The sequence below is a fragment of the Rattus norvegicus genome, chromosome 5 (assembly GCF_036323735.1).
Source record: "Rattus norvegicus strain BN/NHsdMcwi chromosome 5, GRCr8, whole genome shotgun sequence".
Taxonomy (NCBI): Eukaryota; Metazoa; Chordata; class Mammalia; order Rodentia; family Muridae; genus Rattus; species Rattus norvegicus.
This window is the reverse complement of record NC_086023.1, coordinates 158,240,701-158,300,505: the sequence shown is the minus strand read 5'-3', so window position 1 is coordinate 158,300,505 and position 59,805 is coordinate 158,240,701. Positions and strand designations below refer to the sequence as shown.

Here is a 59,805-nt window from a genome sequence, read left to right as displayed (position 1 = left end):
GGACCATGAGTGTTTCGGGGCTGTGTCCAACGCTAGTTGGGAAGCCCTGGGCCTCTATCCCATCGGCTGGTCATGGCTCTGTGCACCTTCCTAGGCCAGCATGAAGCTCTCCGGGGGTTGCCTTCACCCTCTTGGTCACATTTGAGGCATGTGCACAGAAAGGGCTGGGGACGCGCTCCATGCTACTGAAGAGGAAACACGAAAGCCAAGGCAGAGTAAACAATGACGCCGTTTATTTAAAATGTTTACTCCAAGAAATATAGATATAAAAAAAAATTAGACAATAACAGCACTAAACCAGGCACCTTCGACCGAATCCCATCCTCGTCCACTCCCTCTGCGCTACGCTTTCTCGATGACCAGAAAATTTCAGAGCCCCTGGGAGGCCAGAATGGTTCCTACCCAGGGCTTCCCACCTTGAGTTTCTGGTGGGAAAGCTCAGGTGAGAATTTTAGCCTGAAGGGAGGGGGGCTGTGGCCAGGCACAGGACTCTCTACCCATAAGACACTTTCTGCTCACCCACTGCAGGGCTCCAGCCAAGGGGACTGACTGCTGGCTTTAGGTTTGCTCCCTGGAAGATGAGCCTAGTTCAGCTCAGGGCTACTGTGTCCTCAATCCTCTTGGTGACCACACGACTAACTCCAGGAGACCCCCAGGACAGAAGGAGCAGACCCTGAACAGCACACGCCAGACAGAGACCAGGAAAGGCTCCGGTCCCGCACGTGGCAGTGACCGGTGTCAGTGGCAGGGGTGATGTCTAGGGTGACCTGGGCAAAGCAGGTTAGTTTTGCAGAAGCTCTGCCACTACAGAAGCTGTCTCTGGACTAGAGTTGGACATGTGACGGGAGACAGAGAGAACGCGGACCCTTTCCGGCAGGCCGGGTCACTGGCCGAGACAGACACCTTGCAAAGCCAGAAGCTGCTGTGCAGCATTGGGGCAGGGGAAGCAACAGACCAGGTCATTTTTGGCATTTTAACACAGAGACGAGCGTCACAACAGCAAAAGCAAAACCATGAATCTCAAGGCCAGAATCTTGACTTTCCCATCCACCCCACCTCACACTTGGATCCTTAGCCCCCTTCCCCCAAGCACCACCGAACTAATCCTAGTTAAAGCAGTCAAACCAGCCCAGACCCTCCGGAAACCAAGGCCCCAGCCCGAGCTGCCGTCATACTCGGGCCCAGTGAGGAGGATCCGGGAAAGGCACCTTGGAACTCAGCCACAAAGTCAATGCCAGGATGGGCTCGGCAGAGGGCACTTGTGGGGATGTGGTGACAGTCTGAACTGACACGCAGGGCAGGGAATTTCATCAGGAATCCCAACTATTTGGTACCAGAGCCAAGCAAACGCAAGCAGCGGCCAGAGAACACTGAGGCTGGGAGAACAATGGCCAAGTCTCAGGATAGGGTGGCCATCCCAGGCAGAGGGGACAGCAGGAGCAGACAGGCAAAGCGCAAAGGCGGCAACTGCGGGTCACAGAGGACTGAGAACACATTTGACTGCTAGCTGACCAATCTCTAACTGCCCACCCCATACCCCATGGTCCCCATTCTCATTTGGACTTGAGAGCTAAAGGAGATACAAATGGCTAAACACAGACCCCAGAGCCCCACCAGGGGGAGATGGCTGGTTCTACAAATGCTTCAGCCAAAAGGCCCACATGGGCCTTGCAGACAGCAAGCCAGCAATAGCTATGGGGGAGAGGGGGTCAGAGGGCAGGTGGGTGGGCCCACAAGCAAGTGACTGGTCTCTCACAGCGGGCAGGCAGGGATTGGCCTAGCTGCTGCTGGTTCCTGGAAGGGCCGTTTCTGTCTGGGAGAGTGGCAATCCCTCTCCCATGTGGCGCCCACTCGGATCACAATGCTAATTATGGCTGGAATGGGAGGGCTGCACAAGGGTACTCGAGAGAGGGGAGAAAAGAAATACAACTTAAAAAAAAACCTAAACCGCCCGGAGCTCCTGCCTGTCTCGTAGAAAGGCAAGCTGGCTATGAGCAAATGTTTTAATCAACGTTGAGGGAAAACACTTTGGAAAGCATACAGAAAAGGTAGTTAACGTTGAATCGCTTGGAAACGGAACCTCAGGGAGGCTAACCCAATGCACCCTTGGTCAACTTTTGCTTCCTAAATTCCTTGTCTGACGTCTGGTCCCAGTGCACGTGGGAATGACAGCTGCCACGAGGGGAGTGCCGGCCTGCTGCTGCTCAGAGCGTGCGTGGGGTGTACTCAGGCAGCCTCTGCAGCCTCTCCTTCTCAGCCTCGCTCTCATCTCGTGCTATCACCAATGAATGTGAATAGCCCATGGCCACCTGCAGAAACAAACAGGTACATCATGTATGTCTGATATCATGTGCTGGCCTGGCTCAATCAGGGTCTGCATGAAGGGAAACCCTTTCCTCCCCACTAACCCAAGCCCCACCCCCAGGCCCACAGGAAGCTCAAAGAACCTTTACTGGGGTGTAGCTCCACATTGTACTTGCCACCAAACACATGCCAAATGTATTGTCTGTTCAGGGACTAGTCCCTGGTCCTAGCCCAGTGGCAAGGATCCCAGTTTGGGAGGACGGGTAGTGTGTGATGACCACAGCACCCGGAAGTTCACCAGGGTCTGGCTAGCTTTCTTTCTTTCTTTTTTTTTCTTTTCTTTTTTTCAGAGCTGGGGACCGAACCCAGGGCCTTGTGCTTGCTAGGCAAGCACTCTACCACTGAGCCAAATCCCCAACCCCCTGGCTAGCTTTCTCTCTGCCTTTCTGCTGCTGAGGAGGGACGTACCCTTCCCACATGCTACACAAGCACAGACACAAACAGTGGGACGCCTCTCACCTGTTCGGAGAAGATGCCATCCAGAGTCTTCACCTCCTGAGCTGCAGTAGAAGACTTGGGCTTGTGGTCCCCATATCCCTACAGAGATGACAAGAAGTGATGACAAATACGGCCTGTGGCATGTTCCCACAGAAGGGAAGTAAGTGTGTGTCTTCCGGTATACCAGCCACCGTGGGTTATGGGACAAAGTGTGCAGATCCTTTGGTGACAGTGCCCACAGCGGTCAGGCCTACACAATCCTAAGCAACATGTTACAACATGCCCAACACATCCTGGCCCTGACAGCCCTTGACCCAAGAACTGCTGGGGAGCACTGGGCCGCAAGGGCAGCTCCTCCAGGCTCGTCCCTTCTTGGCCGAGGCTCCCAAGCACACTGGGATACAGAGTTCAGGAGGTTTTAGACATTGGGTTTTTTGTGTTTTGGTATTTTGCCTGCGTCTATGACTGAGCACCACGTGTGTGCTCAGTATCTACCTAGGCCAGAAGTGGGTGTTGGGTCCCCTAGAACTGGACCTTCAGACAGTCGTGGTCACCACATAGGCTCTGGAAATCACCCTGCATCCTCCACCAGAGCAGGCAGTGCTCTTGACCGCTGAGCCATCTCGAGCCCCCAAAGATCAATAGTATTTTTTAAGCAGGGGCTTGCTATAGAGCCCGGGCTGACCTGTAAGCCCCAATGCCACTGACGCTCTACTGTGAAGACCATTTCTTTTTCTTTCCTACTTGTACTCACTTGTGATGGTGATATACCATAAACTACAGCATATCGGTCATCTTAAAGGAAGACTTTACTCTTGCATGGTGTCTGGCTGTGTAAATTATTGACTAAAGAACACAGTATTCAGCCATGCCTGTGAAGACCATTTCTGATGGTCTCCAAAACTACCCATCAGTCAAGTGTAGTGGCGAACACCTTTAACCTCAATACTTGGGAGGCTGAGGCAGGCAGACCTCTGTTGAGGCTAGCCTGATCTACAGTGTGAGTTCCAAGCCAGCCACAGCTACATGATGAGTTGCTATCTTTGGGGGGTAGGGGTGGGGGTTGGGGTGGGTGCAGCATCCATCCTTCTCTGAGAAAAGAGAAACAGAGGAAGGCCCACAGTTGCTCTGCTGCCTTACAAGGGGTCCCTTGGAGCTCAGTGACATCTTGAGGGACAAGGACAGAGCCCTGCTCTGCTGGGTCCCATGAGAAAACTTCCACTCCCAAAAGGATGATAAAGTAAGAAAATGGATGAAATGTCAGGGCCAGGCCAGTGTGGTGGCATAGACCTTTAATGCCAGCGCTTGGGAAGCAGAGGTAGGTGGACGGATCTCTGTAAGTTCAAAGCCAGCCTGGTCTGCAAAATGAGTTCCCAGATAGCCAGGGCTACAGAGAAACCCTGTCTCAAACCAAAACAAAACAGAGTCAAGGGCCAGACCACACTGAGTGTGCAGTCCTGGCCACAGGAGATACACAAAACTCAGTCAACCTTGGCCTCCTCACAAAGGTTAAAGTGCACTGAGCTCTGGAACCTATGGGCAGGACATCTGGACAGAAAGCAGTAAGGGCAGTGGCTTCCGCCCTTACTCCAGTCTTTGGGGCTGAGAACAAACTAGTAACCCGATCTGGGGAAAATGGGAGAACAAAATCCTCCAGGGACCTGTGTGGCTGGCCTAAGGACACTGACCCAGACCACAAACCGTGGCCCGTCTGCCTACGAAGCACAAAGTCACAGGCACCAGGGCGACGCACGCAGCTTAGGACGACACTGCTTCCTGGGAGTGTGGACAATGCCCAACTGCAGGAACATGTCTGGCCACATAGCTGCCATCCTTTCTACATACAGCATGGGCAGCAACAGCCAGGAGAGTCTTAACACTTAAAACCAAATGTGACCGACTGTTGGGACAGTCCTTAGTGACAAGGACAGTGCCCACCCATCCGCATCCCTGTTCCCAGGCCCTGCCATGGCTCACCAATTCCCCGAAGGTTGGTGATGGGCCCCAGCTGATGGTACTCTCGTCGGCCGCTACGATGATGCTGCTCTTCCTGCAAATGGGCAGATGCTGTTACCATCCCCTCAGAGACCAGGACACTCACTTCCCACTGTGACACACCCACCTCTATCCTGCTAACTCAGTACTGAGTGGCTCTTCCCGGACAGGGATGGGCCACAGTTGTTTGCAGATCAATACTCACTGCCTATATCTGTCCTGGGGCTTTCAGAGGGAGATCCTCTGGGATGGGGACAGACAGGGATGCAAGGACCAGGAAGCAATAACTCAGAGCCAAGTTAACTCATACACATTACATTTATCACCTCTAAGTACTGGGTGATTCAGTAGGTGTCCTTCACTAAGAATAAAATGTTCCAGGCTGGAGAGATGGCTCAGCGGTTAAGAGCCCCGACTGCTCTTCCAGAGGTCCTGAGTTCAATTCCCAGCAACCACATGGTGGCTCACAACCATCTGTAATGGGATCTGATGCGCTTTCTTCTGGTGTGTCTGAAGACAGCAGTATATATAAGCAGTGTACTTATATATAATAAATAAATTAAAATAAATAAATAAAAAGTTCCTCTCTCCTCCAGCGGTGCTAACAAATTAAAAGCCTACAGTTTCCAAGCTGAGGGAAAACTGCCAACCTCTACTTTTTTTCTCCCAAAACTTTCAAAATTACTTTCTGTGAAGGAAGGAGCCACCACCTGTCCTAGCATCTACCAAGCCTGAACTCTCCTGTCTCCCACATTTTGGGGTTTGGTGTCTCCTATGTCTAGCCAGGAAGACCCAGACCAGCTGGCACAGAGCACCCCACACTCACACCACGTGCCCCAGAGACAGCCCCTTACCCGCAGGCAAGGCTCCGGATCCGCCAGCCACAGAGGTCCTGCACGGCTTTTGGGTACATGGTAGACTCTCGAGAAGTATTGGTAGCCCCCCAGAAAAACAGCCCCCCTGGAAAAAAAGCAAAACACAGCAGTGTCACGAGTAAGCATCATCAGAGAACACCAAGGTTGAGGGACAGCTGCTCAAAAGGACACCGCAGAGAAGGAGCCAGGGAGGGACGGACACGGCTGTGGGCTGTGGGGACAGCTATCCCCAGGAGGGAAACCCTGCACCTGGCTGGCTCCAACCGCGGGGACCTAAGAAGTTGGAGAGGGTGCAGGCACTGACCCACTTCACTGACAGCAAAGGAGCAGGTGTAGCCGGCATAGATCTGGGTTGCACCACGTCCCGGGAAATCGAAGAGCTTCACCAGGCGAGGTACCATCTCATCCTTCTGCTCGGCATGGCCCAGCCGGCCGTAGCCACCAAAGCCCCAGGAGAAGACTCGCTTCTGTGAATCCAGGACCAGCTGCAGTGAGAGGAGACACAAGGCTGAGACGCATGGGCCACTGCTTCTGACCACAGGGTCTGGGACAGCAGCAGGAAGCAAAGGAGTCCCATAGCCTATACATGGCAGCCAGCAGGGCCAGTGTGCACTCTCTTTATGAGGGTGCGATCTTCCTTTCTCTCTCTTTAAATGCAGAAGACAAATGGCTGTCTGTGGGTGACAACACTGTCTAAATTGTAGAAACAGGAGGGAAGGCTGCCGTCGCCGCTCTGCGCTTGCCTGCCACAGGTGCACACAGGTGAGGCAGGCAGATGTGCCAGCTGTTTATAATCTGCCTTGTCTTTTGCCTCTGAGGTTTCATACTGAAATAAACCCTGCAAATGGGCAACTAGCTACCTCGGCATGGGACGGAAGGTGTGCAGGTCAGGGCGACAACACTCGCCCCAGGCTCCGTACCCAGCACTGCAAAACACACAACACAGGAGACAGGAGAGAGCAGTGTGCTGATTTATGGACTTGCAGGCTTGGGACACCTGCATTTAATCCACTGAGCACCACCAAGCAGGCAAGAGGCTCAGCTCTGGGGCTCAGCCCTTGGCCTTCTTTCTCCTGCCAAAGTGAAAGGCCCAGACCAGGCCCACTGATTCTCAACCGGAGACCATGAAGGGCACATACCCATTACCCAGAGAACCAGCAAGTTCCAAGGACAGCCAGGGCCACACTCAGACCCCGTCTTAAAAACAAAGCAAAAATAACCACAACACCACCAAAGCAAACCAGAGGGTCCAGCAGGTGAAGGTCCTTGCTTTGCAGGGCTGATGACTGACATTTGACTCCTGAGACATAGGTGGAAGAAAAGTATCCTCTGACTTAACACACACCCACACTATGAGCACATGTGCACATGCCAAAAAAAGGAGCTCACAAACAGCACATGCACGCATGTTCTTCCAGTCATTCTGCTAGGGACCTTAAGGAGACACCGCAACAGGTAACCAGTCACACCCTATGTGTTGCGTACAAGTGGCACAGACACATACATGTACCCTCAGTGGTAGGGTGCAGACACATACATGTATACTCAGGTTTGCATGTTGTCTGTTGAGGAAAGGATATCCTGATGGGAGACTCACTCAGCACTCAGCTAAATGACATAGCTTGAGTAAAACCAATCTATACCAGCTCGGCTCTTAAAAATACAAGGCTTACTGTGTGGTTAGCGCCACAGGCTACGTCTCGAACCACCACGTTGGGGACAGGCAAAATCTGCCCGTCCTTGGTCTTCTCGATGAAGATGGCCACTCTCCGGGGCACCAGCTCACAATCATACTCTATCCTCTGCGCCCGGGCGATGAACTTCCCATCTGAGTTGTGTCCTGGGGTAAGCACAACAGGCTGTCAGTTACGAAGACACAGGCCCAGGACTCCACTGTGCCCCTGCCCAGTTGCTCACAAGATGGTAGGTAACACAGGGCATTCTTTAAACATGCATAGAAAACAAGGACCCCCTATGCCACAGGCTGTAACTTAGGAAAACCCTGTATGTGTTCACATGGATGGGGAGGTAAAGGAGACTGTGCCCCCTCCTGTGGCTGAGGGTCACAACAGTGCGCAGCTCACACCTGAAGGACAGTTTCCCAGGTAGCGGAGCACTGAGGACCAGTAGTAGGGAAAGGGGGACAAGATGATTCAGTGTACAATTCTCTACTTCTACCTACAAATTAGCAGTGATTTAAGCAACCTGCAAAGGACATAAAAACCTGGAATTCGCAAACCACGCTCGAGAAGTCACGACAGACCAGGCAGCCTGGCACATCCCAGGCATGCTCCAACCCAGCACCGCACCAAGTCTGATCCTGGACCACATGCCTGTGGCCCAAGAACCCAGCCCTCTCTGGCTTCTTGCACTGGTAGTGTATGCCAGCTCTTGGGACACAGAGGCAGAAGAGCAGGAAGCAAAGGCCATCCTCGGTTACACAGGAAATCTGAAGCTAGCTCTGACTACATTGACTACATGAACTGTCTCAAAAAAAAAGCAAATTGGATATGGCCTGGTGGCCCGCACCTTTTAACCGCAGTACTCAGAGGCAGGTGGATCGGACTGGAGCCAGTCTGGTCTACACAACAAGTTCTAGGCCAGCTGGAGATACGCAGTGAGACACAGTCTCAAAAAAGCCACCAAACAAATATAAACAGAACTACCAAACAACAAAACAAGTCAGGAGGCCCAGTCCGGACTGGTAGCCAGGATGCTGGCTGCTTATAGACCAGACACCCTCAGTCCCTGCCCAGGCAGCAGCACTGCTCTAACCACCTGCAGGGCCCTGTCCTGCAATCATGTCTGAATTCTAAAAGCAGTGTCTGAACAGAGACAAGAACAGAACGGGGGGATTAGGCTTGTGTTTTGTTTTTGGAGACAACTTTCATTCCGAGACCCCGACTCGCCTGTAACCCACCCTGGAACCTGCGACAGTCCTGCCTCTGGCCCTCAGAGGCTGGGACCACAGGTGTCCAGCCTGCCTCAGAGTGAACTGCCGAGTTCAGAACGAGAGGTTCTGTAGATGCAGGCGCAGCCAGGTCCCTTACTAGACTTCAACGAGAATTCGGTAGGAGGCAGTGCACACTGTACTTAACTGTCCCTCCAAAACCACTCCACATTTACCATCCAACTGCCAAGATTAAGTCCCCAAAGGCAAACAGGCCGGCTGCAGCAGGAGGCTTGTCTGAGTAGCAGAGAAGCTGCACACACAACAGAAACACACTTCCTGTACTAGGCCTGGGTATGGCAGGAGGCTCGCCTGTGGCCATGGAAACCGTTTATCCACAGCCCTGAGAACTCCCTGGCAACCAGCAGTGATGTGCGTAAGGGGCCGGTCCTCCGTATCCACTCTGACTTGAGGTATATTTAGTTCCACAGAGTCACTGTTCCTGCAGTCTAAGGCCAGTGCAGTGCTCTGCTTCTATTTATATCCTCCCATCTGCGCACTTCTCATGACGCCAAGACCCAGCAACCCAGATCCCGGACTGCTGCAGGCTCTTCAGACACCAGGAGGTGGCGCCCACACCTCACCTCCTGCTCAGGACTGCAGAAAGCACCAGGAAGAACTGGCTGGGAGTCAGAGGGGAAAGGAAAATGGAGATCTTGCATGGCAAGCTCTAACAGGCCTGCTCACTTCTCTTCTGCTCTGTGCAGTGCGGAGTCCAGTGGGGTGAGGGATGAGCTGCTTGTCTGGCCAGAATTTCAAACAGAACCACCTCAGTCTTAGGTAATTCTCACTTCCAATAAAGGCTCATTTCTATCCGTGAACCCGGATGAAGGGGGCTGAGCTTTTGTCCTTCTGCCTGAGACTGACACAAATGGATTTCCAAGCCAGACTCAGCCCCGAGCCTTCACTGACCCCTCTAACCTGTGAGTTAACCGCAAGCTGCTGAGCCCGAGATGCTGCTGTCTGGATCAATCACAAGCACAGCCCCAGCTGCCTTCTGGCTCCACACTGACAGTGAGATCACAGAGCTTTTAAGAAAGAGACCCATACCCAGTTGGCCATATTCAGGGCACCCGAAGGAGTAGAGGTTCCCTTTACAGTCCATCAGCATGCTGAACTCTGCCCCGCAGGCCATCTTGGTAATTGGCTGCCCATTGTACATAATCTGCAAAGAGAAGACAGCCAACTTTCAGCTCGACAAGTCTCTTCCTCAATCTGCCCCGGCATGGAACAGTGGCCGCTCGCAACAGTGGACTCCGAAGTTCAGGAGCTGCCACTCAAGCGGACGGTATCCATGAGCTCAGAGTACCAGGACTCCTAACTGCTGGCAACCCCCACCCTGCCTGGACAGCAGAGGCTGAGGTTAACATCATCTGGCGATTCAACCACAGGGACGGACAGTGCAAACCCAAGTGACCCCACCAAAGGTCACTTCTGGGGCAAACACTGCTATTAGGTTCAACTTGAGGAATAACAAGCCCCCCCAGACCCCAGTTCATCCGCAGAGCTCAGTCAGTAAGGCGGGAGCCAGGTGTGAAACGGCTCAAATAAGGAAGGACAAAGACAGGGGGTGAGTGGCAGGCTGGTCCCACAACACAAGGTTGGTCAGAAACCAAATGCAAAACCCAGGAAAGGCCAGACCTCAGCCCAGACAAAAGCAGCAAGCATTTAACCCGGTGGTCCAGGGGAACCTGGTGCTTGGGCTCCTTCCTTCCTTGCTCACTCTCGCACCCAACTGCACTGCAGCTACAAGGTTCAGCTCCCCACCCTCCCACCCCCCAACAACCGCTGGCCTCAGGAGCAAGACAGGTTGGCTGTGTCTGCAGGGAGAAGAGACCTGGCACCCCCACTCCTGGGCTGACACACACACAGGTTCTCTTCTCCACCTTCCCTGGCAAAGCATCACTTCTCAAACTGCCCAGTCCACAGCCCACAGCCTTGCTGATACCTGGGCAGGACTTGGAACAGCATCTGTCTGGTTCCCGAGGCCCAGCTGCCCCATCTTATTCTCTCCGAAGGCGAAGACAGAGCCAGTATCTGAAAGGAGAGACAAATAAGGACAGAAAAGGATTTAAGGGCGGATGGTTTCAACTGGACTTGGATCAAAGCTTTGCAAACAGTTCACCTACCAGGCCAAGCACGGCTGTGTGTCTGTCCATCCCAAGGACAAGAGTGCAGAACTGAGCTGAGCCCTGCCACACACAGGCCCTGGTCTGGGCTCCCAGGGCCACCGTAGCCCTCTCACTGCCTTCAGCAAGTAACCAGCTAACTGACCAACCGCCTGACTAACTGCCTGGCTAACTAACCAACCACCTCGCTAACTCACCAAGCATCATCTTTCTGTCACTCACTCCCAGACCATCTTTGGAGCCTTTCGCCATAGTTGAGGAAGAGCCTTCTTACCTGTTAACGCCAGGGTGTGGTTGCGCCCACACGCAGCCAGCACAATTGCCTCATGGCTGAGAGCCTCGATGAGTCTGGGGGCTTCCACCCTCTTGGTATCACCATGGCCCAGCTGCCCCTTTTCATTCCGACCTGCAAGGAGATCACCGCAGGCCAGGTAAGCAGTGCAAGGACAGGCTGGGGCGGTCCCACGCTCGTCCCTCGTAAACCATTCACAAACCCTAACAGCTACTCTCCCCAGCCAGGGGAGCTGGGCCCCATGAGATGGGCCACCCCAACTATATCCCAACAGAGAGTGGTCAGCTTAGGACCATCCCAATACAGCCCCAGCCTCTGCTACTCCAGGCAATGCTTGGTGTAACCTGGGTGCTCCACAGGCCTCAAGCTCCAGAATCAGTTTCCATTCCCAATAGTGGCTGGGAACAGTCCCCTCCTTCTCAGGGAGTCTGATGCGCCTACTGTTGGTCATATCTACTTATCTATTCCCCACTCCTCCCACACACCTGTTAGAAGACCCCCATGAACACTCATGACAAGGGACAGGCCTGCTCTCAACATAAATACAAGCAGGGACAGTCCCTGTGAAGGCCTTCACAGTGCACTGGAGTTCTAGGAGCCCTAGTTCAGCTTAGGGTGGACAAGGGGCGGGTCCCAGAACAGTCCGAGCCCTAAAATCCTACCTAGGTCCCACAGAGATACAAAACAAGATCCCACCAGAGCCCCCAGGACCCTGTCCCAGAAGAGCACACAAGAAACTCAACATAGGGATTGCACAAGGCTGCAGACTATGAGCCACAGGCCAGGTGGGCTTACACTCGTCTCCCTCAGTGTCGTGACAGCTGAGCCCTAGGCACCCGAGGGAGGCAAGCAGACCGGGTGACTGGCCTCCCTCGCAGGGGGAACTCTCACAGGAGATGTGACACCTCCTGGCAGGGCTCCACGCCCTAGCTGCTGTTCCAGGGAGCTCCCTCTCTGACTCTTGTCACAAGGTCAGTCAGCCTGAGATGCAACCTAGCACTTTGCTGTCAGTGGAAGGAGAACAGAGAGAAGTGTGTCAAGCTGGGGATACTGACATGGAAGGCCGTGGCCAGTGTTGAGGACAAAGCAGTAGGAGGACCGAAACAGAACTGGGGCAGATGTTGTATGTCACCCAAAGCCTGGGAGGATAAATTTGGGCCACACACACTTGTTAGATTTTTTTCCAACAGAATTATAAAATTAGCCAAGTGCAGAGAAGACGGCAGATGTTAATATATTTGGACTCTGGTACAGCGGTTCATGAAATTAAAAAAAAAAAAAAAAAAGGCTCAAACAGACCAAAATAAAAACAGTGTATGAACTAGAAGCCAGTCAAAGGCTAGAAACAACTCCCCCAGCTGCATGAGCCCTGAGTGTCAGATGACATGAGCCTTGGGCAATACCTCCTGGCCTACCTGCAAAAGGACAGCTGAGAGCCATCAGAATCTGGCTGAGGGAGGTGGAGACTCGGGAGGAACTGAGCGGACAATGGCCCAATCTCCGACCTGAGGCTGGGAACCACATGGGCTCAGCCGCTGTGCCTCAAGACACACCCGCCACAAAAGCCAGGGGTAGCATTTGGTTATGGGAACATGGACCTCCCTACACGAGGTGCTGAAGCAGAACAAGGGCTGGGTGAAAGGACAGATGTTGAGGACAGATGGCCAGTCTGGTCAGAGGGACAGTAGGGTCAGAAAAACCACACTTGTTTCCAAGTTCAGGAAAACGTTCACCAAGGCAGAGTCGGAGAACAGAGCCAGTGAGATGCTCCATGGGTAAAGGGACGTGCCAAGTAAGCCTGGGGCCTGGGGTCAATCCCTAAAACCCACATACATGTGGCAGTCAAGAACTGAGGTGCACGCACACACACACAATGAGCAGCCATGGATGCAGACAAAAGACAGGGCCTCTGCAGGTGGCCTCAGCCCTGCTCCAGGTCACGCCTGTCCCCACCAGCACTCACCCCAGCTCCAGAGCTTCCCTTCTGTGGTGATGAGAAGGCTGTGGGCAGCACAGGAGCCCGAAACCACGGTTCGCACCCGGACTCCTGACAGGCACCCATACCTATGGGGCCCCCACAAATTCTGACCAAGGTTGCGGTAAGCAGCTGCAAAGGGAAGAACACTCGTCAAGCACCGCAGAACACGCCGGGCAGGTTGAGGTTAATGTATCACCCAGGGGTCGCAAACACAGAAGCCTACTCAGGGGCACTGGCCTACACTAATGGCGCCAATCCCTCTCCCTCAGACCTACAAACAGCTGCTGGTCTAATCCTGCTACAGGGCAGGGCTGTGACAGAATCCTTGGGGATTCTGTCTACCCTCCTGAGTGTACCCCAGATCTCCCCATAGCCAGAAAAAGGTCTTTCTCAGTGGGCTCAGTGCCCTCCTCCTCAGAACCACCTGCTTCCTCAGAGGAAGGCCTTGATGTCATCCACCCCTGCCCGAGCGAGTCCCACCTACACCCAGGAAGCCCACACTGCTAGCCGCCTTCATTTCCCCAAGCATGTCCTCCTGGGCTTTCTGGGAGACCCACATTAGACTTCGTACTGTACTTCTGATTTGCACCCCACCTACTGCAACTGCCTCCACCATGACAGGCAGCAAGGGCCAGGCCTCACCAGGGCCTGGCCCAAGAGGTACAAGAAGCTGCCACTCCCATGTCCCTGAGGCAGGGGTGTGGCTCTTCTTTCACATCCAGAATGGTGGTGGTGGGCATCTGGGCAGCTAGCCACAATTCAGACGGCAAACCCCTCCTTCCAGTCCTCTGTGGCATACCAGGTCCCTAGCATCAGAGAGCACCCCTCAGATGCTGCAGCCGCCCCACTGAAAAGTACTTTAAAGCAAAGCCCAACAGCATCGTTAGTCCAAGGGACGAACTGAAAAGATGGCCTCCCAGGAGGTCAAAACTGAAGAGAAGCCCCAATCAGCCCTGAATCACGGAGGACAACACACACAGGGAGAAAAACCAGGGGCAGAACTGCATGCCTGCCACTGGGGAAAACCAAGCAAGCGAAGGTGGTTTTCAGGACTGTGAGCTACAGCAGTACTGGGCGTCAGCCGGAGAAAAGAAAATGGCCTGGCTCTTGAACCAGCTGGCCCAGAGGGATGGCTGCTCTCCATCATCCCTGACAGTGCCTGTCTCCTGAAGAGGGTGCCACATCAGCTACAATAACATAAGGGGGTGTTTCCTACACTAGGAACCCTCGTCCTTGTTTCAGTCAGAACCACTCAAGTCAAAGCCACAACCAGACAGTGGCCCCAGCTTCAGAGCCAGTCTGGTAGACACTAATCCCACGGTCCCAGATCCCAGGACCTGGTCCTCACCACACGCTACAGCAGGGACCACACGCTACATTAAGAGCAGAGAGCAGCAATGTCCAGCAGGGTAGGAAGGTAAGTGTCCCCTCCTCTATTTTGCCTAACAGCTCCAGGTAACAGGCTGCCTAGCCAGACCTAAGTGTTTACAACAAACAAGTAAAACCACTCACACCAACTGGGAGGCAGAGGGTGGGGTGGGCCAGGAAGCCTGTGCAGATGGAGGCAGGAGGTACCCTGGGATGGGCTAGGTTGGCAAGATGCCATGCCCCAAGTAGCCCGGTCTGCTCTGGACTAGAGGCACAGCTTCCGGGCCACAGAGAGCACCGGAAGCAGAGGGTGAGTCAGGTCAAGGCGCCCTTGCCGTATCAGCAGGGCAATGGATACAGCGGATAGCAGGAACCCTGTGTGGTCTAGCTGCAGTGGCCACTGCTCTCAGGACTGGTGTCCATGGCTGTGGTGAAAGATGGGTATCTTCCACAAAAAGGAAGGGCATCTGGTCAGCTCCATTTGTACCATGCAGGCCCCCAAGTCTGGGTGCTAGGGTGTGCCGGTGTTCAAATATTTGTTCACAGACAAAGCGATGCTGGGGAAGCACTTTGGGAGTGTTTCCAAATGAAATCAAGCCATAAAATGTGGCGCTGAGCCAGCTCCTCTTCTCTCCAAGGGGCCCCTCAGGAAGGCCCCCGTCTTCTACAGGCAGCTGGATACAGGTTACGTGGCGAACTGTTTCCCTTTCCGCCGAGTTGTGACAAGCCAATCAGCAGCCTGTACATCAATGGCTATCATGTCTGACAAGTGTCTGGGGCCTCATGACACCACAGAATAGGACCAGATCTTGAGACTCAGGGGGTCTTGGCTGTCTGAGGACACAACTTCCCTGAGCAACACCGAACTCCGAGGGCACAGACATGCAGGAGGCCAGGCTCAGCACTACTGCAGCATCCTCCACCAGAGGGGCTTTGTGGTCCCAAGCCGCTATTCTATCCCCAGGGCCTCTCTCAACACCTAGCTGGTGGGCGGGGCCAGGACCCCACCCGCCCCCTGCTTTCTAAGCATCAGCCAATCATGGGTCAGAACCAAGTCTCTTACCTTGCTGTTTAGGCACTTCCTTTCGTCCAATCAAGTCCCAGTTGGTTGCCCCAAAGATCAAAAGCTGCCCCTTGCACTTAGACCCTTCAAGTTTCTAGAGAAAGAGAGAGAGAAGAGAATGAGCTTAAGGACGCTGCTGGCACCCCACAGCCATCTGATAAAAGAGACAAGGTCTCTCCCACAGCCCAGACGAACCCTGAATGCTCATCTCCAGCCTCAGCCAAGAGCTGGGGTTCCAAGTGTGCACTATCACACCCGGCTTAATGATTGTTTATGGTTAGAGGTCCTATTCAATCACCCCTCATCTACAGGCTCCAAGGTAGGTGACCTAAAGCCGGCCTCAGAATTCCCCTTGTTAAATCAGCTCTGCACTAACTCTGAGACAAAGCCAGGACCTCCACTGACTCCATGCTAGAGTCATGCACAAGACAGCCCACAAGGCAGGAGACCCAGGAACCTCACACCCTGAGGCCAGCTATACAGTCCCCACTACGAGTGGCGGGGTGCACTGGCAGCCTTCATACCTCAAGCCAGGCCTGCATCACCTCTGCAGGGTTACCATGACATCAGTCCTGTGTGCTGCCCCAGTACCAAGAGACTTTAATACAGAGGAAGGGGGTAAGGCAGGGAGGGCACAGCTTGGTGGGGCAGCAGGGTCTGAGGCAGACGGCCTTACACAGGCTCATACGATGCTGCTCACAAGAGGTGAAAGGGCCCCCTCACTGGAGCCTGACTCCCTACCCCTCCATATTTAGAGACCAATTTTGCTATATAATTCTGACTGCCTCTAACTCTCAGTAGTCCTCCTGCCTCAGCCTCCTCAGTACTGGGACTTCAGGTGTAGGACCATACCTGTCCAGTCAGGGTACTTCAGTTGGGCTACCGAGCCTCGACTCCCATACAGACCTCACATCTCAAAGGTCATGCCCATATCATCAGCTTGCACGCATGCGTGCGCGCATTCTCTCTGGCTTCTTAAATGTCAAAACACGTTTTCCTTTTCTTCCAACTTATACTTGTGGACTACAGCGATGGCTCAGTGAGGTAAAAGGACTCACCATGTAAGCCAGACAGCCCCAGTCCTGGTCCTCCGGACCCACGGAAGCAAAATCCCCAACTCTCAAAAGCTGTCCCGACTTTCGCATGATCCCACAGCCCCTGTATGCTCACACTCCACACACACACACACACACACACACACACACACACACACACACACACCCCTCCCATGTACAAACAATAGACAAATGTGTATCTGAGGAAAACACTTTTTGCTCTGAGACAAGATCTTACTCTGTAGCCCAGTGTGGTATCAATTTGTACAATCCTCCTGTCCCAGCCTTCCAAATGCTGGGGTCACACCTGGTTTACAAACACACCCTGCAGGGCTGGAGAGATGGCACAATGGGTAAAGCACTCACTCACTGTCCCTGTAGAGGACTTGGGTTCAGGTCCCAGCACCCAGATCAAGCACTGGCTCACGACCGTCTGTAATTCCAGTTCCAGGGGATCTGTACATACACGGTGTGAGCAGTCACACACACATGCACAGAAGTATGTTACATGAATAAACAAGGGGGCGCTTTGTAAAGTACATTGTGGGCTGATTAGCTCTGAAGAGCAGGTCTAGCCTGGGCAAAGGATTACATGCTTCATCCCTAGAACGGTAAGCAAATACATGACAAATAAAAGTAGCTAAATAAATGCGTTACTAGGCTCAACCTGTGCACCTGCCCCTGCACCTCCATCCCTAAGGCAGACACCCTTTTCTGAGACTTCTGTGGTGGCCTGGAGCAAACCAGAACTGAGCAGTAGCTATGACTTCAACACAGAGGCCCCTGGTTGGCTGTCCCAACAACATACCCAATACACCCCACAGGTCCCCAGCAGGCACACTTTAATTTTTGGGGAACCCGATCTCCCAGGTGTCCCCAAAATGTATATCGCCTACTTCCAGTCAGGCTCAAAAGACAGAGGTAAGGACCAAGCTTCAGGACCAGCTTGGCCAACCCAGGCCTCACAGGCATGGAGTAGCCACTCTGTTCAATTATTCAGATCTCCTGTGGGGGCAGCCTCCTGGGGCCAGACTCAAGTTACCTAAATGGGATGGGGCCTCCTTTCCCTTCCTCTCCCCTTTGTGGACAGGCAGATGTGGCTGGAATAGTCTACAGGCCGCAGACCTGGGCCCTCCCTCTGTTAAGGCCAGCGCTTACGGGGTTGGGGATTTAGCTCAGTGGTAGAGCACTTGCCTAGCAAGCGTAAGGCCCTGGGTTCGGTCCCCAGCTCCGGAAAAAAAGAAAAAGAAAAAGAAAAAGGCCAGCGCTTACGTGGGTATGCTGTCTTCTCTAGGGCTGCACTTTGAAGGAGCCCCGGAAATACAGAGAGAGGCCTCAAAACCAGGGCGACCCCAGGCCAGACAGCACTGCACTAGCAGGTTCTGAGGGAGAGAGGCTTGAGGGTTCCCAAGCTCAACACTCGCCAACAGAGATGTGGTCTCTCCCATCCCTGAGCTTGGGCAGAATGCTGGCAGTCAGTGTTTAGAGCCATCCCTGTGGCTCCTGAAGCTTTCAATGCCCACCAGTCAGGTATACAAAAGCCCCACCCTTCTGAGAAAGATCTGTGGACAACCTTGCCTGGCTTCCCATGAAACACACCAACTGCCACCCTGGCTCCAGCTTCTCCAATACGGACCCCATTGTCACAGCTCGGTGACTGTATCCGCTGCCAGAGCCTACACACCTGCTTGCTATTAACCTAACCATTCATTCCTCCATAGCTTGAATTCTTCCCTTCTTATGAAATAAGTTTAATTAGTGCGATTCATAATGTCTTTTCAATCAAAGCCCTTGGCAAAAAAACAAAAAAAAAAAAACAAACAAAAAAAACAAAGACAAACCAAACCCTCATCCACAGACTGTTAGCAACCTGTTCTAAGCCTGCTGGCCTTACTGGGGGGAGAGGGGGATCCCAGTGAGTAAATGGATCTTAGAGGGCTTGGGGGCTCAGTGGAAGAACTTGTGCTTAGCCCTGGGTTCATTCCCAAGCATCAAAAGGATGAGCGGACAGACAGAGGAAGGGAGGGAGGGAAAAAAGGAGGAAGGTCGAGAGAGTGGAAGGCAGGAATGAAGGAAAAAGAGCAAGCAGAGGTTTCCCTGCTCTCCGAGGGCTAACCCAGCCTCCGATGTGACTGCATTAAAACAGCCTACCCGGCAAACCCCAATAGTCCAGGTCGGGTGAACTCCACCTCACCTAGAGCTACCCACCCCTTGCCTGGTCACATGTGACCTGGGTGCAGATGGGCCAAGGCAGAAAATGCACCGAGTGTCTCCAATTAGCAAACTGGGGTTTCCTGGCCACAACAGTTTCTTAGTTACCGCCCAAATACACTTGGTGAGTGAGGCTGAGAGCCAAGCTTTTCACACATCCATTTAGGAGAGGATGCTCTGGGACTAGGAGGACCAGAGAGCAAGATGCTGGCAACAATCGTCCCTGAGGGCTACCAACCCTCCTCCCACTTCAGGCTTGGCCTTCCACTGTGTTCACTAAGAACAGACAATGTGAAGTGTCTCAGGGTCCATAAGACCTTAGCAACTCGACTTTAAAAAAACAAAAAAGAACCAACAAAGAGCTGGGTGCCTGTGCCTGAGTCTCAGGTCTTTCAGCCTGTCTTTCCTAGCGCGCCTAACTCTCCCCGAACAAGGCTGCCCTTCCCAAGCCCGGCACAAGGTACGGAAAAGTGATGCTGAGGGCCCAGTGGCAGGGGAGCCTCCTGCAGGGAGAGGCTTGAGTCTGCTCACCTAAGTAGCTTTTTTGAAAATCCAGAACAAACAGTGCTGGGTCTGCCTAGCAGAGGGAGACCACCCGACAAGTCTGCTGGCCTAAACCTGTGGGAATGAACCTGGCTGCAAGGCTGTGATCTTGACCTTGAACCATGAAAGTGAAAACTTCCCAGGTGCAACAGCCAGTATTTTCTAAATCCCCGTAGGCCCCTGCGTCCACCTATCCAGTGACCCTCTGACTGACCAGCACAGAGGTGCTACTGTGATAGCACCTAGCTTTAAGGGGATAGACCCACAGCTCTTTCACGTTCCTTTTCTACAGGCATACGGGAAGTTAGCTGTCCACATAAAGCAAGTACAAACTGCAGGGGACTGCCTCTTCTCGGAGATGGCATCTCCTAGTAGGACACAAGGTGCTGATTGCAGTATAAGACTCTTGGAGACAGAGGCCTCTGTGCCCCTCCTACACCCGTCTTCCGCTCCTCCTGTGCACCCCTGAGAGGGTTAACAGTCTGCAGACCACAGAACTCTGGCAGAAGTCTCAAAACCCGGACAAAGAGCTGAGGGGACTATTTTACATATCAAAGCAAGCACTGGCCACTGAGCTCTCCCGGCATTCCTCACACTACCTGTTACAGAGACCTCCCGGCGAACAAACCCCGCCCCCTTACCCTAAACTTAATCCAGCCCAGGGGTCAGGCTCTCCTCTCCCCGTAACTGCCCTTTCCCCATATAACCCAACCATTTTGGCCACCCCTCCCTCTTTTTGTGCCGCTGGCCAAGGCACCTGGTTCCTCTCTCCCCTTTTCCTCACAAGGCTCAGCGCCAGGACTGTCCCCAATGTCCCTGCCTGTGTCTCTGTCTAATCCATAATAAACGTTCTCCTCTACCATACCTCGGAGAGTCATGTCTTATCAGTTTGTTTTCATTCACAAAATAATCCAACTTCACGAGGCTTTCCTAAACTTCACAACCCGATACAGCAAAGGAAAGGCCCCAACATGTCCAACTTCTTAACCTTGTCCAAATCCACTAGGCAGCTTGTGGGTACCCCTTCCAATACTCTGGCTAATAAGTAAGTTCGTTCTACCTGGCAAGCCTACCTCTTCCAGGGCTCCCCTGCATGCCTAGCGGAGTTTCCTTCTACCGCAAAATGGTTAGGACTCTCTATCCCTCGTAGTGTGCTTGGGCAGCTAGGTGAAGTGCCCAGCTCCTTTACCCTGGCCACCTTCGCAGGACATGATTGGAAACATGGGTGACACTCTACGTGGGTCAAATTCCACCTCTTCCTTAGTGTTAATAGAGAATGTTGATGATCTACAGAGGCGGAGGAGAGAGGTGTACCAAAGAAAACTTGCTTTACAAAGTTCTGGCGGAAACTCAGGAGCCTGGGCCCGGCTCTGCGGGGCTCTTTCCCCCTCAAGCTCAAGTTCGATGGCCCAGACCGGAGCCTATAGGAGAACCGACCCCACCGGCCCCACGCCGCGGGCACCGGAGGCAGACAAAGCCCAGTGCCGCTCAGCAGGGGGTCGCGGGTGGGAGGAGGAGAGCCCCCGGGCGGGGAGGGCCTCCGAGGAGCATGCGCGCTCACACCCGCGCCGCGCGGCCCCCACCATGCCCCGCGCGCACCGGCCGGCCGACCGCGCAGGGCACACACGGAGCATGCGCGCAGCGCGCCAGGCCCCGCCCCCCCGGGGCGCCCGAGCCGCAGCGGCGGGAACCTCAAAGCCCCGGCGCGAGCCGGCTGCTCCCCGTGGACTGCCCTCCCCCCCGGAGGAGGAAGAGACGTGGGGGGGAGGAGGGGGACGGACGCACAGGGAAGGGAGGGACTGACAGCCCCCGCGAGGCCGCGCACACCCGGTCCCCCCCGGCCCGGGACCAGCTCCCCGGAGTTCCCCGCGCGCCGTGGGGGAGGGGCGGGGCGTGACCCCACGGCGCCCCTCCCCCCCAACCGCCAACCGCCCGCGCCCCCGCCCCACTCACGACGCGCTCCTTCGTGTGCTCAGGCTCCGTGATAATCGCGGCCGCGCCGGACGCCTTGCCCGCTGTCGCCGGCCTGGCTGTGCGCTTGCCGCCGCCGGGGGCCCCGTCCAGCTCCGGGCCGTCCTCGTCGCCGCTGCTGCCGCCGCCGCTGCTACTGCTGCAGCGCTCCGGCCGCTCGCGCTTCCTGCCCGCGGGGCCGCCGCGCCGCCGGGGCCCCGCGCGTGCCGTGCCGTTGCCCGAACTCGGCTCCTCCCAAGCCGCCCCCTTCTTCCTGGGCATGGTCGCGGGCTGCGGAGACACGGGCGCACAATGCACGGGCTGGCTGCGGGGCGGGGGAGGGGAGCGCAGCGCGGCGTGGGCCGCCCCACCTGCTGCTCCCTCGCCCCTCCCCACGCCGCGCGCCACGCGGGGTCCCCCCCCCGTACCCCGGCCGGGCCCCAAGCACCTGCGAGCACGCGCGAAAAGAGGAACTTTGGTGGGGCCCCAGCCCGGCCCCCGCGGCCCCGCACTCGCCCCGTCTGCTTTTTTTTTTTTTTATTGATTTTGAACAATGGGATCTCTGTCTGTCTCCGATTAAACCACGTGGATCCGCCTTCCTTCCCCTTCTTATTCATTCCGTTCCCCAACCCCCCCTTCCCCAGCGTTTTTTTTTTTAAACCTTTCTCGGGGGGGAGGGGGAAAGGAGAGGAGAGAAAAAAAAAAAAAGAGGAAAAAAAAAAACTTTCCCAGACCCTGCAAACTGGTCCCAGACGGTTTCCAGCCCCTACCTGGTTGGAGTGATGAGAAACGAGGAGGGGAGCGACTGAAAGACGGGGGTCGAGGGCTTCTTCTCTCCCCGGCCCGGACGAGGGCTCCAGCCCACTCACCAGATACACTTAAAATGTAAATACGAGCTTCCAGAACAAATGCTACAACACAAAACAGAAACACATGTGCGGCCGGGCGGCAAGCGAGCGCGCGCGCGGCGGGCGGCTAGGGGCTCCGGGCGCGCGCGCCCCCTACCGGCCGGAGGTCCCCACGGCCGGGCCGCCCACCCGAGCCTGCGTCCCGGACGCCCGGCGCCACGCCGCAGGCCCCGCTCGGCCCCGCCGCTGCGCGCTCCGCACGCACGCCCTTCCACGCAGCGGGGCCTGCGCGTCACGAGGCGTCTTCGGGGCTCGGAAGAGTGTCAGATTCTCTTGTTTTTCCCTCTGAGCGTCTAGACAGGTCACCTGAGGACACTCGCTGGAAAATAGTTGCTTTGCTCACGCAGCAGCCAACGAGGGACGTGCCCTCGTTGAGCGATCGGAATGAAAGATGAATACAATTTGAGTAACTTTCTCCTAGGCAGACGCAGGGTAGATTTGATTCGTCGTGGATGTGTCCAGAGTGTGCAGCAGGGTGCTGTTACAAATGGTCAAGTTACATAAAGGTTTGGTGTACTATGAAATTAGTAATTAGCTGGGGGGGGGGCATACTATGAAATTAGTAATTAGCATAGGTGGACTTGAAAGTACTTGTGATGGGAATTCCTTATTTCATTTTTAAAACGTTTTTACCGCGCCCCCAGTACAAGCGAGACTGGATGCAGAGGTGCTAGACGCTTAGAATACAGACCTGGAGAATAGGATCTCTGCCCAACTGGAAGGCGGAGTAAGAGGAAAGATTAAGAAATTACTGAAAGCGTGGTACTTACCCGGTACCAGGACCAAGGAAGGCGTTCCCTGGGCGAGCTGAGTTAAGAAATTTAAAGAATCCGACCTGCCAGAAGTGAGGGAGAAAACAGTTCCCCAATCCCATGGAATAGTGCAGGGTCTAGGGACCCGGGAAGAGAAGTGGCCAGAGGTGCTGGGGTCAAGGCTGAGGAGGGGCCAGCTCACGGGACCGGACAAGCCACGTGCAGGAACCAATTGGAGAAAGATCGGCTGGTACTAGGGGGAAGGTTTGAATCTCAGTATAACTTTTTCTTCTACCAAATGTTTCTTCTTCCTTTTTCTTTGGGGTTTTGTTTCGGTCTGGTGTAGCCCAGGCTGGCCTAAAAAACTGACCCGTGTAACCCAGGCTGGCATTGAACCCGATCCTCCTGCTTCTACCTCTCAAGTGCCCGAGTTAACACCGAAAGTTTCTTTTTCCGGCAACTTCTTTGGTGGACTAGAGAGTTCTAGGGTCTTTGCAGTTCGTTTCTTTATTACATCGAGAAGCGGGAGGGCGGCGGGGGTGGGGTGGGGGCGCAGGACCAAACGTTTGAAGGCAGGCGGAGAGTCCAAGAGAACCAAATCTAAGTTATTTGATCAAAGTCACGAGCCTGTGTGGAAGCACTTATGTAAAACAACTCAAAATGAAAACCAATTGGTGCGTTTCAGAGATATTAGAAGTTCCCTCTTAATAGACCTGGCAATTCGAAAAGATTGAAGAGATTAAACCGTGATGCTTTGTTACAAAACACTAGAACCAACCAGAAAAGAATTCTGCCTAAGTGTGCCGTCAGGTCTTGGTTTCAGGAAATGGCACGCCAGAGCTTGTCCTGGGGGTGGTGGCTGGTTGGGCGTTTATCCTCCCGACAACACCCTGTGTGGCCAATTAGAAACGCCGAGGGTGCCTTTAAAAGGCTTTTAGGCAGCGAGTCTCTCTCTCTCTTTCTCCTGCCCCATTATACTGCTTTCTGCCGGCGTAAAAGGCACATGCGTCAGAACCGCTGATGCAACCCGACGCTAATATCACGTTGCATCATCTGACCCAAGGTGTGGTGCTTCCAAAACTGGTTTTTCCTGAGGCTGTGCTGAGGAAGAAGAGCACTCGGGGGGGATAACACCCACTAACCAGCCCCCTTCGTCGGAAGAAAAGTGTTTTCTTCCTCTGCACGCCTCGGTGCCACTATTTCAGACCTAGGGAAAGTCCGAGTGATGCCCCTGGGTTGAGATGGGGGTGCTGGCGCACACACTCATCAGCGAGGCATGTCGGCTGCTGCTCACCTTATGTAACTAACCAGTGTGACAGAGTGAGGTGCACCTACCCGGCCAAGCAGGAGTGCTCCCTCCAACCTACACTTGCGCTTGGAATTTTTACTTCATTTTAGTTGAGCAACTGCTCGGGATAGAAGAGGAGATGAGAGCAAATTCTATGTGGGCACAATTGCCCGGCTTCCATTTGTAGGTGGAAATACAGGCGATCTTACTGTTAGTCTCTGCTGCTCCTTAATAAGGTTAAATTGGGGGGGGGGGTAGCCAGGGCCCCTCCCAGAGAGTGGACCACAGAAAGCTCCCATCGTAGTCCAAGGGGTCTGTGGTCTCATGTATATATACAATGTCACCCTCACGGAGAAAAATGCAATCCTTAGGTTTTGTTTTTAGATAGGGGCTCGTGTATTACAGGCTGGCTTTGAACTCATATTTAACCAAGGATGACCTTGAGCTTTTGATTCACCAGTCTTGACCTCTGGAGTACGGAGATCGCAGATATGCACCGTATATAAGACGCTGGGAATCAAATCTGGAGCTTTTACACACCAGGCAAACATTATCCACCACCGATGCACACCCCTTGCTCCAGAGATGAATCCTCAAACAAACAAACAAACACAAAAAGCCAGAACAGACCTCATGAATAATTGTATTATATTAATGTGGACACAGTGGTATGAAGTGCTGTGGTCCCAGTTACTTGGAGGTCATACGTTTGAACGGAGCTTGGACAGCATACAGAGAGCTCATATAAGAAGCAAATAGAGTTGGGGAATCCTCAGGAAAGCACTTGGCCTGCCTGGCTTGTGAGAGGCTCTGGGTTCAACCCCAAGCACACCCCAAAGTAAAGAATAAACCCAGTCCAGTGGCACACGCCTGTAATCCTACCACTCAGCCGGCTAAGACAAGATTGCAGAGCTGAAGACCAGCCTGGGCTACATAGTGGACCTCAGACCAGCCCGGTATTTATACCCTTAAGAGCAAACCAAACAACATAGGGGCTGGAGAGATGGCTCAGCAGTTAAGCCCGCTTACTGCTCTTGCAGAGGGCCAGACTCTGGTTTCCAACACTCCACTCTTAGCAGCTCACCACTGCCTGTAACTCTTAGCTCCAGGCCATTCAATACTGCCACTTGCGTGCACGCACACTCAAACACATGTTTAAAATGCATTTACTTATTTGTTTGGTTATTCTTTTTTTCGGAGCTGGGGACCGAACCCAGGGCCTCGCGTTTGCTAGGCAAGCGCTCTACCACTGAGCTAAATCCCCAACCCCTTGGTTATTTATTTTGTTGATGTTCTCCATGGTTCATGCCAGAAGAGGATATCAGATCCTGTTATAGATGGTTGTGAGCCACCATGTGGTTGCTGAGAATTGAACTCAGGACCTCTGGAAGAGCGGTCAGTGCTCTTAATCGCTGAGCCATCTCCCTTAAACATACATTTAAAAACTAAAAATCAATCTGTAAAACTAACACAGGCTAAGACAGGGCAGGTAAGGTGGCTCAACAGGGAAAGGTTTTGCCACTCAGCAGTGCGCGCATGCTGACCAGCCGTTGGAACACGTCTGCAAGCCATGGCGTCTGTACACACAAGCATGGTGTACCCACCACACTAATAACAAACTTTCTTTGCTTGTGTTTCAGACAGGGTTTCTCTGTGTAGCCCTGGCTGTTCTGGAACTCGCTCGGCCGACCGTCCTGGGTTTGAGACCTAACACTGCCTTTGCAAGCACGGCTGGAAAGGCCGTTGGTTAATCTGTAGCCAACAGTTTGGCTTCCTGTCTGGTTTCCTCCATCTGTAAAATGGCAACATGGATCTGGGGTTCCTTCTGAATTTAACATTTCTGTACACCCAGATCTGTGGGAAGTAGCATCCCTGTCCTAAGAGTCAAGAGATAAAGATTCTGTCCTAGGGACTGGAAAGATGCTCGTTAGTTAAGATCACTGACTGATCTTTTAGAAGACCTGGGTTCAATTCCCAGCACCCACACAATGGCTCACAGTTATCTATAACTCCAGTCCCAGGGGATCCAGTACTCTCTTCTGGCCTCCTTGGGCACCAGAAATGCACGCCACATGGTGCACAGACATACATGCAGGCAAAGCACCCATACCCATAAAAATAATTTAATTAAAAAAAACTGTTCTATTTCTGACAGTGAGTCATGGAATTCTAGAATCCAAAAGGTCTTTAAATGTTACAGTTGGACCTCTGAGTCCCCAGCCTGGCAGTCATCCTGGGCTCAGCCTGTGGTTTCTCTCGCCCTTATCTAGGGAGCAGCCAGGGCAGCTGGCGTGCAGGAAGCCGTCTACATTTGCTTGCTGACCTAAATAATACCCAGGAGAAGAGTCCAAGCCCAGAAGCCCTTCAATGTCTTAGGGCTGCACAGCTGACTGGTAAGCAGAATGGAGCCTCTCAGTCCAGGGCAGGAAGTGGTGATGTGGTCCTGGGACCAGCGTCAGCATCCCTTGGGAGTTTCTTAGAAACTAACTTACTAAAACAGAAACTGCAGGCAGTGGGAGGGATGGCACAGAAGTGAAAAGCATGCCTGTCTCTTCCTCTACCCACATGGTGGCTGCCCCATGCACGTGGTGCCCATACATACAAGGAGACAAAATATTCCCCTACACCACACATGCGCACACACACACACCCATACACACACACATGTATGTAAATTAAAGTTAGTAAATATTTGAAAAATAAAAGCAAACAGAAATTTTTTGTTTGCTTTTTTTGCCTTTTTTGGTTTTTTTGCATTTTAAAAAATATTTATTTATTTACTTATTTATTTATTTTGATATGGTCTCACTATGCAGCCCTGGCTGACTGGAACTCACTTTGTAAATCATGTCGGTTTTGAACTCAGAGATCTGCCTGCCTCTGCCTCCCAAATGCTAGGATTAAAGGTGTGTGCTACCGTACCTGGCTGATCTTTTTTTTAAATATTTATTTATTTATTATATATGAGTACACTGTTACTGTCTTCAGATACACCAGAGAGGGCATCAGATCCCATTAAGATGGTTGTGAGCCACCATGTGGTTCTGGGATTTGAACTCAAGACCTCTGGAAGAGCAGTCGGTGCTCTTAACCGCTGAGCCATCTCTCCAGCCCCCATTTTTTATTTTATGTATAGGGAGGGTTTTTTTTTTTTTTCTACCCTTTAAGGCTGTGTACCAAACGTGTGCAGTACCCACGGAGGCCAGAAGAGGGCGACAGTTCCCTGGAACTGGGACTATAGCTTCCCTGTGGGTGCTGGGAACCAAATCTGGGTCCTTCGGAAAAGGAATGAGTGCTCTTAACTGCCGAGCTATCTTTCTGGCTCCCTCATCATCATTATTTTTTAAATCCGTATGTACCCCGAGGCTGGCCTCAAATCCATCATAGACCCTCTTACCTTTGGCTAGCAACTGCTGGACACTGTGATGCCTCACTGTAATGCCAGTACTCAGCAGGGGGAGGAAGGGAGATCAGGGGTTCAAGGTCATCGTTGGCTACATAGCACAGCTTGAACTACAGGAGGCCCTGTGTCCAAAAAAAGTACAAGAAAGAAAAATGCAAAAGTGGAAACAGCCAGGTAGTCGTGATAGATATCCCAGAAGCCTTTTCTGCTTCCAAAGGCCCGAGAAATGCCCCCTGGTTGTCCACTTTTCCCAAGGAAGGGCCCACTGACTGTGTTCATCCCTGAGGTTTTCATTCCCTTCTGTGTGGGAAGAAGCTCTCAGCTAAAGGAATCAGGACCCAGGAGCTGACCCAGTGAGCACTATGGTTTAAGCCAATCCAAGGAGCATTCTCCAAGCATTCTCCTGCATTCTCCCATTCTCCCGCAGGCAGCTTCAGGCCCGTGCCGCATCCTGTTTTGAAGGTAAGAGAAGTCCCAGGGGCTGCAGAGGGCGCACGCAGTTCCGCCACCAGTCTTCGAGGATTAAGAGAGCACTTTGCAATAGTGCCCGGACAGGTTTTCCCGTTTCTCTTTTAACAGAAGAGAGGCTGGAAGAAATGTGAAATGGAAGCAGGCTCATCTGGGGAATCAAATCTAATTTCTCAAATCCGGGAAAACCAGGATCGAAATCAATTTCATCAACATCCGTGGTTAGTTTGCAGCCGCTAGTGGCTCCTGACCGGTGTTTGCATTCATGACACAGCCACAATCTGCAGAATTGGTCTCTAATCAATAGCTCACAGTCGTTCTAGAAGACCGTCTCCCGCTCAAGCTTACAAGTAAAGGCTGTGTACTGCTGAGTGTGCTTTCCCTGTCAGTGGACATCACAGATAAAGGCTTTCTCTCTTTGTTTTGGTTCGTTTTGCTGTGTTGTGTTTTGAGACGGGATCTCATTTAGCCCAGGATACCCTTCAGTTCACTAAATAGCCGAGGATAGTCTCGAACTTGTGGTCTTCCTGTGTTTTGCGGTTACAGACCAGTGCCACCACACTCAGCTGACTATTCAGGTTTGAAACGAGAAAAAAGACCAACCAGTCGCTGGTGGCTGAAGCCTGTAATCCCAGAATTCTGGAAGCAGAGGAGGGGAGATCGGGAGTACTAGGATAGACTGGGTTACAAAGTGAGTCTCAGGGCAGTTCAAGCTATCTAGCAAGACCTACTGGGGTTGTGGAAGGAGAAGGCACAAAGGAATTTCGGGTCTTAGAGACAGCCATCCCGCCGCAGCTTGGAGCTGAGCTGAGCCAAGTGCCTTTCTAGGATGTTGAAATCCACTGGAATTTCAAAAGACAAAAGAAGCAGGGCTTCAAGCACAGAGCCACGTCACCCCCTAACGTTTGCTGACAAAACAAGGAAACAGTACACCCTGTTTAAGGGCTCCTGGTGGTCCTAGTATCTCTGATGGCCCTGGTAGCCCTGGAAGTCTTGGTGGCCCCACACAATATAAGCAGGAATGATACCTCTTGCCTGTAATCCCAGCACTCTGGAAGTGGAGAGTAGAAGCTTAAAAAAAAAACACACAAACAAACAAACAAAAAAGCCAAGTCAGGAGCTGGAGAGGTGGCTCAGCGGTTAAGAGCACCGACTGCTCTTCCAGAGGTCCTGAGTTCAAATCCCAGCAACCACGTGGTGGCTCACAACCATCTGTAATGGGATCCGGTGCCCTCTTCTGGTGTGTCTGAAGACAGCGACAGTGAACTGATACATAATAAATAAATAAATCTTAAAAAAAAAAATCCAACATCATATTCCATCCTACCTCAGCTGCAAAGCAAATTTAAGGCCAACTTGTCCAAAAAAAAAAGCAAGAAATGGAAGCGGCACGCGTGATTTTCTTTCTTTCTTTCGTTTTTCAAGAAAGACAGCGTTTCTCTGCGTAGCCCTGGCTGTCCCGGAACTGTCATGGCCTCAAACTCAGAGATCCACCTGCCTCTGCCTCCTGAGTGCTGGGATTAAAGCTGTGCACCACCATGTTGGGATTGGTAGCTCGCATGAACATGTGATTTTTAATCCCAGCATATAAGAGGCAGGGGTCTCTGTGAGTTCTGGGCCAGCCTTGCCTACATAGCAAGTTCTTGGCTAGCCCTGGCTAAATGATGAAACCCTGAATAACAACCAAACCAAACACACACAAAAAAAAAAAAAAAAAAAAAAAAAAAAAAAAACAAGAGAAAGAAAACCACATTAATCTCATGGGAAGTAGCCACGATTTCGAATACCCAACCTTCACTAAGTAGAGTTGAGCCAGGTGAAGGGAGCAAAGGCAAGCCTCTGATCCAGAAACACGGAACTTTCACTGTGTGTCAGACATGACAAGGCTTGCTTTGGTTGGAGGTGTGGCTCTGTGGTACAGTGCATGCCCTGGGCTCCAAACTCAGCCATGCAAAAAAAAAAAAAAAAAAAAAGGAAGAAGACAAAAGTTCACTTAGTCATAATAATAACATCTACACCCTGATAGGTTGTGGTCCACGGTGAGTTTGCTACACCCTGATAGGTTGTGGTCCACGGTGAGTTTGTTTAGGCTGCTCTAACAAGGCACCGTGGGAGCAGGAGTACAGTTCAGGACATGGCGTACTGTGCACTTATTCAGATCCATGAGACCTTGGGTTTCATACCTAGTATAACAAAGAAAAGAAAGGAAAAGAAATGATAAAAGAAACAAGGAGCTGGAGAGATGGCTCACCAGGGCAGAGCGTGTACCGGTGCTCCAGGGGATAGGAGTTCAGTTATCCTAAGCCCACTGTGGGCGGTTTACAACCTATAACTCCCGGAAGAGGCTGGCAGCCTCCTCTGGACTTCCTAGACACTGTACTCATGTATACAAACCATCACCCCACATGCATACACATGATCCTCAATAAAGTAACTATTATTATTATCCTCCTTATCCCCATCATCATTATTATTTTGGTGATTCGAGACAGTGATTTCTGTGTAACAGCCCTAACTGTCCTGGAACTCACTCTGTAGACCAGGCTAGCCTAGAACTGAGAAATCCTCCTGCCTCTGTCTCTGGAGTACTGGGATTAAAGGCATAGGCCTCCACCACCCTGGCTTAATATTTACAGCTTATTGTTATTGTATGTGATGGATGTTTTGCCTGGGTTTATGTCTGTGCACCTTGTGTGTCCCAAAAGGTCCAGAAAAAGACACTGGAACTGGAGTTACAGGTGGTTATGAGCTGCCATCATGGTACAGGTTAAAAACAGAATAATCTGCCTGGTGGTAGAGGCAGAGGCAGGGGGATCTCTGAGTTTGAGGCCAGCCTGGTCTACAGAGTGAGTTTCAGGACAGCTAGGCATACACAGAGAGACGCCCCCGCACCTTGAAAAACCAAGACCAGGAGCTGGAGAGGTGGCTCAGTGGTTAAGAGCACTGACTGCTCTTCCATAGGTCCTGAGTTCAATTCCCAGCAACCACATTGTGGTTCACAACCATCTATAATGGGATATATATATTATATACATATATATATGTATATATATATATATATATATAGAAAACAGTTATAGGTCTTGGAAAATGTGGGAGATGGTTTGTGCATATGACTTTCGGGACAGGGAAATGGATGTTGTCTGATGCCTCCCAGTTCTGACCCTCCAATCACCTTAAAACCTTGATCTCCATTTAGAACCCCACCTGCGGACAAAGTGGCCTCAGGACTGGAGAGGCGTCTGCCACTAATCCTGAGACCTGCATCTGCTCTCTGGAATCCACCAGATGAGAAATCTGAGTCACTCGTTGGCCTCTGATCTCCACACACTCTACTGGTGGCATCGTGTGCACGTGGTGTCATACACACACACACACACACACACACACACACACACACACACACACACACCATGAAAATTTAAAAATAAAAACTCGTCAGGATGTCACACACACACACACACACACACACACACACACACACACACACACCCTGCCATGCTCTCCAGTCTCGTGAAGCTTAAAGATGGCAGCAGAGAACCGAGCCTCTGCGATGGGAAGCTGGCCTTGGCCTCTCTAGCGGGAATCCAACCGGGGGACAGAACGTCATAGCCCCGGGGAAACACAACTGGCTCCAGTGAGCTCAGAGAAGAACCATGTGCCCACGCCCTGGAGCCTGTGGCTTGGTGCCCATCGCTCTGCCAGGAGCCACAGTGCCAGGAGCCACTCTGCCAGCTAAACCGTTCATTATTTTTTTTAATCTACTGGGTATTTTAAATAACTGTTATTACACTCACAGTGTTCAAAAGACTACGTTTATTTCCAAACATCATTAAAACTGTCTCAGGGAAGACTGTGGCTGGACACAGGAGCTCCCCCTTCCACAAATCACCACCCAGAACAGCCTGCCTGCTGGGAGGGGTGAGGCCGAGGTCTGCCGAGCAGGGCTGGAGGGGCAGTAAGTTCGAGACAGTGTGAGCTTGAGACACGGAGGGCACAGACTCAGAGAGCCCTTGCTCAAACCCTGGCTTTGCCACTTGCTGTGTGTTCTTGGTCAAACTAAGCTGCTTCTCTGTGCCTCAAGTCCCTCTCTTCTCTCTGTAGCAAGGGGCCTCGTTCTGCAGCTTAAGTGAACTGTGATCATGATTCTAGCTATAAACAGAATAATCTAGGTTTTACACAAAGGCAAAAGAAGGCATCGAGGCAAGAAAGACATGCCCCAAACAACATGGGGTCAAGGTGGCTTCTGTCTTTTATGTCTGACATAGGTGATAACCACGTAGCAGCCTGTGAGTCCTACCTCACATTCTGACTGGGTTTGCTAGTTGGCATCAAGGGGAAACAGAAGGCTCTGGGACTATGGACCCCTGCAGGGATGACTACCTTCCATGGGGGAAGCTTCTGGGGGCTGGAGAGATGGTTCAGTGGTTAAGAGCACTGGCTGCAAGTTGACCCTCTTGCAGAGGACAGAGGTTCAATTCCCAAAACCCACTGGCTGTTCCCAACCCTTTGAAACTTTAGTTCTGGCCCCCAGACATGCGCGTGACAACACGCATACATTCTAGTAAAACCTACATGTGCAGAAAATAAAAGTTAAAAAGAAAGAAAAAAACCTGTATTTAATTCCAGAACTTGGGAAGCAAAGGCAGGTGGATTTTTCTGAGTTCAAGGCCAGCCTCTGCTACACAGTGGGACACCATCTCAAAAACGAACTAAATCTAAAAACCTTTTCTTGGGAGGCTGAGGCAGGCAACTCTCTCTGTGAGTCCCAGGCCAGCCTGGTCTACAGAGTGAGTTCCAGGACAGCCAGGGCTGCACAGAGAAACCCTGTGGCAAAAAAGATACTCCTTTGACTAGTCAAGTCCTTTCTTCTTCACAAATGACACCCCAGGCCAGGTCTGAGCCAGAGGGTGTAAAGTCTGGCAACCCCCTGCAGAGGAGCAATTGCCCGCTGGCCGCTTGATGGGGGCGGGGCTCGGTGGAGCTTGGGAGGAGTTTGCCTGAGAATAGATCTGCTTGGCTCGGAAGGAGGCTCCGAAGTGGGGAAACTCAATAGTAGTTCCCCCTTTGGGGGCCACTCTGGGCCTTTAGATGGCAAGAGAGAATTCAGCCGCTGAAGACCTTAGCGGCGGTGGTGGTGAGAACGTGCAGCAGAAGGCGTGGACCCTGCCCACGCAAACCCTTCCTTGGCACTGCCAGGTGCGCAGACTGATGTCCCCTTTCTGTCCTCTCTGCTTTCCCTCCTGTGTTGCCAACTTGACCAAGTCTAATCATTGGGATATTGGCCTCTGGGCATGCCTAGGGGTGATGATGTTAATTAAGACGGGAAGACCTCCGCTGTGCACGGGGGTGGGGGGGTGGGGGGATTCCCTAGGCTGCCTGGGTGTGGAGAGAAACTGGGTCGCAGCATTCATTCCTCTCTCTATCTTTCTTCTTCCGGATTGTAGTTGTGATGAGACCAGATGCTTCTAGCTCCTGCTGCTCTGACATCCAGTCATGAAGGACTGTGCCTTTGAACTGTGAACCACAACAAACCCCTCCCCCCACAACATCCCCCTCGGTTCTTTGAGACAGGGTTTCACCAAGTAGCCCTGGCTCTCCCCGAAGTCTCTCTGTAGACCAGGCTGGCCTCAAAATCACAGAGATCCACCTGCCTCTGCCTCCCGAGTGCTGGGACTAAAGGCGTTCACCACCACCATCAGGCACAAGACTCTATCTTTAAAAAAAAAAATCAATGTAAACCATGCTGGGCGGTGTGGCATACACTTTTAGTCCCAGCACTTGGGAGGCAGAGGCAGGTGGATCTCAGAATTTGATGCCAGCCTAAGTCCCAGGACAGCCAAGGGAACAAAGAAAAACCCTCTCTTAAACAAACAAACAAAACAAAAACAAAAGCAAAAAAAAAAAAATTACCCTCTCCCCCAAAACCAAAACAATACACCTGTCCCATTGATGTTTCCCTTAGAGAAGTAGGGGTTGGGGTTGGGGATTTAGCTCAGTGGTAGAGCACTTAAGGCCCTGGGTTCGGTACTCAGCTCCAAAAAAAAAAAAAAAAAAAAAAAAAAAAAAAAAAAAAGAAAGAAGAAAAAAAAAGAAAGAGAGAGAAGTGGATGTCAGGGAGAGTTCTTTGGGTTCAGCCACCTGTCCTTCCCGAGTCCCCCCAACCCCCTTTCGATCTCCATGGAAGCCTACTTCAGTTGCTTATGGCCCCTGGAGATGCCTGAATTGACTATACAGAGGGTGGGAAGTTATCTGCGGGGAGGAGATGTATTTGTACAATTCTCTAGAGGCCACCACCCATGCTGGGTGGGACTCTGGGGGTGATACACCCACCATATTGGCTCATTAACTTGACACAAGTGACAGTCATCTTAATTAAAGAATTACCTCCATCACATAGCCCCAGGGCAAGTTTATGTGTCCAGCCCGAAGTGGTGTCCCCGGGCTGGTGGTCCTGGCTTGCATAAGAAAGCAGGCTGAGCAAGCCATGAGAAGCAAGCTAGATAGTTGTTCTCCTCTATGACTTCTGGGTCTCTTCCTGCCTCTAAATTCCTGCTCTGAACTCCCGATGTCCCTCCATGATAGAGTGTGGCCTGGGAGTTGTAAGATGACATAAACCCTTTTCTTCCCTAACTTATTTTTGCTAAATGTTTTGGTTTGGTTTGATTTTTTTCAAGATGTTTTTGTAGCCCTGGCTGTTATGAGATATTGTGCGGTGAGTGGGTATCTTTGGCCGGCCCATGCCAAGGTGCACCCCTGAGAAATGACACCATGTAACGAATCTGGTGTAAAAGGGGTTTATTTGAGGCGCGGGGGGTAACTGGGGGCCTGGGGAAGGGACCGAGACAAATAGGGTTGTAGACAGACAAACAGACAGGAAGCAGTGCCATAAAAGCAGAGAGGGTGCGGGGGGGGGGGGGTTGGGGTGGGGCGGGGAGGGCAGAGGCGCATAGGGAACAGAGAGAGGGAACGCCAAGAACATAGGTGGGGTGGCGGGTGGGTCATGACGTAAGCAGTTCCTAGGTCCCTGAGAGCAGGCCACTGTGGAATTGCCTGTACACTCACACTGGCTGTCCTGGAACTCGCGGAGATCCACCTGCCTCTGCCTCCGGAGTGCTGGGCTTAAAGGTATGCACCACCACCTCCCAGCCTGGTAAACGTTTTATCACACAGAGAGAAACCAAGCTAGACCACGCACATCTCTCGCGTGCTACCCTCAGCAAGCACAGTAAACGCATTGGTTCACTAAGCTGGACTGAGAATGGCACTAAGGGCTCAGCTGTTGGTGCCTCATCTGGGATGAGTAGAGGTTTGTTCACACCACCTGAGGTTCCCGGAAGCTGGTCAACAGAGAGGGGGCTTGCAGTCTTTCTCGTTGGTTTACCGGTGCTACAACGCATCGGGTAAGCGGTGGGGACTGAACCCAGGCTTGGAGAGCCCCGGAGCCTACACACCCTCCCTTGACTGTGCAGCGCGTTTCCTCTGAGTTTTCCCTGTAGTCTTCCTCTGACTGGATCAAGAGTTCTTCCTCCTGGCCAGAGTTTTGCAAGGTGTACTGGTCCCTGGCACGTCTGGTTGTGCAGGTAACGGCCAGAGGGAGGGAGGGAGGGAGGGAAGCCTTTGAAGAGCCAACAAGCTCCAACCTGCTCTGCTTGGCCTGAGTTTCAACTGGGGGCCTCCAGTACAAGTTAGGGGTTGGCTGCCCAGAGCGCCTCCTGGTGGCTGTTGGCATGATTGCACCTAGGGGTAGGGTGCTCGGTTTTTGTATTAGTCACCGTTAATCTGAAACGTGGGAGGTTGAGGCATTTCAGAGGGTTCAAGGGTAGACTGTGCTACAGAATGCTTCCTTGCCTCTAAACGAAACAGTTAGAGTCACATGCTTGTAGTTCCAGAATTTGGGAGGCGGAGGCAAGAAGATCAGAGATTGAAGGCTATCCTTGGATCCACAGGGAGTCTGAGGCCAGACTCAGCTACAAAAGACAGTCTCAAAAACCAACCAACCAAACACAATAGCTAGACACGATGATCAATGCCTTCAATCCCCGCACTCAGCGAGCAAAGGCAACCAGCATTTTGTGTTTAGCATCAGCTTGGTCTACAAAGAGAGCTCCAGGCCAAAAGTTACAACAGCAACTGTAAAACCAAGAGGGGAGGATCTTGGAGACAAGCAGGTCTGCTCAGGGCAGGCTGAGCAGCTTCCTGGCACCAGGCATCACCCCCAAACACATCCTCTACCCCAAATGCAGACCTGGTCCAACATGGCTACGACATCTCACCACGCCTAGCATCAGAGAATGGCGTCATTCCAAATTGTTCGACAGGCACACACACCAAGCAGCTGAATAAAGGGCATAGCAATGTTTGTTTTCCAGACTAAAAACAAACTGATTTCAATGTAAACTGAAAATGGGCAGCCCTCTAGGACTTTCCCCGGATACCAGCAGCAGACTGGGGCTGCTACGACATCCAGTCTTGGGACGAACAGCTACTGGACTCTTTGGCCTCGGGCTGTTCTGCCAGGAGACGGCCAGTGATGGGCTATCTGGACCTTAGCTTGGCCTCTGAGGGCCATATCCAGGCGAAGCTCTCATACCCGTAAAATACATTTTTTTTCCCCATACAGGGTTTCTCTGTGTAACCCTGGATGTCCTGGAATTCATTCAGTAGAACTCTGCCTGCCTCTGCCTCCTGAGTGTTGGCATTAAAGGCATGGACCACTACCACCTAGTATAAAAGAAATGTTTAATTAAAGAAAATTAAAACAAATTAAAAATCCAGCCAATGAAATGGCTCAGTGAGTAAGGCTGTTTTGCTGCCAGGCTTTGATTTTAATCCCTAGAACTCACGTGCTAGGGAGGGTTGACTCCCAGAGCTGTCCTCTGACCTCTGCATGTCCACCCTGGCACATGAACACACACACACACACACACACACACACACACACACACACACGTGTCCTATGTAAAATAAAATAAATGTAAAACAAAATACAGAAAATGTGAATACAGAAACTATAGTCATGGCTGGGGAACCTTCGCAGAGTAACCACTTTGCATGCAGGAAGCCCCAGGTTTAAACACAACACAGAATAAACCAGGCATGGAGACACAGGCCCAAAAGGACAAGGTTGTCGGGCAGTGATGGCGCACCGGTTTAATCGAAGCACCTGGGAGGCAGAGGGAAGAGTTGGACAGCCAAGGCTACACAGAGAAACCCTGTCTTGAAAACCAAACAACCAAAACCAAACAACAACAGCAACAACAATAAAAGACATCAAACTAGAAAAGTCCCAAACAAACACACAAAGATGTTGCCTTGGGGTTAGCGCTGGCTAAGGGAATGAGCCAGGCACCTTCTCCCGGAAGGCTTTGAAGATAGCATCTTCTGTTCGAGGAGAGATAGTATCTCATTTAACACCCAACGGCTGTCTTTGAAGGGGAGGTTTATGATCCTCTTTTCTTAGCTTGTCTGAGATTTACACGGTTAGCATACTGCCTGCTCTGTCTGACACCTACCATTCCTCTGACTTCTTTCCACCTGTGCTGGGCACAATCTATTTGTTCTCTCTTGCCCTTTCTTGCTTAGTCTAATTCTGAGGGTTCCTGCCCCTGGAACTGTGAGGCTCGCTGTCTTCCTCTGTCTTCCCTTGTCAGGGTTCTAAGCTTTGGGGACACTGGAGTACCTTCTCTTTCCTAGCTGGTGTAAGCCCTACCTCGAACACTGCCTCAGTAGGCACATTTCCAGGTCTATGTAATGGGCGGAGCTCACTGTTTGCCCATAAACGGGAAACCCCGGATTCCATCCCCAGTACTTCCTAAAAGCCTGCAATGGTGGCACCCGTGTTTGTGACCTTACCGTTCTGGAGGCAGAGGCAGGAGGATCACAGATTCTAGGTCGCCCTTGTCAATGTAGTGTAGTGAGCTTTAGGTTAGCTTAGTGTACGTGGAACCATGTCAGAAGTAAAAGGGACGGGGCTGCTCCTTGGGTTCTCTGAGGAAGTAGCCACCTACCTCCTCAGCACTTGACTTTGGCTACAGACCCTCGGTCACTTGGCCAGGGTCTGTGTATACGGTCAATATCCTGCTGTGATAGGTGAATGGGTTCTACCAAAGTCAAGGACTGTTTTGTCCAAGCAGCATTTCATAAGCCCTCTGTGATGGTTTGTGTATGCTTGGCCCAGGGAGTGGCACTATTTGGAGGTGTGGCCTCGTTGGAGTGGGTGTGGCCTCGTTGGAGTGGGTGTGGCCTCGTTGGAGTGGGTGTGGCCTCGTTGGAGTGGGTGTGGCCTCGTTGGAGTGGGTGTGGCCTCGTTGGAGTGGGTGTGGCCTTGTTGGAGTGGGTGTGGCCTTGTTGGAGTGGGTGTGTCACTGTGGGAGTGGGCTATAAGACCCTCATCCTAGCTGCCTGGAAGTCAGTATTCTGCTAGCAGCCTTCAGATGAAGATGTAGAACTCTCAGCTCCCTCTGCACCATGCCTGCCTGGATGCTGCCATGTTCCCGCCTTGATGATACAGGACTGAGCCTCTGAACCTGTAAGCCAGCCCCAATTAAATGTTGTCCTTTATAAAACTTGCCTTGGTCATGGTGTCTGCTCCCAGCAGTAAAACCCTAACTAAGACACCCTTCAAGGCTATACAGTCTGTAAGGTGGTGTGAGCTTCTGTCTGCATGCTCACCAAGTTACAACTGGGCAGAAACCTCCTGCCTTCACCTCCCTAGGGCTGGGCTCAGAGGTGGGCACCTACACACTCTGTTTAAGGCAGCCTTGGGGAATGAACCCCAGACTTCACATATTGCAGGCAAACACTTTACCTCCCCGCCCTCCCCCCATTCCCCCTGCCGCCGCCCCTGTCAGCTTTATTTTGAGAAGGAGTTTTGCTTTGTAACTCAAGCTAGCCTCCAAATCATAATCCCGCTGCCTCTGCCTCCCTAGTGGTAAAAAATAAATAAATAAATAAATAAATAAATAAATAAATAAATAAATCACAGGTATTTTACGTGGAATTTTTTCCTCTACTATCCATCTTAGCTTCTTTGAATGGGGCCTTGCAGATTGGACTGTTAAAAAAAATGGGGGTGGGGCTGGAGAGATGGCTCAGCCGTTAAGAGCATTGGCTGCTTTTCCAAAGGTCCTGAGTTCAGTTCCCAGCAACCACCTGGGAATGGCTCACAACCCTCTGTAATGGGATCTGATGTCTTCTTCTGGCGTGTCTGAAGACAGCTACAGTGTATTCATATAGATAAAATAAATAAATCTTTAAAAAAAAAGTATTGGGGTTGGGGATTTAGCTCAGTGGTAGAGCGCTTGCCTAGCAAGTGCAAGGCCTGGGTTTGGTCCCCAGCTCCGAAAAAAAGAAAATAAAAAAAATAAAGAAAAAATAAAGAAAAAGTATTTGTTTAAAAAAACATGTAGGTGCTGGAGAGATGGCTCAGCGGTTGAGAGAACTTGTCGCCCTTGCAGAAGAACCAGGTTCAATTCCTAGTACCCACATGGTCGCTCACAACCATCCTTAACACCAGGGAATCCAAAAACGCTGACCTTTGCAGGGTACTGGGCACACATGTTATAGCAGGCGAATGACTGCATATGAATAAATCTTTTTTTTTTCTTTCGGAGCTGGGGACCGAACCCAGGGCCTTGCGCTTGCTGGGCAAGCGCTCTACCACTGAGCCAAATCCCCAACCCCGGTATTTTTTACATGTACTTTATTTTACCTTATGCATAGGAGTGTTTGGCCTGCATGTCTGTAAGTGCCTGGTGCCCGTGGGATCTGCAACGGGGCCCTTCCTTCTTCAAGGACAGCCAATGCTTTAAGCTGCTGAGTCTCCCCGTCCTGCCATCACCCCAAGCCCCAGATGCTTAATGTCTGCTTTTACCCCCCTCATGGGAACGGCTGCAGTAACACCTCAACGGTTTGGTTAGCATTCGGGCCTAGATGGCCAAAGGGTGGCACATTTTTCAGTGAGATATGCCGGGGCTGGAAAGACGGCTCAGTGACCGAGAACACTGGCTACTCTTCGAGCACACAGAGGTTCGATTCCCAGCACCCACAGGGCACCACTGTCTGTATCTCTGTTTCTATGACCCTCCTCTGACATCTGTGAGTTCCAGGCACACTCCTGGTGAACGACATAAATAAGGTAAAACACTCGTGCACATTTAAAACATTTAAAGTTTAGGGGGTGCGGAGGGAGCAACCTGAGGCCCTCGTTCGTGCCAGGCGAACCCTCTCCCATGAGCAGCATCCCCTGGGCCCCACACCCGGACCTGGCTGTGAAGTGGGAGGGGAGAAACGAGTTCTGTTCTTGGCCAAGAACAGAAGTGGAAGACCCACAGATTTTATGCTTTACTCTGGGGTGGGGGTGGGGTTGTTCCAGAAACTAAAGAAGGGGAAGGAGGGAGGGAGGGGTTGAGAGAGGGAAGGAACCTTATTGTGTTTTCTGAGAATGGCATTTTTTTCAGGAATTGGGGTGTGGCCCTTTCCCCAGTTTTTGTGGTTAAGTCCAGTCACTGCTCTGGCAACTGTGACAATGACGGTCCTGACACTGGGGAAGAGGGTATTGAGCATAAAGGTAGGATCTCCTTTTTCTTTTCTCTTGTCTTGTTTCTTTTTCTTCTTTTTCTTTTTTTTTAAATTATTTTATGTATGTGAGCACACTGTCACTGTCTTCAGACACACCAGAAGAGGGCATCAGATCCCATTACAGATGGTTGTGAGCCACCATGTGGTTGCTGGGATTTGAACTCACGACCCCTAGGAAAGGCAGTCACTGCTCTTAACCACTGACCCATCTCTCCAGCCCTTCTTTTTTTTTTTTTTTAATGAGACAAGGTCTCCTGGCCATCCAGGAACTTGCTACGTTGACCAGGCTGGCCTCAAACTCACAAAGAGATCCCGCTGCCTCTGCCTCCCAAGTGTGGGGGGTTAAAGTTGGCCATGGCTTAGCCTGGGATTTTTTTTTTATTTTTTATTTTTTATCTTTGGCAAGGTTTTACTCTAGTTGGGCACCAGGCACGCACGTTATATACATGCAGGCACATTACTTCACATGAGTAAATCTTTTAAAAAATTAACAGGAGAGAACCCTCTAGGTTGCTTCAAGCAGTCTTCCTCCCTTGGCCTCCCAATGCAGGAATTGCAAGCATGTGACCCACGGGAAGGTTACACTGCACACGGCTGAGGGTGGAGGTGTCATGAGGAACTTGGGGCCACAGGCCTCTGGGGATTGGGTAGGAGGGAGTAGATCTGGAGGAGGGAAGTTTTAGAAGGGTCCAGAAGGTCCTAGTAGGAGGAACTTCCCCCAGACAGGACCCCGGAGCTTCAGAGAGTGAAGAACTGTACCAGCCCCCCTCCCACCTCGCCCCTCCCCTCCCAGTGCTGGGAACTGCCAGTGACTCAGTAGCTGGTGGCAGCCACTCACACACTGCCTTGCTGGACACTTCACCTTTGTCCACAGCCTGCTGGCAGAGGGGAATGTCCATTAACCCCCCAGTGACCATTACCTTCTGGAACGCTCCTGGGATGCTACTGTACTTTGGCTAGTTCAAAGTTTCTCGATCGCCCCCCCCTTTTGTGTTTTTAAATGTCATTTTTTTTAAAGATTTTATTCATTTATTATATATAAGTACACTGTAGCTGTCTTCAGACACACCAGAAGAGGGCATCGGATCTCTTTACAGATGGTTGTGAGCCACCATGTGGTTGCTGGGAATTGAACTCAGGACCTCTGGAAGACTAGTCGGGTGCTCTTAACCGCTGAGCCATCTCCCCAGCCTCCTTTTTTGTATTTTTTTTTTTAAATAAAAAGATGTGTGGGTGCCAGTGGAGGCCAGAGGTTTTGGATCCCCTGGAGCTGGAGTTCCAGGCAATTGTGAGCTGCCCTCTCTGGGTGCTCAACTCGGTCACCTGCAAGAGCAGAAAGAACTCTTACCCACTAGGCCATCTTTCCAGCCCCTCTGGTGTCTTTCTCCGGGACATGGCTCACACACGTTTAATCCCAGTGTTTAGAGAACAGAGGCAGCAGCATATCTGTGCGTCCTGAGTTTCTGCTCTCTGTCCTGTCTCCACCTCCCCAGTGCTCACAGAGTTACAGGCACAGGCTGTTGTGCCATCACCATTCCCTATGGCTTCCTGTCTGCTAGGTAAGCCAACCAGAGCTCCACGCCAGCGCCCCCCTGTCTAAAAAAATGATTTGCATGTGTGATGGTTTGTATATGCTCCGCCCAGAGAATGGCCCTGTTAGAAGGTGTAGCCTCGTTGGAGTAGGTGTGTCACTGTGGGTGTGGGCTTTAAGACCCTTATCCTTGCTGCCTGGAAGCCAGTATTCTGCTAGCAGCCTTCAGATGAAGATATAGAACTCTCAGCTCCTCCTGCACCATGCCTGCCTGGATGCTGCCATGCTCCTGCCTCGATGATAATGGACTGAACCTCTGAACCTGTAAGCCAGCCCCAATTAAATGTTGTCCTTACAAGAGTTGCCTTGGTCATGGTGTCTGTTCACAGCAATGAAGCCCTAACTGAGACATATATATTTATGCATTTGCTTGTTTGTTGTGTGTGGTGTTCCAAGGTTCCAAGGCTGCCTGGTGGGAGTGCTCACAGCACTCTGTGAATTTCAGGGAGTGAACTCAGGGCTCTTGGCACCAGGAAACTCTCTATTCACTGAGTTGTCTTGAAGGCCTTGCTTTTGTTGTTTGGTTGGTTGGGTTTTATTTTCAAGAAAGGTTTTTACTACATAACTCTAACTGGCCTGGAACTTTCTATCTGGACCAGGCTAGCCTTGTCCTTTCAGTGATTCTCCTGCCTCAGTACACACACACAGACATACACACACACACACACACCCTACACCATGCACAGACATACACAGAGACACACATGTATGCATATGCACACACACAGACATACACACAGAAACATACAGATCCAAACATACAGAGACACAAACATATTCATGCACACATATACACACACACAGACATACCAAAGACACACAAACATATGCAAGCACACATATACACACATGCACACACACGTACATACACATATACACTACATCTATGCACACACATATGTATTCATACACCCCACACCCATGTGGACACATACATATACACATGCATATACACCTGTGCACACATACATACACATGTAGACCCATACATATACATGCACAGAAACATACATAAACATATACCTCACACCCATGCACACAGATACATATGCATGTACACATATATACATATACATTTACATGCACACGCACACACAGCATGCATAACACCCCTCTGCATGCACAGATACTCATATACATACACACTTACACACCCATGCAGACACACACACAGACACATATACATACACACCCATGCAGACACAGACACAGAGACATGCATACATACACATGCACACTCTCAGACACACACATATACCCATGCACACACAGCAGGGTCAACCTCTGTGGCGGGACCGCCCTCTGCACTGTGTGAATGGAACTGATGTTCCCCGCAGAGCTGCATTTGTCTTGAAGAACCTGCAGCTCTCTTGACCTTGGCTGTGTAGAACATGGCACTTTGAGAGAGATGAAGGGTTTAGGTCAGGAGTGCAATTATCCCAGCCGTCTTCGCTCTCCCGTGGTCACTCTCTTCTATCCACCTCTTGTATGACCTGACATCCTTTTGACTTTTAGAAGACATTCTTGACTGACACATAAGGGGGCAGCTCTCATCGACCCTTAAGCTAAGACTTTGATTCAATAGGTTTTTTTTTTTAAAGCAGGGAGCCGTGCTTGCCTCCAGCCTGCAGGAAGCCGACCCTTCACCTCAGCACTCTACAAAGCAGGGATACACACACACACACACACACACACACACACACACACCTGCAATCTCAGCTTGGAAGGCGGAGGCAGGAGGATCAGAAATTCTACATCACCTTTGGTCACACAGTGAGTGCAAGGCTACTCTGGACTCTGTCTCAAAACCAAGGAGCCAGTCTTGGCTGCTCAGGACTTTAATCCGGACACTCGGTGGGCAGAGGCAGGTGGATGTCTGTGAGTTCAGCCCAGTCTTTCCTCATCCGCTATAGTCTGTTTACCTGAAGGCACTGCCAGTGCATTCTGGTTATGCTTTGGGGCAGGGTTTCATGTATCTATCTCAGGCTGGCTTAGAACTCACTACCTAGGTGAGGGTGACCTTGAACTCCTGATCCTTCTGCTTCCTGAGGCACTGTGACCACAGGCACACCCACGTCTCGTTCGTGCAGTGCTGGGGATGGAGCCTCTGGCTTTGTGTACTAGGTGAGCAGTTGAGCCACACCCCCACACCCCCACCCAATACCCCCTCTATATTTTGCAATGATTCGTGACTTGTCTTTTGTCCTGTGACTATAGAGGCTAACGTCACCTTTCCCGAGTGTCATTTCCACCTCATTCTAGCTCACTTGAACTGCAACCTCGTCAAGAGAATGGAATCTGTGGCCTGGGTGGAGACTTAATGTCAGGGTCGGGGAGGGTCATTCACTTTCCCTAAGGACCATCCCTAGGACAGTGGGGTTCTGGAAGAGAGGGTAGAAGGAATAACTAGTTCTTTACCATGGTCTCTTCTCAGAATCCCCTGTCCCTAGTGTGGAAACCCGTTTGTGGCAGCCACATAATCTGGTAAGTTTGTTTAGCAAGCATAAGCTTATCTTTTTCTCTCTCTCTCTATTCTAAGCATGTGTTCATCAACGTTTTGGGGGTTCCCTGTAACATTTTGGGCTTCCTTACACTTTCTCTAAAGCCTCCCTCAGCGGCACCGCGTGGCTGCTTGTTAGCCATGTGTCAGACTTCCGTCCCAGTTTACATGGCGTGGTCCTGTCCCCTTTCTCTACTCTCTTCCTGCGGGCAGAGGCTGAGGTTTACAGCTTGCCTGCCCTGGGGTTTTTCTCTTAAACTCTAATAAAATTGTCCTTATGTCTCCAATTGAGTTCATTCTTAAATCCTTTTATTAGTGAAGCTAAGAACCCCAGGAGGGGACCCCTCGGTTTCCCCAGATCCTGACATCAGCATCTGCAGCTGGCTTGGCGCTAGCCTGGGGGCCCCCACCTCCCAGACGTCAGCGGTTCCCCCGTCCTCTCAGCTGGAAAACCCGAAAATATCTCCTGACATTGACAGATGTTCTGTGGGGGCAGTCGCAGCCCCCTTCCTGATGGAGAGCCACGAAACGGCTGGAAAAAATTACCTTCCAATGTGGTACAGGAGCTGGGCCTCTGGCTGGGGCCCCTCCAGGGGTAGGCGGTCAGAACCAGATGCCTCGCTTTGATCCTCACAGTCTAACCGACTGTGTGGCCATGTGTTTCCTATCTGCTAGGGGCTCAGAGACCTCACTGTCCTGGGGCGGGGCCTGGAGTCTGTGGGAATTACCAGGCTCCCACTGGGACGGTAGAGGGGAATAACACGTCAATGATGTCTTGGCTAATGAAGAAACATGTCATTCTGTGAAAGGAAAAAGAAGAGAAGTTGGTATTAGGGGTGAGCGCCTGTGATCCCTGCTCTTGGGAGGTGGAGGCAGGGGGATTTCAAGTTGAAGACTAGCCTCAGCTACCTATTGATTCCTTGATTCCAATAAGTAGGTAGATCACCAAGGTGTTAGAGAGCTCAGCAGTCAAAGACATGCACGGCTGCTGTTGTAGAGTGAGGGGTAGCTCATAAGTATCCGTGGAGTTGACGTGTCTGGCCTCTGTGGGGACATTTACTCACATGCACATACCCATACACACTTAACAAAAAAATCAAACTAAAAAAAAAAATTAATGGGTTTGGGGATTTGGCTCAGTGGTAGAGCGCTTGCCTAGCAAGCACAAGGCCCTGGGTTCGGTCTCCAGCTCCGAAAAAAAAGAAAAAAAAAAAAAAAGGTGGAGAGGTTGAGGAGATGGCTCAGTGGGTAAAGTGCTTACCAAGGAAACAGGAAGACCAGGGTTCTGTTCCCCAAACCCCACACAAATGCTAGGCGGGTGAGATGGCCGGCCTCTCGTCCCAGCTCTTGGGGATAGAGACTCCCCAGAGCAAGCCATCTAGCAAGAGTATCGGGATTGGTGAGCTTGGGGTTCAGGTGGGTGGCCTCGCCTTGATATATACAGTGGGAGATGATTAAGAAAGACACCTGACATTAGTCTGCAATTTACATACACACACATGTGCACGCACACATGTGAACAGAAATACACACATCCATACAATACCCCAAATAAGGCAGTCATTGAGGAAGACACCTGATGATGTCAGCTTCTAACCTACATATGTACACACTTAAACACATGTGAACATGTATGTACACCCACAACACACAAGAGAAAAGTGACCGAGCGGCTGGATCTTGGCAGGTGTAGAATTCTGTGTGACCTCAGGCAAACTCCTTGGGTCTCTCCGAGTTGTGAAGATTCAGTGTCACGGATCGGGAAGGTGGTCAGAGCTTCTGTGGTCTACACTGGTCCAGCCCTATGAACAGTGAGTGTTTTCACTCTTTTTTTTTTAAGATTTATTTATTTATTTTATGTACTGCATTCTGCCTGCGTATGTGACTGCAGGCCAGAAGAGGGCACCAGATCTCATTACAGGTGGTTGTGAGCCACCATGTGGTTGCTGGGAATTGAACTCATGACCTCTGGAAGAGCAGTCAGTGCTCTCCAGCCCAAGTGTTTTCACTCTTGAGATAGATGCTGGACTGGATGGGGGCAGAAGTCTCCTAAGGGCTTTCTGGGAAAGCAAGGCTCCAGGGTCCTGCCACAGAATCTTGTCATTTTGATTTGCTGAGGGTCGTCTTGGTGTCTGTGTCTAGAAAGGACACAGACCATAACATTGGGAAGGACTTTAATGGCCTTTTGCTTTTGGTTGACTTGGTTCGGATATTTTTAGAAAGTTGTGTGTGTGTGTGTGTGTGTGTGTGTGTGTGTGTGTGTGTGTGTGTGTGTATTTTTGTTTGCTTTTTGAGACAGGGTTTCTGGGTAGCCCTGGCTGTCCTGGAACTCAATCTTTAGACCAGGCTGGCCTTAAACTCACAGAGATCTGCCTGTCTCTGCTTCCCCAAGAGTCGGGATTAAAGGTGAGAAACCCATGGGCTGCAAGGCCCTGGGTTCGGTCCCCAGCTCTGAAAAAAAGAACCAAAAAAAAAAAAAAAAAAAAAAAACAAACAAACAAAAAAAAAAAAAACAAAAAAACCATGGGCTGGAGAGATGGCTCAGTGGTTAAGAGCATTGACTGCTCTTCCAGAGGTCCTGAGTTCAATTCCCAGCAACCACATGGTGGCTCACAGCCATCTGTAATGGGATCTGATGCCCTCTTTTGGTGTGTCTGAAGACAGTTACAGTGTGCTCATATATAATAAATAAATAAATCTTTTATAAAAATAAAAAACCTAGAGAGATTATAGACAGATCCATAAAGATGAGGAAAGAGGGCTTAAGAGATGTTAAGTAAAAATGGCAGGTCCTAGAGAGGGCTTTGTGGCTAAGGGCACTTAGTCTTCCAAAGGACCCTGGTTCATTCCCAGCACCCATATGGTAGCTCACAACCATCTGTAACTCCAGTCTCAGGGGATCTGATGCTCTTGTCGGGCTTCCTTGGGCACCAGACATAGATATGGTACACACACACACACACACACACACACACACACACACACACACCTGTATGCATAAAAATTAAAATAAATAAATAAAAATTTCAGGCATCCATTGTCTTGGACTAATCCTCCAACGGCCACCAAGTGGCCAGGCTAAATATCAAGATGGACTCCATTCCACACCTCTCAAGTGAGCTCTTCCCCAGCCTAGAGGTGCAGGTGAAATGTTTTCTGGGTAAATTCTCAGTCAGGCCATTGCATGGACAGCTAAAGATGCTCCCCCCTTCCGGATCCTGTAAGAGTCCTCTGGTATCCCAAGACCTGCCCTCAGCCTATCGGTTCCCTTTTTATTATAGACATGGCTTTATCAGTCTAACACACCAGAGCACCTGCTGTGTTCCTCGGAATTCTAGAACGGCGCTACAAAAATAATTTTATGACATCTAAAGGCCTTTAATAAAGACTGTTGAGCCGGGCTGGGATGTGGCTCAGTGGTGGCTTGGTTTGCTTAGCACGATTGAAGACCTGGACTCCCCAGCACCACTGAAGACAGCAAATAGGACTGGAGATGTGTTTTAGCTGGTCAAGTGCCTGCTATGGAAGCACGAAGCCCCAGCACCCCACAAACTAGGCATAGAAGTTCACCCTGCAACCCCAGCACAGGAAGTGGAGCCAAGAGGGTCAGAAGTTCAAGGTCATGTTCAGCTACACAGGGAGTTTGAGGCCAGCTTGGGCTACATAAGACCCTGACCTAAAAGAAAGCAGAACAAGTTGGAATTTTGTTTTAACAGCTCTTTTAGATTTATTTCTATTCCTTTATGCATATAAATGTGTTGCTTGCATTCGTGTGTGCGCACCACATGCGTGCCTGTTGCACACCCGGACTGGGTTTATAGGCGGTTGTGAGCCACCATAGGGGTCTGGGAATCAAACCTGGGTCACGGTCACCTTAACCTGTGAGCCATCTTTTTAGCCCCTTCAATTTTGTTCTTTGACCCTCCTGGGTTGTGTGTTTTCTTTTCTTTCCTTTCTTCTCTCCCTCCCCCCCACTCTCTTCCATTTTCCTCCTCCTCGTCCTCCTCGTCCTCCTCGTCCTCCTCGTCCTCCTCGTCCTCCTGGTCCTCCTCCTCGTCCTCGTCCTCCTGGTCCTCCTCCTCGTCCTCGTCCTCGTCTTCCTCCTCCCTCTTTTTTCCTTGAGAGGGTTTCTCTGTGTAGACCAGGCTGGCCTCTGAGATCCACCTGCCTCTGTCTCCCCAGTGCTGGGATTAATAGTGTGCGTCATCACCTCCTCCGTAATTTTTTCATTCTCAGTGTCGGCTCCCTCCACACACACCCCCCACCCCAAGCCCACCCCTTCCCGGCTCCATTCCAGGCTCACTCATCCTTCGTGCTCCGATTTCGGCTCTCTGTCTCCCTCTGCTGTTCACCAGCCGTGGTGCGTCAGTACCTTTTGGCTCTTACCACAAACCCGGAACAGGAGGGCTGAGATTATGGGTGTGAGACACTTACGCAAGCCTGCTGCTTGCCTCCCCACCCCCACCCCTGAAACAGCCCTCGCTAGCCTGGAACTCACAGAGATCCACCTGCCTCTGCTTTGTGAATGCTGGGATTAAATGCTAGCCAACATGCCCTGCCCCCTTCAGCTTTTCTTTCTTTCTTTCTTTCTTTCTTTCTTTCTTTCTTTCTTTCTTTCCTTTCTTTCTTTCTTTCTTTCTTTCTTTCTTTCTTTCCTTTCTTTCTTTCTTTCTTTCCTTTCTTTCTTTCTTTCTTTCTTTCTTTTTTTTTTGGTTCTTTTTTTCGGAGCTGGGGACCGAACCCAGGGCCTTGCGCTTCCTAGGTAAGCGCTCTACCACTGAGCTAAATCCCCAGCCCCGCCTTCAGCTTTTCTTAACATGAAAGTGCGGTCTGTTTAATGGCCCCGGCCAAGTAGATATAAACTATTATTTGGGACCCAGAGAACTAAGTCCTTGAATCATACCATAGGTCACCTAATGCAGATCACTTTCTCCAGGAAGGCTTCCTTGGCTGGACAGACTGAGCTAGGTGAGTTCTTTTGGCTCTGTTTTGGAGATCCTTTCAGAAACGGTGGATTTCCTCTGAAGAGAGCATGAGACTTTCAAAGCTGGGATGCTACTGGGATATTTTAGTATCCCAGGTAGTCCCCTCCCCCTCATCCCGAAAGCACAGAGGAAGCAAGTGCAGTCATCTTGGCGTTGTTCTCACTGCCGCCAGCAGGGGGCACTGGAGCACCACGCTTTTGCACAGACCGGTCCTGAGGGAGGGGAAGGGGGCGCAGGTGAGGCCTCTCTCCTTCAGTATCAGGTCAGGCAGTGAAGAACCTGGGGACTTGGACCCAGGATATCCCATCCGGGGTTTTGTGTCTTCCCATCTGACTCTTGTATTTAATAAAGCAAGGCTGGACCAGGCTGAGCTCAGAGCCCAGCCAGGCACAGTGCCTCATGTACCACAAGCTGGCCTTGGATGTGCTATGTAGCTGAGGCTCTTCCCTCTTCCTCCCGATGCTGACATCACAGGCTTGCATCGTCACACCTGGGCTCCGCAGCTGACAATGGTTCCTGAGAATCCTCAGGCCAGAAGGAAAGAAAGGTGGGTAACAAGGGACCTGGTTTTCCATCCATCCATCCATCCATCCATCCATCCATCCATCCACCCACCCACCCATATTTGGAGGACAGTAACTCCAGTGCCAATTTTTCTCTTTTGTTCTTTTATTGAGTTGGGGATGGGGGTGGGGGATGTCTCATGTAGCCTAGGCTGTCCTTGAACTTTATGTAGCCGAGGCTAGCTGAAGATCAGTGTCTGCTGTGTATCTGGATGCTGTAGGTAGGAGACATCAGCAGACGCTGGAGCACTGGATTTCTGGCCTCCATCCAAAATTGCTGGGATAAAGGGTGTGCCTTCCCACACCTACCCACATCCCCGTTCTGTGGGCAGATTGGGTTTGTTCGTTCAGTAGAGAAACATCACCTTCCCTCCATCCCTCCCTTCCTTTCTTCTTTTCTTCCTTCCTTTCTCTTCCTCTCGCTTCTGACTTGCTATGTAGCTCTGGCTGTCCTAGAACTCGCTCTGTAGAGCAGTCTGGCCTCAAACTTACAGAAATCCACCTGCCTCTGCTTCCCAGTGCTGGTACTAAAGGCATGCACCCCCATGCTCCAACCATCTTTCTTTTTATTTTTTTTAAAGATTTATTTATTTTATTTATATGTTAGTACACTATAGTTCTCTTCAGACACACCAGAAGAGGGCATCCCATTACAGATGGTTGTGAGCCACCATGTGGTTGCTGGGATTTGAACTCAGGACCTCTGGAAGAGCAGTCAGTGCTCTTAACCACTGAGCCATCTTGCCATCTTTCCAGCCCACATGAAATAAAAAAAGTAAGAATATTTTGTTGTTTGTGTGTGTGTGTGTGTGTGTGTGTGTGTGTGTGTATGTGTGTTGTTTTGCTTTTATGTTTTTAAGACAGGGTTTTAAGACAGGCCCTACCTTCTGAAAAAAATAAGTAAATCTTTAGAAAGAAACAAAACTGAACTTGGGCAGTGGTGATGCACACCTTAAATCCTAACCCTCGGGAGGCAGAGGCAGGCAGATCTCTGAGTTCAAGGCCAATCTGATCTACAGCATGAGTTCCAGGACAGCCAGGGCTGCACAGAGAAACCCCATCTGGAAAAACCAACCAAACAATAACAATAAAATGAGACAAACTAGAAATCTTATTTTATAATTTAGACATAGTTTCACTAGATGATTCTGGCTTTTCTAGAACTTGCTATAGAACAAGCTGGCCCTGAACTTTCTCAAGACTCTCCTGCTTCGTGTGCTGGTTAGTTTGACACAAGCTAGTCATCAGAGAGGAGGGAGCCTCAACTGAGAAAATGCCTCCATAAGACTGGGCTATAGGCAAGCCTGTAAATGAGGTCCCATCCCACTGTGGGTGGGGCCATCCCTGGGCACAGGTGGTCCTGGGTTCTGTATGAAAGCAGGCGAGCAAGCCAGTAAGCAGCACCCTCCATGGCCTCTGCATCAGCTCCTGCCTCCAGGTTCCTGCCCCACTTGAGTTCCTGTCCTGACTTCCTTCAATGTTAAAAATTTGGAAGGGTAAATCCTTTCCTCTCCAACATGCTTTTGGTCATCGTGTTTCGTCATAGCAATAATACCTCTATGTAGAACCCTCTGCCTCCCAAATCCTAGTGTTATAGATCTTGACATTGCAGTTGGCATTATTGTTAAACTGAGAAAGAGTCTCACAAATTTCTCAGGCTTCCTTTGAACTTATGATTCTCCTCTTTCAGTCTCCCCAGTAGGCGGGACAAAGCCTCCAGTAGAATTTCCTGCAGAAGAAAAGCTCACGTTCTGTAGTTGGCCCATCTAGCTTTGACTCTCATTCTTGTGACCGATCACTGGAAAATGGTGCTTCCTCACCACTCAGTCCAGTCACAGGGGAGAACACCATGCTTAGCGAGAGAGAGAGAGAGAGAGAGAGAGAGAGAGAGAGAGAGAGAGAGAGAGAGAGAGAGAGACCTTGTCTCAAACCATAAGGTGTGAATTGGTGTGATGGAGCACACCTCTCCCAGTGCAGAAGGCAGAGGCAGGTAGATCTCTGTGAGTTCAAGACCAGCCTGGTTTACACAGTGAGTTCCAGCACAGCTGGGGCTACGTAAAAAGAGTCTGTCCGTGAGAATGGAGTGAGTGTGAATGAGAATGGTTCCCTTAGGCTCCTGTGTCTGAAAGCTTGGTGCCCGATTAGTGGAACTGTTTGGGAAAAATTAAGAGGAAGTATGTCACTGGGGGCAGGCTTGGAGATTTCGAAAGCCCACACCACCATTTCCATTCTCTCTCTCTCTCTCTCTCTCTCTCTCTCTCTCTCTCGTGCTTGTGGGCCAGGATCTAAAGCTCTCAGCTAATGCTCCAGCACCGTCCCTGTGTGCCAGCTGCCATACTCTGTGCATCATGGCTAGACATGGCTTCTAACCCTTTGGAACTCTGAGTCCCCAAATTTAATGCTTTTTTTTTTCACACATTGCTTTGGTTCTGGTGGCTTTTTTTTATATAGTAATAGAGGAATAGAGCACTGTGCACACATGCCACCCCGTACACACAGCTGTGCGTACACACACACACACACACACACACACACACACACACACACACATGTGTACGCAAACCCTCCCCCCAAAAACTGAATGATAAGACCAAGACCACATGTCTAAACCAGCTCAGGCTGGCTCCCAAGCTTCAGATCCCATCCTGGCCACGCTCCTGTCTCTGAATGGAGAGAGGTGTTTGAGGCACTGCTCCAGGGATTACCCCAAGACTCCAAGCTTTTACACAGGTTACTTCATGGACTCCTCAGAGGGATGGTTAGAGCATTGTCCCAATATACACACAGGCAAACTGAGGCTCTGTAAAGTTGATTGGCTCTTTCAAGTGCCACACTTGAAAGGCCAATGGGCCGGGGGGGGGGGGGTGCTGGAGTTGACTCTGGGAACAAGGGCTTGTGTCTGCTTTCACCAGACTGACTGCAATGCATCCTGACTGCACGACTCTGTGCAAACCCCCCAGGGGCCCTGTGTACCAGCAGGAATCTCTTGTCAACCCAGCTCCCAGGGTTGGCCCTCTGAGGCCTATATGCTGCAGCTGTAGCCAGCTATGGGTGTCTGGGAGACATATGCTATCCGGTATTGACTGACACCTCTGACTACCTACTTCAGCTCACATGTCCTGCGTGAATCCACCTGTCTATGCTGTGAATAGAATTCCCAGGTAGTCTGTTAGTGGCAGAGGATAGATGCAGTAGGCGTCTACTAAATGCAGGAAAGCTAGGCAAAGAAGTGTGTTTAGCCATGGCCGGAGCCTCTCAGTGGATCAGTCATCCTTGAGAGAATGCTTAAAGGCCAGAGTTGGTGAGGGAAGGCTGGGTCCCTGCCTTGCATGCTGCTGTGGGTCACATGAGCTGGGACCCAGACAGTAAAAGGGGGTGGATCTGGGTTCTAATTCTGCCCAAGCATATACAAGTGTTAAAAATAAAAAAAGACTGTCACACGCCAGCATTCCTGTTGTGGTAGAATATTTATTTCGTTGGGTTTTGTTTTTTTGTTTTTTTCTGAGACAGGATTTCTTGTGTAGCCCTGACTGTCCTGGAACTCACGCTGTAGACCAGGCTGGCCTCAAACTTGAGATCTGCCTGCCTCTACCTCCTGAGTGCTGGGATTAAAGGCGAGTGCCAACCACTGCCCAGCCTCTGTTCCTTGTTTTAAAGATATTTATTTTTCTAGCTTTTTTTGTTTTGTTTTATATTTTATTTTGCCTGTTTGGGTGTCTATATACCATGGGCGAGCCTGGTACCCACTTGGTACCCATGGAGGCAAGAAGGTGGCGTTTCTGAGACTGGAGTGATAGATAGTTGTGGGTGCTGGGTTTGAACCTGGGCCCTGTGGAACAGCAGTCAGTGTTCTTAGCTGCTGAGCCATCTCTCCTGCCCTATTGTTTGCTTTTTTTTTTTTTTGAAACAGAGTCTCCTTTAGCCCAGGTTGGCCTTAACTTTCTATGTAGTTAGGATGACTTTGAATCCCTCAAGCTCCTGCCTCCACTTCCTGAGTGCTGGGAGAACAGGCGTGCCTGCCCTGGTTTATGCAGCCCTTCACCCACTGTGTTTTGTCCTTGGTTCCCCATTTACTTATTTTGTGATGAGCCCCCTCCACCCCAAACTTCATGGTGTAGGACGAATGGTTCTATTATACAAGGTACGGTGAGGACAACTTGCTTCTGCTCTGTAGTATCTGTGGCCTCGGTGGGGATAATTTAAAGGCTGGGTGACTCAGTGGGTGGTGCTGGATCCATCTAGAAGCATTGCATCCTGGAGCTGAGGCCAGCTGTGTGGGGACTCAGTTGCGATGCTGACCAGAGCACTCACACAGGGCTTGTTCTGCTGAATGTGCCTCCTCTCGTTATGGTGGCCAATCGTGGTCAGGCCTTGCACCTCAGCTCCACCACAGACAGTGCTGATAAACACAGTAGGCATCCCATGGCCTTTTCTAAACCAGCTTCCTGGACCACACAGTGGCTGGAGTCTGCGTGGCTGGAGTCTGCCTGTCTGTGACCGTAGACCTTCCCGCTGAGAGTTTGTAGGAGTGTGTAAGCACCCCAGGTGAGCGGCGTCAATGGCTGAGCATCCCAGGGCTATGATAGCTGGGGTGAAGCGTGTGAGACCCCCAGGGGCAGTTCAATGGTCCGAGTCAGCCTCGCCCACCCTGACTTTTTTTTCTGTTTGCAGCCAGCTGCTTCTTACCTTTGAACTGGATGCTGTGCTCCTGGTGACCAGCAGGGGGCGCCAGATACATTGGGGAGGTAGCCTTTTGACCCAGGCGCCTTCAGCCACATCCATCCTGGAGCTGGGTCCCTTCTTCACAAGCACAGGACAAGCTAATGGTGGCTCTTCCTGCTTTTCCACAGCTGTGCTGGTGAGACCCGTGGGGAAGCCCAAAACTGCCTTTCAAGTGGGCAGATTTCGTCTTGGACTCATCTCCATAGTCTGACCTTTGGCCTTTGGATTTTCCAGATAATGCAGTGAGGAGTGAAGAACACGGTCTCTAGCTATTCCTACCTCAGTTTCTCAAGGTAGCGGATGACAGGCCTGAGACACCAGGCCTGGCTCAGACATATCTCATTGCGAAGGTCAAACTGCTCTGCTTTGGGCTTCCGTGTTCACCCCGTGTGGCACAGGCTGGAGGGCTGTGTTGGGAATAGACTCATGAAAGTGTCTAGCAGGGGCTGACAGATGGTCAACGAGTCCCTCTGTCTCTCCAGAGAGTTTCTCCATCCCCCCTCCACATCTCCCTACATACACTCTGAGCTCCAAAAAGTTGCCGAAGGAAGTTTGAAAGGCTTGGTGCATCTCAGCGTAGAGTGGACCCAGCTGGGGGTGGGGACAGGGCTCTGCCTTGGACTCTGCTCCATGCTGGATTGCAGGATGCCTTGGGGAGGCGCTGTGAGCTAGGGAAGAAACTGGGGACCCAGATTAGGTAGCCTCTCCCGGGAAGGGACAGAGAACTTCCACCCTACTGTCTCTTGCTCATGAGACTCTTCCTATGACCCTGTCCCCTACCTTCCTTCCTTCACCCACTGCTCAGCCCTTGTGAGATCAAGGCTAGGCTCATAGGACCAGCTCCTGCCCTTCTTTCTTGCTTCCCAGTGATAGCCCATGGCTGCCCCCTCTGGTTTACTCGCCATGTCCCTTCTTGGCCTTTCATGGACCATGCCAGTTCTCGGGGAGCAGCATCTTCTATGGCTGTCCTTAGCTGGTGACATTTGTCTGCAGGGTTGAGGGTAGTTAATCATGGTAATGGGGCTGGAAAGGTGGCTGGCTCTGTGACCGAGTGCACTGGCTGCTCTTCCAGATGATGTGGGTTTGGTTCCCACACCTACATGATGGCTCACAACCATCTGTAGCTCTGACTTCTTCCAGGCTCCAGAGGCTGGGGCACATATGTGTTATGCATGCATGCACTTATGTGCACATACGTAGACACATTGTTTTTAGAGGCCAATCAATTGGTGCTGACCTGTGATCCCAGCACCCAGGAAGCTCAGGCAGATGGGTCACCTGCTGGGAGTGTGTGGCCAGTTTGGGGCATGTAGTGAGACCTTGTCTCAAAACCACAGAGGCTGGGCACGGTGACTCTTGCCTAGAATCCCAGCACCTGGAGGCAGAGCCCTTTGAGTTCGAGGTCTGCATAGCAAGGCCCTGTTTCGCCAACAAAACTGAACAAAATTCACCTAAATAAGTAGACAAGTGGATCGGATTGGATGTGTGGGCTGTTTGTTACGATGCTTGCCTGGTTGCCATGGAGACCTGGGTTTGATCCCCTATGCCAAATAAAACCGGGGGGAGTTGACAGGGACCCATAGAACGTCAGGCATTCAAGATCAGTCTCAGTTATAGAGAGACTTTGAGGCTAGCCTGGGCTACACGAGATACTGTTTCAATCAGTGACGTCACCCTGGAAGTTTCAAATCCAGTTGCCTTTTTCTGTGGCAGCGTTCATGGACAACATTTGACTCTCCCAACCTCCGTCTTTTTCTCAGCCTGTGGAGTGGGGTTTAGTAAGATCTTAGTAAGAGACACATGGGGGTAAATCTTGGCGGTAAAATGACGGGGATGGAGCAGGCACCCTGAGTGTGCCTCTGTCCTTGGAGCACTGAGGAGTAAGATCTCCTGTCCTCTGTCCCACCTAGACCCTCAGTGCATTGTCCCCCAACTCAGGAAGGTCCAGTGTAGATGGGACATTTGGCATCCAAACATCTCATCTTTCTTTTTTTTTTTTTTTAATATTTATTTATTATGTATACAGTATTGTGCCTGCATGTCTGCCTGCAGGCCAGAAGAGGGCACCAGATATCATTACAGATGGTTGTGAGCCACCATGTGGTTGCTGGGATTTGAACTCAGAACCTCTGGAAGAGCAGTCGGTGCTCTTAACCTCTGAGCCATCTCTCCAGCCCTCATCTCATCTTTCTTAAGTGTGCTTTCTCCAAAACTGAGCTTCGAATTGAGGACACACACACACACACACACACACACACACACACACACACACACACACGGTGTGGTGGTTTGTATATGTTTTGGCCCAGGGAGTGGCACTATTTGGAGGTGTGGCCTTGTTGTAGTGGGTGTGGCCTTGTTGTAGTGGGTGTGGCCTTGTTGTAGTGGGTGTGGCCTTGTTGTAGTGGGTGTGGCCTTCTGGAGGAAGTGTGTCACTGTAGGGTTAGGTTTTGACACCCTCATCCTAGTTGCCTAAGGAAGCCATTCTTCCCCTAGTGGCCTTCAGATGAAGATGTAGAACTCTCGGCTCCATCTGCACCATGCCTGCCTGGATGCTGCTGTGCTCCTCTGAATGGACTGAACCTCTGAATCCGTAAGCCAGTCCTAATTAAATGTTGTCCTTTATAAGACTTGCCTTGGTCAGGCTGGAGAGATGGCTCAGCTGTTAAGAACACCGACTGCCCTTCCATAGGTCCTGAGTTCAATTCCCATCAACCACATGGTGGCTCCCAACCATCTGTAATGGGATCCGATGCCCTCTTCTGGTGTGTCTGAAGACAGCAACAGTGTACTTGTATACATGAAAAAAATAAATCTTAAAAAAAAAAAAGAGTTGCCTTGGTCATGGTGTCTGTTAACAGCAGTAAAAACCCCAACTAAGACCCAAGGCAAGTGTTCTATCATTGAGTCTCATGCCTAGCCCAGGGTCTCATGTAGCCCAGGCTAACCTTAAATTCCTGAGCCTCCTGATTCAGATCCCTTACCTCTTAAGTGCTTGGGTTAGGGGCATTTGTCACAACACCCAGTCTTCTTTTTTTTTTTTTCTCTCTTAAGATGTTATTTTTCTAGGCAGCCCAGGATAGCCCTAAACTCACCATCCTCCTGCCTCAGCCTCCTGAGTGGGATTAGACATGTAATACCACACACTAAAGTCCAAGGTTTTTCTGGTTTGATAGAATGAGAAGAACAAAAAAGGCCACTTCCGTTGTCCCCACATAATGATCCTCCTCACCCTGGTGCTCTTTTCTGTGACTGAGCTCATTCCCTTGGCGCAGTGGTCTTCACAGCTGAGGGTCTTCACCCCCATTTCACAGCCCTGCGTAGAGAGGTCAAGGGGTCACACGGCTCACAAAGAAGCTGGACTCAGACTTGGCTTTGTTTGATCCCAGTAATTACAGGGGCCCTGGCTGTGGGTCTGGTTATGTCTCCATCCAGGCTAGGAGTTCCTTAAGTCAAGCTGAGACACTTCAGGGCAGGATCGGGGTTTAGAGGAACAGGGCAAAGCTGCCATCTGCGCAGAAGGGGTCGAGAGCCTTGGAGACCCCCTGAGCTAACCCACTGGCTCGTCTCACAGCAAAGGTAGCACATGGTATCTATCTGTCTCCAAGACACCCGGGGAAGGCTGCCCCAGAAGCCCACAGCCTGTTTATTAAAGCCGAGGAGGAGTATGGGGTAGAGGGGAGCCCCACTGTGCACCCATGCAGCTCAGAGACCAGCACCCAGTGTGTCTCCTGACCATGACTCTTTCAAGACTGCGAACAGGCAGGTAGCTTAGGAGGTAGGGACATTGAATGGGTAGACCCCCTGCTTCCCTGAGGGCTCACTCTCCCCTTTCCCAGGAGCAGTCAGGGACTTAGAGTCCAACATCAGCTCTCCCTCTTGGTAGCTCTATGACCTCTCCAAGCCTTCATTTCCCCCATCTTAACCGATGTGAGGGCTGCCATTCCAGCTGTTGGGGAATCCGATTCAGCTGACTGACAAAAAGTCCTCTGCCTGGTTCCTGGATGCCTCTGGCAGCCCCATGCCTCCAGGGACCTGGAGTAGGAGTAGGCTCTGCCTAGATGCCCAGGCTGCACAGCAGGGTAGGCCTAAAAACCTCCCTCTGCTTTCTCCTAACCACCAGGGTGTGTGCTCTAAGGACGTCCTTCGGGTGGGAACTCTGATGCTTCCTGAACTCTGCCTTGGAAGATCCTCACAGCCCTGCACCTTCCCACTCCGAGGCTGGGTTCATGTTCAGAATTAGTGATGGGTCTTGGGGGCTCCAGACTGTTGACTTTGGTTTGAACAAGGATGTTGAGGAAATGGAAGATGAAGTGCAGGGGCGGACCAGCTAAATGGCTCAGCAAAAAAAAAAGTGGCTTGCTGCCAAGCCTGATGACCTGAGTTCAATCCCTCGGGTCCCATAGGGAAGAGAGAACCAGCTCCTCAAAATTGTCCTCTGACCTGCACACAGAGAGACACACAGACATATACACAGAGACAGACAGACAGGCACCAAGGATGAGGCCAGTTGTGTGGTACACACTTGTAAACTCTGCACCTTTTTTTTTCTTTTTTCTTTTTTTCGGAGCTGGGGACCGAACCCAGGGCCTTGCGCTTTCTAGGCAAGCGCTCTACCACTGAGCTAAATCCCCAACCCCTAAACTCTGCACTTTTAAACCTAGGTGAAAGCACTCAGACCAGGAGTTCAAGGCCAGCCCAAACCCTTGGAGGTTTTATGTAAAAATAAACCTCAAATCTACCAAACAACAAAACCAATAGCAGAAACCAAAAGGGAAGTTGGCAGCCAGAATCAAGGGGAACTGTGAGCAGGGGTCTCATCTGGGGGTGGA

The 59,805-nt window shown here is 51.2% G+C and overlaps 1 protein-coding gene, 1 long non-coding RNA gene and 1 other non-coding gene across 7 annotated transcripts; 1 reads left to right on the top strand and 2 right to left on the bottom strand.

Moving 5' to 3' along the window:
- Positions 1–211: 211 nt before the first annotated feature.
- On the bottom strand, positions 212–23,030 carry Rcc2 (regulator of chromosome condensation 2). Of its 3 annotated transcripts, none has more exons than NM_001427820.1 (14): positions 22,890–23,030; positions 21,982–22,122; positions 21,215–21,502; positions 15,453–15,546; positions 13,007–13,150; positions 11,026–11,157; positions 10,571–10,659; positions 9,673–9,787; positions 7,346–7,512; positions 5,977–6,157; positions 5,652–5,757; positions 4,780–4,852; positions 2,824–2,901; positions 212–2,309 (listed from the first exon to the last, which is right to left on the bottom strand). In NM_001427820.1, exons 3-14 carry the CDS (start codon positions 21,491–21,493, stop codon positions 2,205–2,207), a joined length of 1,563 nt encoding a protein of 520 aa, NP_001414749.1. In that variant the 5' UTR covers positions 21,494–21,502; positions 21,982–22,122; positions 22,890–23,030; the 3' UTR covers positions 212–2,204. The 3 variants fall into 3 exon arrangements, with proteins under 3 accessions (NP_001414749.1, XP_038967260.1, XP_038967261.1); XM_039111332.2 differs by lacking the exon at positions 22,890–23,030 and adding an exon at positions 22,426–22,563; XM_039111333.1 differs by lacking the exons at positions 21,982–22,122; positions 22,890–23,030 and adding an exon at positions 21,660–21,807.
- On the bottom strand, positions 3,545–3,674 carry LOC120103272 (small nucleolar RNA SNORA15). The gene has a single exon (XR_005505351.1). It is a non-coding gene; the product is annotated as a small nucleolar RNA SNORA15 (small nucleolar RNA).
- On the top strand, positions 22,489–28,453 carry LOC120103022 (uncharacterized). Of its 3 annotated transcripts, none has more exons than XR_005505069.1 (4): positions 22,489–22,625; positions 26,430–26,552; positions 27,990–28,024; positions 28,142–28,453. It is a non-coding gene; the product is annotated as an uncharacterized LOC120103022 (long non-coding RNA). The 3 variants fall into 3 exon arrangements; XR_005505071.2 differs by lacking the exon at positions 22,489–22,625 and adding an exon at positions 22,983–23,121; XR_005505070.2 differs by lacking the exon at positions 22,489–22,625 and adding an exon at positions 23,000–23,135.
- The last annotated feature ends 31,352 nt before the right edge of the window (positions 28,454–59,805 follow it).

Coding starts and splice junctions, on each gene's coding strand:
- Rcc2 (NM_001427820.1), bottom strand. CDS start 21,493: ATGCCCAGGAAGAAGGGGGCGGCTTGGGAGGAGCCGAGTTCGGGCAAC. Junction 11,158..13,006: donor AGGGAAGCTCTGGAGCTGGG/GTGAGTGCTGGT, acceptor ATCTCCTTGCAG/GTCGGAATGAAAAGGGGCAG. Junction 6,158..7,345: donor CCTGTGGCGCTAACCACACA/GTAAGCCTTGTA, acceptor CTCTCACTGCAG/CTGGTCCTGGATTCACAGAA.